Source organism: Pelodiscus sinensis, chromosome 1, assembly GCF_049634645.1.
Source record: "Pelodiscus sinensis isolate JC-2024 chromosome 1, ASM4963464v1, whole genome shotgun sequence".
In the NCBI taxonomy this organism is placed as follows: domain Eukaryota; kingdom Metazoa; phylum Chordata; order Testudines; family Trionychidae; genus Pelodiscus; species Pelodiscus sinensis.
In genome coordinates, this window is record NC_134711.1 from 104,791,806 (window position 1) to 104,863,894 (window position 72,089).

Here is a 72,089-nt window from a genome sequence, read left to right on the forward strand (position 1 = left end):
TCTCAGCATTTCCTGCTTGCTTGCCAACCTCGCCGAGGGACAGCAAAGCGTTGGTCTCTGTGCCCGTCTGTGTCGGTGCTTCCCTTTGGGGACGCCGCCGCAGGTGGCAACATGGAGCCACAGCTCGCCCTGCACCTTCTGGTGCACTTTCTGGACTTGCTGCTGCAAGCCTGCCAGCAATGGCTCGAGGCTGCCTGGCACCTCCTGGTGCACGTCAGCCCCCTGCCTCTCCGCCTGGCCACCCTGGGGGCCATGGAGGAGCCGCGGCGGTGCCCCGGCACCGGCGTGCCCCGCCGCATTTGGCGTCTGGACACCAGCAGCGACTGGTGGGGACCTCATCATCCTGGAGCGCTGGGAAGACCAACAATGGACCCAGAACTTCAGGATGAGGAGGGACACCTTCCTGGAGCTCTGTGAGTGGCTCGCCCCTGCTCTGCGCAGAAGGGACACTCGCATGAGGCCCGCCATCCCCCTCCAGAAGCGGGTGGCCATCCCCCTCTGGAAGCTCTTCACGCTGGACAGCTACCGATCCATCGGGAACCAGTTCGGCGTGGGGAGATCCACCGTCAGAGCGGTGCTCATGCAGGTACGGCACTCGTCGGCCACTGCGCCGGGAGGGGAGGGGGACTGCAAGGAGGGGATGGGCTGCCCCAGGGACAAAGGGGGGGCAGGAGGAGGCGAAAGCGCCCCGCACCGGAGGGGTCGGTCTGTCCCGGCTGTACTACACGCCACCAGGGGGGTTGCTTCTGGGAGTGGGGCGCGGGGCACTGCCAGGGCACGAATGCTCCCAGCCACCCGGGCGCCCCACTGATTGGCGCTTTGCTGTGTCTCTCCGCAGGTGGTCAAGGCCATCAACCAGGTGCTGCTCCGCAGGGTGGTCCGCCTCGCTGACCCGGACGCCGTCATCTGGGGATTCAACGCCCTGGCTTCCCCAACTGCGGGGGGGCCATCGACGGGACGCACATCCCCATCCGTGCCCCAGAACACCAGCGTCCCGTTACGTGAACCACAAGGGGTACTTCTCCATGATCCTGCAGGCCGTGTGTGGCCACCGGGGACAGTTCACGGACATTAATGTGGGCTGGTCCGGCAAAGCACACGACGCCCGGGTGTACTGCAACTCCTCTGTGTGCCAGCGGCTGCAGGACGGGACCTTCTTCCCCGACCGCCACATCAGGGTCGGGGACGTGGACATGCCCGTGTGCCTGGTGGGGGATGCCGCCTACCCACTGCAGCCATGGCTGATGAAGCCCTACACGGGGCACCTCAATCCCTCCCGCCAGGCCTTCAATGCCAGGCTGACCAGGGTCCGCATCGTGGTGGAGGGGGCCTTTGGGCGACTGAAAGCCCGCTTTCGATGCCTCCTCACCCGTCTGGACCTGGCCGAGCACAACATCCCTCCTGTGGTGGCAGCATGTTGTGTGCTCCACAATTTATGTGAGAGAAAGGGGGAGGCTTTCCTGCCAGCCTGGATAGCTGAGGCTGACCGCATGGCTGGCCACTACGGTCAGCCCCGCACCACCGCCATCTGGGAAGCCCCGCGGGGGGCCGTCCGGATCTGGGAAGCCCTGTGGGAGAGCTTCCTGGTGGAGGAGGAGGACTGACCTCTCCCTTGCATGCCCCACTGGGGCCTTCTTCCACCCTACCCCCCTTCCCCTTTCCCCTCCCTACCTACTGTCAAATAAAGACACCTGTTTTTCAAACTAAAACGTCTTTTTATTTAACATAACTGGGGTGGGGGAAGGGAGGGGGGAGGGTCGGAGAGGGGAGGGGGAAACCTGGGATGAGGGAGCTGGAAGGGGAGGGAAGGGAGGAAGGGAAAGGAAAGCTCAGGGGTGGGGGTCCGGCTGCCTCTCCTGTCTCGCAACACTGCGGGTCCGGGGGCGTCGGTGGGGAATGGTTGTGGAGGGTGGGGCAGGAGGGACGGGGGGTGTGGAGGAAGCAGGAGCGGGAGCAGGGGGAGCAGGAGGAGCAGGAGCGGGAGCAGGGGGAGCAGGAGCAGGAGGAATTGGGAAGCGGTCGAGCAGGCTCTGGAGGTGGCCTCGCAGGGCACGGCCCTGCTCCTCCAGTGCCTCCAAGCTCCTCCGGCGCAGCCTCAGGTTCTCCTGGACCCAGTGGTCCTGGATGCGGAGCTGGTGCTCCAGGGACCGGAGGTGCCACCTCTAGTAGTCCTCTTGGTTCCTGGCTCTCCTGCTGGCCCGGGCGCGGGCGGCTGCTGCAGACAGGGTGGTGCGCCCTGCAGTCCCAGGTGCTGTGACTGTGGTGAAAAAAGAACAGCGGTCAATTACCCCAGGGGCTCAGGTGTGTGAAACCCAGCCCCCCTCTGCAAGGCCAGGGCCCCTGCAGGATCCCCAGCTGCTGCTCCATGGTGGGCAAGGCCCAGGCGCACGGTCCCTGGGCTCCCTCTCGCCCCAGCCCCCCGTACACATAAGAGGAGCATGATGGTACTCACATGTGGACGCCTCCCCGGCCTCGGACGACACAGACGAGCAGCTCTGTGGGGTGCCTCGGGGGTCCTGGGTCCTGGGCAGGCTGCTGGCTGGCTCCTGGCTCTCAGAGCCCTCCTCCTCGGTATCTGGGAGTGGTCCCTCTGTCCCGGGGTCTATCACCTCCCGGGGGGCAGGGACGGCATGAGCCCCCAGGATGCGGTCCAGAGCCTGGAAGTGGGGGCATGCCTCTGGGTCGGCCCCTGGCAGGCAGGCCTGGGAGTAGGACTGCCGCAGGTCCTTGATCTTACAGCGCACCTGCTCCTGGCTGCACTGGTGGCCCCTGGCAGCCACGCTGGCCACCATGCGGCCGTACACTGCCGCGTTCCTATGGCTAGTGCGGAGATCGTGGACATTGGAGGCTTCCCCCCAAACCTGGATGAGGTCCACGATCTCCACACTAGACCACGCGGGTGCCCGCCTCTTGTGGCCCCGGGTAGCGTCCTGGGAGCCGCCAGGCTGGTCCCGGGAAGAGGGGGAGGGGTGGGGGGCATTGGGTGGCTGGCTCATGGGGTGTCAGCTGCTGGGTGTGCTGGCTGGGTGCTGATAGCCTTGCAACTGGCACAAACCCTGTAGCCAGCCCATGCCCCTTTAAGGGCTCTGGGGCCGGGAGGGGGGCAGTAGAGTTTCCCTGGTGTGGCCAGAGTGGCCACCAGGGAAAGCTGGGAAGGGCTAGCCTCCCACTAGTTCGAATTAATGGGCTACACACCCCTTAATTCGAACTAGTAAGTTCGAACTAGGCTTAATCCTCATGGAATGAGGTTTACCTAGTTCAAACTAAGCGCTCCATTAGTTCGAATTAAATTCAAACTAACGGAGCGCTAGTGTAGCGCCTATGAAAGTTAGTTCGAACTAACGGACGTTAGTTCGAACCAGCTTTGTAGTGTAGACATACCCTTAGAGACTAATAAAAATGTAGATAGTATCATGAGCTTTTGTGGACACAACCCATTTCTTCAGATAAATGGGGCAAGAGGTCCAGAAGTACAAATAAATAGCAGAAAAAGAGGGAAGATGGGGAAGGAAAGAGAAGGAAAAAATCTTGTCTATTAGAGTGTCCAGTCTAAATGAAGCTAACAAAGTGGGCTATAAATGGCCAATACTTAGCTTTTGGTGTCAGTAGGGTGTTGAATATAGCGGATGATGAGGATGAAAGAGTAGTCTCATTACGTCAACAATAAGGAGGGAGGATTCCCATTGATTTCAGTGTGCTTTGGATCAGGCCTTAAGTGCTCTCACTGGCTTCTTTCTCTTGAATGTGATCCCTGTATTAGTTTCCCACTTCCAGTCAGTCCCCAGACTGTGAAGAGCTATTCAGGAGAGAGGTGAGTACAGTCAAGAGAAAATGAATGAAAAAAGTGGTTATTCCTCCTTTCTCCTTCCAAGTACAGCTCCATCTGTGTAGCTTCATATGTAACCAAGCTAAGACCATTTAATTTCACTTATAGTTAAGAACATAAGAACAGCTGTACTGGATCAGACCAAAGATCTATCTAGCCCAGTATACCGTCTGCTGACAGTGGCCAGCACCAGGTGCCCCAGAGAGGGTGGACCGAAGACAATGATCAAGCGATTTCTCTCCTGCCATCCTTCTCCAGCCTCTGACAAACAGAGGCCAGGGACACCATTTCTATCCCCAATTAGTGGACAATTCGGGCTTCCTTGTCACAAGATGGCTCCTGCCATTTATTTTTCTCACCATAGGATGGAAATACTTGCTGCACATCTATTCAGCACCAAATTGATTTAATGGCTGATGGCCACAGGCAATACTTAGCTTCTAGTAGGTTGCTTATGAGGCAGACATAACTCATTCTCCTGTAGCAGCTATGTCAGTGAGCCCAATAAGGCCATCTATGCCTTTCTAGTTTTCCTGGGGGGAGTCCAATGCAGTGCACCATCTGAATGGTATATTTAAGAAAAAGTCAAGCTAGAGGATGTAATGGTTTTTAATGGATCCACCTTCTGTTGGAGGAAGGGACAAGGTTTTAAAGAAAACCTTAGCTCTATGAAAATTTAAAGCTTGTCCTCTCCATCAGCAGAAGGTGGTCATGGACTTGAATGCCACCTTCACCAGCCCTGGGAGGAAAACCAACCAGCAGCTTTAATTGGGAACAAAATTATGCAATTTTTTGAAATGTATAATTTAATAAGTCATGAAAATTGTCTTGCAAGCAACTGAGTATATGTGGGTATGTTTACACTGTCACCCTAGTTCGAACTACGGTGGCTAATGTAGTCATTCAAACTTGCAAATGAAGCCCGGGCTTTAAATATCCCGGGCTTTATTTGCATGTTCCCGGGTGCCGCCATTTTTAAATGCCCCGTAGTTTGAACTACCTGCCCGCGGCTACACGCAGCACGGACTAGGTAGTTCGAATTAAAGCTCCTAATTCAAACTACCGTTACTCCTCATTGCAGGTAGTTCGAACTACGGGGTATTTAAAAATGGCGGCGCCTGGGAACATGCAAATAAAGCCCAGGATATTTAAATCCCAGGCTTCATTTGCAAGTTCGAATGACTACATTAGCCACCCTAGTTCGAACTAGGGTGGCAGTGTAGACCTACCCTGTATTACTGAACTGGTTCACAAAGGTAAAGCAGTGGATATAACTTCCCTGGATTTCATTAAAGTTTTTGATACTGCACCTTGCAAAAGGATAGTCTGAAGTTTTTTTGTTTGTTTTTTTTTTAAACATTTTAGCAAAGGAAGAACAATTAGTAGTAGGTTTAGGGGAATTGGTTGGCACAATTGGAAGCTATGGCAGGATATGTGACATATTAGAATTATTTTCTAGTGGGGAAATAATGAAAATCTTACAGTTACTAATGTGAGATTTCATAAAGAACCACAGTTATAAATGTGAGCCAACATCCCCCTCAATGACTTTACACAAATATACACCAACTGCAGATCTGCCCCATATGCTCTTTGGAGAAGGGAGCTATGGGTACGTCTACACTACAACGTTAATTCGAACTAACTTCGTTCGAATTAGTTAATTTGAACTAAGCTAATTCGAACTAACGGATCCAGACTAAAAAACTAGTTCGAATTAGCGTTTTGCTAATTCGAACTAGCATGTCCACATTAAGTGGACCCTGAACCAGGCTTAAGGATGGCCAGAAGCAGTGCCGGCAGGGCATCAGATGAGGACTTAGAGCGTGGAGATGCTGTCTCAGGCTAGCCGAGGGCTGTGCTTAAAGGGACCCGACCCCCACCCCGGACAGACAGTTCTCAGGGGTGCTCCGCTTGCAAAGCAGTCTTGGCTTGGATTGCCCAGAGAACCCACACTGGGCACATCACAGCACTCGGCCATCAGCCCGGCTGCACTTGCCGCAGGCTGCCAACTGGGGAGAGGGGGCAATTGGGGGGCTGCAGGAGAGCTTCCACCCCCAGAAGCCCGCAGAGCCAGCCCAGTCCTCCCCATCAGGGGCACATACCCCATTCCTCCCTCACCTCCTTCCACTTACCCTTCCCTAGCCCCTCTTCTTGATGTACAAAATAAAGATAACGTTTCTTCCAACATTGACTCTGTCTTTATTGAACAAAACTGGGGGAGACTGGGAAAAGGAGGTGGAAGAGGGGAAGAGAGAGGCTGGGAGAGGGGAGGGCAACTAAAATGATCAGGGGTTGGGAACAGGTCCCATATGAAGAGAGGCTAAAGAGACTGGGACTTTTCAGCTTAGAAAAGAGGAGACGGAGGGGGGACAGGATAGAGGTCTCTAAAAGCAGGAGTTGGGTGGAGAGGGTGCATACAGAAAAGTTCTTCATTAGTTCCCATAAAGAAGAACTGGAGGACACCAAAGGAATGGGTAGCAGGCTTCAAACTAGTAATAGAAAGTTCTTCTTCACAAAGCAAAGAGTCAACCTGTGGAACTCCTTGCTGCAGAAGGCTGTGAAGGCTAGAACTAGAACAGAGTTTAAAGGGAAGTGAGATCAAGTCATGGAGGTTGGGTCCATGGAGTGCTATTAGACAGGGGATAGGAGTGGTGTCCCTGCCCAAGGTTTGTGGAAGGCTGGAGAGGGATGGCACGAGACAAATGGCTTGGTCACTGTCTTCGGTCCATCCTCTCCAGGGTCCCTAGGGTTGGCCGCTGTTGGCAGACAGGCTACTGGGCTAGATGGACCTTTGGTCTGACCCAGTACGGCCATTCTAAGCTCAGGGCTCAGGGTCGGGGGTCTCACTGGACCACCTTGATTTTCATGCACACCTGCTCCTGGGTGGCCAGGCTGGCAGCTCTCCTGCCCTAGACGGCCACTTTCCTGTGCCTAGTGCGGAGGTCGTGGACGAGGTCAACGATGTCCGCACTAGCCCAGGCGGGTGCCCGCCTCTTGCGGTCCCGGGCAAGCTCCCGGGGGGCATCGGGTGGCTGGCTCGAGCCGTGCCAGGTGCAGGGTCTGCTGGCTGGGTGCTGGCAGGCATGCACCTGGCACGGGCACCGTAGCCAGCCCGTACCCCTTTAAGGGCTCCGGGGCCGGGAGGGGGGCAGTAGAGTTTCCCTCGTGTTGGCCAGAGTGGCCACCAGGGAAAGCTGGGGAGGGCTAGCCTCCCACTAGTTCGAAATAAGGGTCTACACAGCCCTTAATTTGAACTAGTAAATTCGAACTAGGCTTAATCCTCGTCGAATGAGGTTTACCTAGTTCGAACTAAGCGCTCCGTTAGTTCGAATTAAATTCGAACTAACAGAGCGCTAGCGTAGCGCCTATGAAAGTTAGTTCGAACTAACGTCCGTTAGTTCGAACTAACTTTGTAGTGTAGACATACCCTATGAGATTTATTCTTTATTAGTGACTTGTGAATCATTTTAATCTAAATAAATTAACTTACATTTTAAAATATATTGCACAATAAACATCAACAGCATATTCTGCACCTTCTGATACAGATGTTCTCAAGATGACTGAGCTGTATTCCACACTAGGTATCATCTCACTTCTCTATCTCTAGCAAAAAAGCCTTTTGGCCCCCCTCTCTGCTCACAAATTCTGGTTGTTACAGATCTTGGTGGTGAATGAATTCTTTAATCAAAGGCCATATCATTAGTTTGCACAATAGTGTCTCAGAAGCACCAGCTAGGTCTTTTCAGCTGATCTCATCTTTGCCAGTGTGGCATGGGGAACAATATGGGATGCTCCCAAGACAGGGAAGATTCCAAGTCAATGTCCAATGAGCATCATAATCTCCCAACAGGATACTCTGCTCAACAACTGAGCTAGTGTAGAATGCAGCAGTTCAATTTCAGCTGCTCGGCAGATTTAAGATGTTGCCCCATTTTTCAGCACATTGCAATAGTCCAGTCTAAACTTGACAAATATCCTTTACATTTAAGAGGAAAAATATGACTTCCTTGCTATATATGGTGTTGGGTGAAAGCTAATAGCCAGCATCACTGCTGCTACTTGCTCCTCCAGAAGCAAGTCTGGGACAATATTGACTTTAATACAATCACTTGCAGTGATTAGATTGTCGCCAGGGAAAAGGTAATTTACCTGCAAAGAAATGATCTGCTCATTTTGTATGTTTAACGCTTGTGGTGCAATAACTTTATTTTTTACACCAATAAGTCAAATAAGTATCCCTGCTCTTAACTGTCCGAGTTCAGGAGGTGAGGAATAGTAGCACAATTCTAACATATAGTTATAAAGAGATGTACACTGATTTCTAGATGAGATCATTCATAATGCAACTGCTAAACCTAATAGGAAGAAGTAATTCTAGCAGGAATGCACATACGATTTTCATCTGGGCTTTTACCAAACTTGGCAATACAGCAGTCAGTCTGAAGTCTTGCGCAGATTCTTTTATTCTTTTTCACAAGACTTAAACTAACATGACACCTGCTGCTTCCCCCTAGAGAATGGAAAGAGAAGAAAAAGAACTGAAATTTGTTGCCACACGATAAATGACAAACAACAACTTGATGCCTCCTTCAGAACAAGAATCACATATTCAGGAGTCACCTGAGGGCAACCTGCTGCATAACTGTCTGCCAGGTAACTAGCGTGTTAGGTACTGTGAGCATTGGGACATCTTCACAGAAATAATTCATTTGATTATACTGGCAATGGTATAACAGGGAAAAACTCAACTATTAGGATACTACAAGTTCTTAGTCAAAGTGATGTGATCCACGACCAAGAACTAATGGGGTTACAATGTTCAAAATGCTTCACATGTCACATCATATATTCTGTATCTTACGAATTCATATACAAAGTCACAGGATTCAGCTTTCATGAGGTACACAAGGTAAAATCCAAAACTGTGCTGAACCCTAACCTCCTCCCCAAAGCTCATTTAGCACAGACCACTGAAAAGCTGAAAGTTATTTCCATCTGTCAGTACTGAGCAGGCGTCAATTTGAAACTATAATGTAAAGGTGAAAGGCCAAATGCTAGGCCCCAAAATGAGGAGTACTACCTCACTGCACAAATTAGTCTATTCTTGTGAGTCTTATGCAAAAGAAGTGTGGCAGAATTTGTCCCCATCTTCAGTATAAATTCATAATTCAGTCTAGTTACTCCCAATTTACATCAGAATAAGCAGATGGAGTATGGTCCATGTTCCCATATTACCCATTCACTGAACAATACACTGTTTTTGAACCTCTCATTGGCATTTTGAAACATGGCTCAGCTTGATGAAAGGTTTTGTTTTTGCCTTTCCAATTATGTCTGTAATAGCATATAAGTGCTTTTATATGAGAATTGCAAAATCTAGATCTGGGGGGTTTTATGCTTGAGAATCATTATAGTCATTAGTTCCTATAATTTGTCCTTTTTATACCTATTTCTCGGTTTTAAGCACATGTTTACAGAGGTTTTTTCTTTGTGATTTTTGTGCCCTGTTGGTAGAGTAGCACAATGGACTAGATAAATTAGTCCGAAAGTTCAATAAACAGCTTTACTGTCTCTCTTTCAATTAATTTTCAGATACATGATACAGAAGCTAACAAAATAAACAATGAACCAAAAGAAAAAGATATTTTACTGATTAGGACCTTATTACATAGAGATGTGTATTAAAAATATTTGTCCTTTCTTCCAATACTAGTGTAAATTTTCTATTGAACAGTGGGGCTGTGTCTAGACTGCATCCCTTTTCCGTACAAGGGATGCAAATTAGACACATCGCAATTGCAAGTGAAGCGGAGATTTAAATCCCCCCCGCTTCATTTGCATAAAAATGGCTGCCGCTTTTTTCCGGCTCGGAGCTTTGCCGGAAAAAAGCGCCAGTCTAGACGCGGATCTTTCGGAAAATAAAGCCTTTTCCGAAAGATCCCTTATTCCTCTTAAAATAAGGAATAAGGGATCTTTCAGAAAAGGCTTTATTTTCCAACAGATCCGCGTCTAGACTGGCGCTTTTTTCCGCAGAGCTCCGAGCCGGAAAAAAGCGGCAGCCATGTTTATGCAAATGAAGCGGGGGGGGATTAAATCCCCGCTTCATTTGCAATTGCAATGTGTCTAATTTGCATCCCTTTTACGGAAAAGAGATGCAGTCTAGACACAGCCTGGTGGAATTCTGTGGCCTGGCACGTCAGCTTCCCAGTAGGAGAAAAAATTGACATGGAATATATGTATACTCTGCTTATTTACTCTCACACATGCCATTCCTAGAACACAGGCAGATACAACCATCATGCAGGCAATCTGCTTCTCCCGACATTTCACCTCACCCATCTTATATAAGGTTCATAGCTAATGAAGCAAACCTGGCTGTAGAAAAATGTGGGAAAATATTGAAAATATGGAGAATTATAAATTTCAAGAGCTTTTTTCTGCCTTCCAAAGTATTTTTCTACATTTCAAAATACAATATTTTTATGACTTACCGCATGGTAGCACTTAAAGGCCCCCAAAATATCTTCCTACCAAAATTATCTAAAAGTCTGGAACAGTATAACTGGATATTTTGTCAACTGAGGGTCTATTAACATCCTAACAAAACCAATGCACAAAACTAATCTGAAACCACAAGATCCCAAATAATATTTTCCCATCAAATTTATTCAGAAACACGGTAAGAAGAAGTCATATTGAAAAGGTTATTCCCTAATCTGCACACATATACTGTGTTATCACTGACCAGGTCACCTTATTCTGAAGAACTGTGTCCCTTTGGTCTCCTGAAATATAATCAAACTTTATTATCATGGTATCGTATGCACAGTGTGGTGCATCATTTTAGCATATGATTTTGTATAAATGATTTAAATCTGTCTCCCTTGTTCTATTTGCTTTATTTGATTTAAAATTTTCTCCTCATTTATAACTATCCATCTGTTTTCCTGAAGACATTTTCAGTATCTGTTCACTCTCAAATTAATTTTTCTTCTCTCTTCAACATCATCCAAACCAGATTCTTCTTTCCATTCGACCTGGCCTATAGGAGTAGTGAGTGAATGTTGACCTATCCACTTTTCTTTGGAGACAGATGCTTGACCTCATATGTTTCTACATTAAAAAAATACAGTAAAAGGACACTAACATTGCAACGTCAATCACTCTGAAATTAGAAAATGCCAAAATAAAGGTTTAAAGTAAAATTAATATTCTCCTTATGTAGGTTATGATTCAGTCTTCAATTACTCGATTATTACAGTTGGTTGAAATTTGTCAATGGAAAAGTTCTTCTGAAAAATTATGGGGCTTTGTCAAAATTGGTACCTTCTGCGTGGAAAATATTGATTTTTTTAAATTCAAAAATCTGATTTTTTTGGAAATTTTCAAACTTTAGTTTAGAATCAATATTTTAAATTCAAATTTACATTTGGATACCTGGAAATATATCGGAAGAAATTATGAAACCATCAGTTTCTAAGCATGGATTTGTCAAGAACAAATCCTACTAAACCATTTGATATGATTACTGGCCTACGATGTGAGGGAAAGAAATTGACTTGATAATTTTACTTTTAGAAAGGCTTTGGCACAGTCCCACAAAGCATTCCCATAAGCAAGGTAGAGAATTGTGGTCTAGGTCAAGTTGCTGCTGGAGATGCACAATTGATTGACAATCCATAGTCAAGCTGTGGCTTGCTGCCTAACTGGAAGGACATATCTAGTGCTGTCTTCTAGGTCAGTCCTAGGTCTGGTTTTAGACAATATTTTCATTCATAACTTAGTAGAAAGTATAATTAGAAAATTTGTGAGTGTCACCAAATTGGGAAGGGTTACAAGCACATTGGAGGATGTGGTTATAATTCATAATGACCCTGGCAAATTAGAGAATTGGTCAAAAGTCAACAAATGACATTCAGTAAAGACATGCGCAAAGATCACTTCTCTTAGGAATGAAAAATCAACTGAGCAACTACAAAATGGGGAATGACAGGGTTGGTGATAGTACTGCAGAAAAGGATCTGGTGGTTATAAAGGGATTACATTCAATGTGCTGTATCAGAGGGGTAGCCATGTTAGTCTGAATCTGCAAAAGCAGTGAGGAGTCCTGTGGCACCTTATAGACTAACCAAAGTGTTGGAGCATAAGCTTTCGTGGGCAAAGACCCACTTCATCAGATGCACCACCTGATTGGATCCACCTCATCATCTCTAGCCTGATTCTGGCCTGTACATTTATACCTGCCTGTGCCGGGGCGGAGGCGCCCCGCACTCCAGTCCCGCCGGTGGCCGCTTATCCAGCAGCCCCCGTGCAAGGAGGCGGGGTAGCGGTGTCGGGTGCACCGCGTGGCGCGGGCCGACTGACGCAGGCGCTGGCCTACCAGCTATGCGACAGCTGTTCCCATGCGGCTGCACCGGCCGAACGCCCACGCACCGCCGACCGGCTGGGTGCCGACGCAGGGAGGAGCAACGCCGGACCAGAAGCAGGACCACGCCGGAAGGGGCGGGACCCCACGGTCCGGGAGTCTGCGCGGGGATTTAAACCCCCGGAGATGCCACAGAGGGAAGGAGGGATGCGGACGTGACCGTTCGCCGAGGCCTGACAACGGAGGGAACCCAAGACCAAGAGGTGAGCCAGGAGGCAAGGGGATTTGACTGCAGAGAGAGGAAGTAGCCCAGGGCAGGCAAAGGGAGCTAGTGGGCTGACGAGTTACGGCGGATCGCCCCGCCAGCCGGACCGGACAGCAGAGGTGCCCGTGTCCTTAGGGCCCTGGGCTGGGGTCCGTGAGAGGGGGCAGGCCCAGACCCCCCTCTCCCCGCGGTCGACGAGAGACCTGTTTACACTGCCTCTGGAAATTTCCACTACGAAGTGGGTCTTTGCCCACAAAAGCTTATGCTCCAACACTTCGGTTAGTCTATAAGGTGCCACAGGACTTCTCACCACACTCAGTGTGATGGAGTTGAAAAAAAATCTAATATAATTCTGGGTGTGTATTAACAGTAGTGTCACGTGTCAAACACTGGAGATAGTTGTCCCACACTACTTGGCACTGGTGAGGCCTTATATGGGTTACCATATAGAGTTCTGGGTGCCACTCTTTAAGGAAGATGTGTACAAAGTGGCGAGAGTACAGAGGAGAGAAATAAAAAATGTAAAAGGTATAGATAACCTGAACATGTTTCTTCTTGAGGAAAGAAGACAGAGTGGGGACCTGATAATATATTTAAAGACTGTTGAATGCTTTTACAAAGTGAGCGAATCCTCTTCATATCCACTGAAGGCAGGAAAAGTAATGGCCTTAATGTTCAGCCAAGAAGATTTATATTAACTATTTAGAAAAACTTTCTAACAATAAGTGTAGTTAAGTTCTGATATAAGCTTCCAAAGGAGGCTGTGTACTCCCTATCACAGGACATTTAAGAACAGGTAGGACAAACACCTGTCAGAGAGGCTCAAGTTTTACTTGGTCCTGCCTCAGTACCGGGGATGGACTGGATGATCTCTTCAGGTCATTTCCACCACTACATTTCTCTGATTTCTATTCAAAATGTCTGAAGTGTCTACTTTTCTAAATGAAACACTTCTATTTTTGTCTGGATCAAAAAATGTCAGTGTAATGTGTTTTGGTTTTAAGCTTTTTCATCAGAGACAGTTTGACATGTTAACTTCTGTCCCATCGTTGGTATGAGAACAAATGTGGTTCCAATGGAATTTCCCCTCAAACTGAAATTCTGTTTTGTGAACAGTTCTCATGACTGTGGTGACTGTTAGTTCTTTTGTGGATTTCCCCCCTTGCTTGGATTAACTGCACATGCTGCTGCTTCCCTACATCTCTCAAAGGGAGAAGAGGGGGCAGGGAATATGCCCCCAATGTTTGCCTAGATTATAATATAACGTGCTAAAAATTGTAGCTCCCAATCCTGAAAATGGAACTGTGTTAAATTGTTTGCATTGAAAACTAAGTTATATTTTTCTAGGCTTTTTCCATTTTGTCCGTGAACTTTCTGGCATTTTCTGACCCCTTTGCTGAGTGCATAAAAAAAAAAGCGACTGAAAATACTTTTCCAAGTATATTTGTTTATGAGAACATGTTATCAAACTGTACAAGGTTCATATATGATAGTGACAGATGCATCACATTATATTTTAACTTTTGTATCATGCATCACATTTGCCCGAGTCAGATTATTCACCCTTTAGGCAGAAGTCATCTCTTCTTCTGAGTTGTATAATATGTCTATGAAATCTATCAGTATGAGATCTTCTAAAATACCTGTACCTAGCTGAACTAAACTGAGGCAGATCAAGGCACTGGAGTTCAGACATACTCCCCATATAGAGTATATATTTAATTCCTATTTTAACTAGGTTTCTTTTGGCCCAAGCCTTGCAGCCTGGTTTCATTTGCCAGTGCATATTCCCATTAAAGTCCTTGGGATTTGATGGCGGTGCAGTGATCTGGCTGTGCAGATCACATTTCAGGACTGGGGTCTTAATTGATGTTAGAGAAGGAACGGGCGACCCAGGAACGGATGGAGTAAATAGACCTCTTTATTGCAGATACTCGTTCCCCGCGGACCCCAACACAACGTTCTGAGTGAGCAATGATTTGGCACCAATTACACTCCTTTATCCATTTTAGTATGTTAATTTACACATCTATCACTACTTCCCCTAAATCCTTATTTAGTAATGTTAACTCCTATACAGTAGATATTAATAGGCAGGTGGTGAATATTATTAGACCCACCCCTGTTTACTGTTTACAGGATTTTCAGTTAGATCAGCACTTTTCTACATTACGCATTTCCCAAATTAGCAGGTTACAGAGATTACAAAGGATGTGACTGTCATGATTATGAGGGTTAGCCAGCAGCCTGGGGATTAAGGGGTTAACTACACCTAGCTAGGTGGAGTGACCAATAGGAATGTAGGTGGGACTTTTCAAACTGGGACAAAGGAATTTGGGTTTTTTTTCTTTTCTCCCTTTTGTCTCTCGGAGAGTTCTCTGCAGCTACAGAGAGGGACAAGCATGTCTCTCTCTCTCCAAGACACCATTCTTCATTTTCTGTAAGTAGGGTAAAGTTTAGGCAGTTTCGTTAGATTTTATTGTTTTAAGGATTAGGTATGGGATCTGAGATCTGGCACTGTTTAAAAGATGTTTTGGCTTTTCTTTGTAACTAAGTTCTAGGCCCATGGAGTTTCTCCATGAGTATATTTTGTTACCTTCCTCTCTAGTCATTATACTTGCAACCAGAATATTGTTGTAATAATAAAAGTTCTTTCTTTTCTTTTATTAACCTGGCAGTGGTTAATTGTGTGCCTTGATTTTTATTTTAGGGGTAAGATTTCCCAAATGATCTTTCCCCTGATTTCTTTATCAACATTTGGGTGGTGGCAGCGGAAGTTTTATTCCCAAGATCTAGGTTTTTAAGATCTTGGGGGGAAGTTTTATACCAAAGCCTGGTAGATAAGGCTTTGGGGTACACTTGCTGGCCCCCACTTCGGCATTTATCATGGGGAAGGAGCCATGACAGTGACCCTTAAAGTATTTTTGCAGAGCAAGTGAGAGGACAATACAAAGAAGACACTGTTCAGTGGAACTATCTTTCTATGCTGCAAGGATGATGGGAAAGAGCATATTTATACATCAGAAAGGACAATACCTGCTCTGGCCAGACCCTTTATCTATCTTTCCAGGCTGCAAGGATGAAGGGGAAAAAAACATGTTCAAAGGACAATATCTGCTCTGGCCAGATCCTATCACTATTGCGTTCCTAGACCCTTATTAATCCTTATATATCCCAACAATAGGTAAAAACTTGTGATATACAAAACTGGGCTCAGTTTGATTTGGGTATATACCCAAAAGTTGTGGGATAGATGTTCAAACAATCTGAAGCACTTGAATGTGCAGAACTGCAGAGTAAATGTCTTAAACTATATCAGTTTCTGGTACTTTCTGCTTCCTGTCAGTCAACAAATATTGCAAGCACATAGAGTCCATTTCTCTCAAGGTGAAATCCAGATGTCTAGATGAAAGATGCTCTCATTTCATGCTGCTTTTACTGTTAATGAGCTGAGAGTAGCAGGTTTTGTTGGAAAGATATCAGTATAAGTTTAAACATTCTTTCCGAAATGAACTACTAAGGAGTAATTTCTTCTAGCGGGTCTTTAATGCTTTTGTTTAATTGGATGCAAATCAATCATAAAAGAAACCTGATTTTGTTTTTAAATCCCTAATTTTACTTTGATTTCTGTTTACTATTCAGCAACCTAGATGATTAATCTCCATGTGTGTGAAAAAAAGGATTTCTTTTATCTCATTGATTAGTACCTCAATTAACTCATTTAGTGCATTTTCCAGCTATATCAATTCAGAAAGTAACCTTATAAACAAGCTATTTTTATATCCTGGGTGTTAATAAAGTATTTTAAATGAGTGGGAAATCTAGGTCTTATTGGTGGAGTATTCCTGGCATCAAGTGCAGTAGCTAATGATGCCACTCAATTAACTTCTATTGTGTCACAAAGTTAGCTTTTGTCTAGGAAAAAGCACATCATAGATCCTGATCCTGCAGTTTCATGCACATGCTAAATTTTGCTGTGAGTTGTCTTGTTGAAGTCAGTGGCACTACCCATACTGTCTAAAGTGAATGTGTACATTTTTGCAATATCAGACCTATATACCATACTAGAGGAGTGTTTTACCTTACAGTTCAAAATTCAATGAGATCCTCACCCCATAATAAATAAAAGATGGGAGATTTTTGGTATATCTAAGTTCTAGTATCTTCATGCACATTGCTACTGAATTCTCTCACCAAAGAGAGTTTAACAAGGAGCATATATACAGACTGTACCGCTATAAACTGGGACTTTCTGGTCCACCAACATCCATGGTCCTGCTAGACCACAGATGTTCCTGGACAGAGAATTCCAGGGCCAGGAACCCAGTGGCAGGGGAGTAGGGGTCATTGTCCGGCAGCCCAGCCAGGGCCGGAGCCAGTGGCAGCAGGGCCATTGTCTGGCACCCTAGCTGGGTCCAGAGCTAGTGGCAGGAGGGCTAGCATGTGGCAGCCTGGCAGCAGAGGGACTCGTGTCCGGCCAGCTGGATGACAGCAGAGCTGGACTCTGGAAAACCCTACGGGGGCCAGCAGCCTGCCCAGCCAGTCCGGAGGCACCGGGGTGAGCCTGGCCCAGATATGGAACTTGTGGTAGTGGGGGATCAGCAGGCTGGTCTATACTACACACTTTTGGTGGCAAAATGGACATTTTTCTGACAAAACCTGAGTTACGTCCACACTGCAATCGCATTTTTCCAAAAGTAAATTGAAAGAACAGAGAGGTTTTTCTGGCGTTGGTAATCCTCTTTCTCTGAAGAAGAAGCCTTTTTCCTAAAGAACTCTTTCGGAAAAAGGCGTGTATGGATGGGGAAGAGGGAGTTTTCGAAAGAAGAGGAAAAAGGAAAAAGCACAGGTGCCCTGGTGGCCACTTCATCCATAGTAATCACAGCTTAAATGTGAGATAGCGTCCATTCAGTGTGGACACTATCTTTCAAAAAAGCAGATCACTTTTTCAATGCGCTTTTGTGTGTGAACGCTCTCTTTTGAAAAAAGGTTTTTCAGAAGATCTCTTCTGAAAAAAGGTTCTTCCAAAAAAAGCCTGCAGTTCAGACATAGCCAGGGAGGCTGGTGACAAAGGGCCTCTCGTGGTCCAGCAAATTCCCTCATCCAGGACCAGTCAGGACCCGAGGTTGTCGGACCAGGGAGGTCCAGACTGTACATTCATTTTCTTTGCCATTTGTTGCTCTTATATGTATATCGGAGGCACATTTTCCCAATATTTACTGTATTTGGGCAATTTCATTGCAAAGTTCCTGACATAGAGAACCACATTTTTGCCACAGTCTTCATCAGGCCTCTATTTTTGCAAAACTGGGACCATAAATTTACATCTGTAACTTTGCAGGTGCAAAAAAGAAGCTATGTTTTTAAAAGTCTGGCCCATATTAATAAATACATGTTTATAATTAAACTTCTGTTCCGCCTACATTCACAAAGAGGGTTCACTGTTGTGATGCTGACTGTCACTATACCTTACTTTTAGGTGCCTGGGATATCATTGGGTTTCATAAGCCTGTGTTAGGGACTCAGGCTTCCTATAACATGAATGGAGACAGAGACTTGCCAAAGAAGTCACAAAAGCCAACATGCTAGGCAGCTGCTCACTGACAGTAGCCAGTGACAGATGTCAAGGAAAGAGGTGGATTTTAAGCCCTACCCATTCAGGGATTTTGGCACTTTTCCCTGCTTCAGATGCTCAGGTACAAACCTTCTGTTAGGGGCCTAAGGTGCTTCTTGCAAGAAGCTCATAAGGAGGAGGATGATTTTTAGCCCAGTGGTTAGGAGATTTACCTGGAGAAGTTACCCCATTCAAGTCCTCCCTCTGTCCCAAGAGAACAGTTTGAACAGGGAATCTGCCTCTCTGATGAGTGCTCTAACTGCTGGGCTACGGGATAATCAGATGTAGAACTCCCTCAAACAGTCTTGTTGATGCTGTTCCACTTCGGATCAATAGTCAGTCACTGGAGCAGAGAGACTGAATCTTGGGCTTGTCACATTGTGGGTGAGTGCCCTAACTGTTAGTCATTGTCACGTTTGCTCTGGCTTAGAGCACACCTACCAGATTGGGCCCAACAGGTAATCTAAGCAGTGGAATATCTATCTTCTACTGGTCTGTGAATAGCACTGGCATTAGTGTCTGGAATTCTAAAGCAAGGCTTCAGTACATATATTCAAAGACAGAAACACAGATGCTAGGGAACTCTTATTGAAAAAAATTGGTCTTTGAGGTCTACAGGTTTTGGTGGCATCTGAGGGGGGGGGGGGGGGCAAATACCAGAGGCATCTGTATCTGGGACTTAAATGTTTAAAGTGGTAGTTAGGTACTAAACCCCCTCTAGTGTTTTATCATGTTCTGCATTCTCCACAGGGCAGTGCTGAGGTCCCTAGAAAAGTGAACATCTTCCACTGTGTATGTAAGCAGAAATAAACCTGTTTAAATTTACACTTTAATCAGAATTATTAATTAGATTTGGAAGAGAGCACAGAAAACAGAGAACATCAAATGTCTCTCATCAATATAAATCTCTTGTCACTAGAACACCAGTCCTGCATCAGATTCTCAGGGGTGGATTGCAGTGCATGTGTGCAGCCTTCTGGAAGCCTATGGGCCTCCAAATAGACTTAGGGATCCTGATATTTGAATCATAGATATTAATATTGCATTACATGGTGGTACTCACTATGAGATGGTAGAGATAATTCCCTGAAGCTTCCTTTAGCATATCACAGGCCCTTGCTGAACTAATAAAAGCCTCATAATGGAGAGATTTGTTTCTATTATTTAGAGATGGACAATGCAACATAATTAGGCTTTCCTTTGACAAAATCTTGTCAACCAGGTTTTGGTTTACAAAAGAAGGACTAATTTTTGGTCTCTGGTCTTCCTTTTCTAAAACTCCCCCTGAAACACTGAAGTTCAGTAGGTTCAAGAATTTTAAAACATGACTGAAAAAACAAGGTAGATTGGTTTGACTTTCATTTCCATTTTATCTCAACTAGTGACTTCAGGGACGACAGAAAAATGTGCAGATTTGGCTTTTTAAAAAAATCATCATTTACTGTGAAGGGTACCACCTGGTGTTCATAATGACAGTACATGATATCTTAATGTGGGGGAGAAGGAGAAGAAAATGGACTGCTTCTCACAGCTCTGCACCTCCTGTCTATTCTTTCTCATCTCCTTTCATTCATTTCTCCTCTCCCTGGTCTACTCATTTCTCCTATAACCAACTTCATGTGTTTCTTCCCTTTTATCATCTTATACTTGGCCCCTTGGTGCACACTCTCATCTGTGTGTGTTGAACACTGAAATCCCAGCCAAGTTATTCACCTTTCTGCCCTGTCTGCTCCTTTCCTTCTCTTGCATAACTGGATGGACTAAGCAAAAATACACAAAACCAGTCTACTGTAACCCAAGTATTGCAGTAATGGTAGTTAAGTGCTGACAGACCACATTCAGTAGGATCAAGCTTGGGCCTTTGAAGCTTATTTTATGAACCTCTACTATATGAGCTAACAGCCACAAGGATCGTAGTCAAGGCTGTAGCAAACTCCTCAAACTATATACAGTCTAGATCAGGGTACACTTGGGGCAGAAGCCCTTTGGAGCGATGCCTCTAACCAGAGCCCTGACACTCAGCTTCAGATTTGACCCTGGGTCCCAGCAAGCCTAAGCCGGACATGGCAACTGCATTAAAACTGGGTTGCGACCCACTTTGGGGCTCTGACCCACAGTTTCAGAACTGCTGATCTAGGTGCCACTACAGAAGAACTGAGCACCACACCAAGGAAGTAGGTGTTACATATTTTCCCTAGCTGAGAAGTATATTCTGAGCTTCAGAGACTTCCTGGTTGGTATGCCAGATGATCCCCTATTTGTAACACCACCAGACACTGGTGGGCAGGATTGAACGTGGGACCTTTAGAGCTAAAAGCATGAGCTAAAAGCCAAATGCCTATCAGCCAACACTGTAGCAGACTCACGAAGTGCTAGATGGTCTATGTGCAATTAGAAGAGGACAGAGTACCACACCATGAAAGCACATCAGCTCAGTGTGTGTATGTGCACTCGTTTGTTTGTTTTGTTTTTTGTAGCAATGAGACCTTATGGGAGCTAGTAATCAGCCCTGTTTTCTAACCCTGTATTTCACATATTGTTCTCTTTATCAAATGTTGACTGTGGGGAACCAAGTACATAAAGTAATAGCAGTTGAGATCTGTATGCTTTTTACAGACAAAAACAATACTTGTTTACTGCAAGTAGTAGTACATGGTACACGTTGTGAAAATGGCTCTGCAATTTCCCCACTGCTTTCTCGTTTAAACAATCAATTTACATAATGAGATTTGTGAAATCATTCTACAAATTGCCCTGAATGTACTAAAAGAAGCATAGGCTGTTTTAGTTTAACTAGAATGTCTCGTAAATGTTTATTCTAATTTATTATTGTACATTTAGGATTGAGGCCTCATTACAGCAGGTATTTTATAAACAGCATAAGAGAAGAAAAAGTTCCCGGCCCACATTATGAGGGCAGATAAGGAGGAATAGGGGATGGGTGTGTGTGTGTGCCAGGAATGACTGAGTATAGGTAGAGTGATTAGAGGTATCAGAGGGAAGATCTTGTAATTAACAGCTGTTAAGACGCGGCATAGCTATTTTGGGATACTGGAGTATCCCAAAATAGCATTGCAGTATAGATGTAGGCTAAGAGAGGATATGAAAGATGAAGAAGAATGGCCCCAACATGGAACCACACTATGCAATTGAGGAGAAGGAAAACCCATGGAAAGAGATATTGACAATGCAGTTAGAAAGGAATCAGATTAGAAGTTAGTCAAAAAAAACCAAAGAGGACAATAATTCAGGGAGACACATGATTGGAAGCAGCTCTTAAGTCATGAGAATGAGGATGGCAATATTGCTGTTTTTGTTCGTTTTTGTTTTAACTGGGACAAATTTGTCAGACACCATGGTGAAAACTGTGTCAGTGGAGTGGAGAAGATGGAACCAGATGGATGGGAACTAAAAAGGAGTTTGAGGAAAGGAATTCCAGTTCTCAAAGGTTGGAAGAAGGTGCTAGAAGCTGTGAAAGAAGAGAGAGGTAGAGGTGTGAGTCTTGTCAATCTTTTTTTAATAAATCAAGATGATCTGAAACCACTTATTTTGTTCTCATTTTTTATTTGTATCAATGTAAATAAATGTAATTGGGCATAACTAATTGCATGTTTACTGTAACTAATACACCTTAACTGCTGTAAGTCTATCCATATTAATACCCGCAAAAGTAATGGAGGCTAAGGAAAAATTGCTGCATAAAAGCCTCTACACCCAACTAACCTAATGAAGATGTTTTATAAAATCTTGCTGCTACTAGAGAAATTTAATTATTACAAAACATTATCAAAACAGTGTGGCACGCAAGCTGTGGGGAGTCAGGTGATTGAATTCTTTGCCTAGGATACATAAAGTATCATTTTGCTGCTTCAGGACTATATTAGCAAGAAATAATTGGAATGATGGATTTCAGTTTCTACTCTCTGATCCCAGAATCTTAGAACATGACATGAGAAGAAAATAACAACGGCCTAATACCAAAAGCGTGGCGCACCCTCTCAAAACCCATTGTAGTCAGCACTTCTTAGAACCACCTACTTGGAACTAGAGGAGGGGGGTCTATATCCATCAGTCTCCTCCAAATCTTTAACCTGTTTTCAGGAAAAAATGTATATACTGTATATTCTGAAATATTTGGATAAAGTATGTTTACCTTTCTGTTTTCCTGGATGAATTTAGCCAACTCCCCAATCTGAACAGCCCTCAGCAATGGAAGTGTCAATACAATACACACATAGGGTTTTATTTTATATAAATTACCTTTATAATGAGCTAAATCAAACCCCCCTGATCCCAACAGCCCCACGCTTTAAGGTGTTTGAAATCTGGGTACAAGTTCTGTATTTGGAGTCCATTTGCATATCCTATAAGAGCTGATCCAAAGATCACTGAAGTTGTAAAAATATTCATCAGGCCTATACATACTCGATTAAAGCATATGATATATCTATAATCTAGCACAGCATCACATTACATTTCTTCATGTCTAACGTACCTTACATTTCATAAAAGTTACAAGAGGTCTAGTCTGGGTTTTTCTAAGTAATCTGAGAAGTCAGGCTCTCTGTTTCTAATGAATTACAGTGGAAATTTGGCACCTGATTCCCAGTTTTGTTTGAAAACTTGCAGCTCAAAAAAACAGACAATAGGGGTCTGGAATCCTCTTGACATCCCTTGGATCTAGAGATAGATTAGGAGAATATAGCTGGCCGAGCTGGTTCAATACTAAAAAGTTCACAAGTCTTTTTGGGGGGGGAGGGAAAAAGCACAGGGTTTGGTTTGTTATGAAGCATGAGATATTGTTCATCATGAGACTCCTCAGTGCCAATTGGCTGTGTTCATGAATTCCAAGTCTCAAATGTTAGCATGAATAATTATTTGTTTGAAAATCCATCATGAAAGTTTGTATTTCACTTGGGCTATGTCTACACTGCAGCCTCCATGGCAGTGTGGAGCCTCTCTTGTGCAAGAAAGCTTTGATGGTCATTTTAGCCATCCACGCATGCCTGTCCATACATGCCTTTTTGCGCAAGAACTCTTGCGCAAAAATGCTTATTCCTCGTGGGGAGAGGAATAACTCTTGCACAAAAAGTCCTGTGTTCTTATGCTTAACTGTAGTTCTTGAGCAAGAACAGGCTTGTAGTATGGACACACTGCAAGTTTTTGCGCAAAAACTCTGCAGTGTAGACATAGCCTTGATGTTTGATCCTGATTCAAAGCTTTGTCCAGTCAGGAAGCAGGAACTATCATCTGACATAGGATATCAATCACACAACACAAATAACCAGTGGTGAGCACTGGCGATTCAAAGAGAATAATTTTCACCCATTTTGTTTGCAAGTTCTTCAGCTTAATAGACTCATAGACTCATAGACTTTAAGGTGAGAAGGGACCATTATGATCATCTAGTCTGACTCCCTGCACAATGCAGGCCACAGAATCTCACTCACCCCTCCTAGAATAATCCTCTCACCTATATCTCAGATATTGAAGCCTTCAAATACTTTGAAGACCCCCGGATGCAGAGAATCCTCCAGCTGTGATCTGTACCCCATGCTACAGAGGAAGGCGAAAAATCTCCAGGGCCTCTGCCAATCTACCCTGGAGGAAAATTCCTTCACAACCCCAAATATGGCGATCAGCTAAACCGTGAGCATGTGGGCAAGACTCATCAGCCAGACACCCAGAAAGTTCTCTATAGTAACTCCTATCATCCCTCCATTGACCTATTTCCCACTGATAATGAATGGTCAATTAGTTACCAAGATCATGTTATCTCATCAAACCATCCCCTTAATAAACCCATCTAGTTTAATCTTGAAACCAGATAGATCTTTTGCCCCCACTACTTCCCTTGGAAGGCCGTTCCAGAACCTCACTCCTCTAATGGTTAGAAACCTTCGTCTAATCTCATGTCTAAACTTCCCACTAGCCAGCTTATATCCATTTGTTCTTGTGTCCACATTGGTATTAAACTTAAATAATTTCTCTCCCTCCCTGATATTTATCCCTCTAATATATTTAAAGAGTGTAATCATGTCCCCCCTCAGCCTTCTTTTGGTTAAGGTAAACAAGCCAAGCTCCTTGAGTCTCCTTTCATAAGACAGGTTTTCCATTCCTCGGATCATCCTAGTGACCCTTCTTTGTACCTGTTCCAGTTTGAATTCATCCTTCTTAAACATGGGAGACCAGAACTGCACACAGTATTCCAAGTGGGGTCTCACCAATGCCTTGTATAATGGCACTAACACCTCCTTATCCCTACTAGAAATACCTCACCTAATACATCCCAAGACTGTATTAGCCTTTTTCACGGCCATGTCACAATGGCGGCTCATAGTCATCCTATAATCAACCAGGACTCCGAGGTCCTTCTCCTCCTCTGTTACTTCCAACTGATGTGTCCCCAGCTTATAACTAAAATTCTTGTTATTAATTCCTAAATGCATAACCTTACACTTCTCACTATTAAATTTCATTCTATTGCTATCACTCCAATTTACAAGATCATCCAGATCTTCCTGTATGATATCCTGATCCTTTTCTGAATTGGCAATAGCTCCCAACTTTGTGTCATCCGCAGATTTTATCAGGACACTTCCACTTTTGGTGCCAAGGTCAGCGATAAAAAGATTAAATAAAATTGGCCCCAAAACTGATCGCTGAGGAACTCCGCTAGTAATTTTCCTCCAACCTGACAGTTCACCTTTCAAGATGACCCGCTGTAGTCTCTCCTTTAACCAGTTGCTTATCCACCTCTCGACTTTCATATTAATCCCTATCTTTTCCAATTTAACCAATAATTCCCCATGTGGTACTGTATCCAATGCCTTACTAAAGTCGAGGTATAAAGTCGATCCACTGCATTTCCTTTATCTAAAAAATCTGTCACTTTCTCAAAAAAGGAGATCAGGTTGGTTTGTCACGATCTACCTTTTGTAAAACCATGTTGTAATTTGTCCCAATTGCCATTAGCCTCAATGTCTCTAACTACTTTCTCCTTCAAAATTTTTTCCAAGACCTTACATACTACAGATGTCAAGCTAACAGGCCTATAGTTACCCGGGTCGCTTTTTTTCCCTTTCTTAAAAATAGGAACTATATTAGTTATTCTCTAGTCAAATGGTACAACCCCTGAGTTTAGAGATTTATTAAAAAAAATTGCTAATGGACTTGCAAGTTCATGTGCCAGTTCCTTTAATATTCTTGGATGAAGATTATCTGGCCCCCCCCGATTTACTCCCATTAAGCTGTTCAAGTTTGGCTTTTACCTCGGATATGGTAATATCTGTTTCCATATCCTTAGTCCCATTTGTTATGTTACCATTATCCCTAAGCTCTTCATTAGCCTCATTAAAGACTGAAGCAAAGTATTTGTTTAGATATTGGGCCATTCCTAGATTATCCTTAACCTCTACTCCATCCTTAGTAATTCGCGGTCCTACTTCTTCTTTTTTTGTTTTTTTCCTATTTATATGGCTATAAAACCTTTTACTATTGGTTTTAATTCCCTTTGCAAGGTCCAATTCTATCTGACTTTTAGCCTTTCTCACTTTGTCCCTACATGCTCTAACCTCAATAGGGTAGCTTTCTTTACGGATCCCTCCCATTTTCCATTCCTTATATGCTTTCTGCTTTTTCTTAATCACCTCTCTAAGATACTTGCTCATCCAGCTTGGTCTAACACACCTGCCTATAAATTTTTTCCCTTTTCTTGGGATACAGGCTTCTGACAGCTTCTGCAACTTTAACTTAAAATAATCCCTGCCATAGTATATGGCAGATGTTTGAATCTTTAATACAGGCACACAAACTGGGAACAGCTTCCAAAATGATTGCATGCCAAGAAGAGGGAACAAATTTGCAATAGTTTGACTGGCTCTAGTAGCTAATCAGTGGACTGTGGATCAATTAGTTCAAAGGATTACATAATCACCTCACTCATTAACAGAACAAAAGATTCCAGCAGAATTGAGGGGGTATACATTATTTGCTGGGATGCATGCCATTACAATTGTGCTGGTAAAGCAATCCAAAACATAACAGAAAATAAAACTCTTCTTCCATTAAGTATGATCCTGAACCTTCATCATCCTGGAAAGACTTTTACCTGATCTCAAAGTGAACTGAAGAGGGGGAGGGTACAAGTCTCTCCCTCTGTTTGCACTTCCTATACAGGAGATAGGCACAGTAGCAGACACCATAGTGCTGCTTGAAGAGGAAATAACATCAGAGAGGACAAGCAGGAAGTGGGACCACATGCTTCTATATTCTGTACTGGCTGGCAGAGGCAGTTGAGTGGAAGGAATCACAAAATGCTGGTGGGTTGGCAGCATCCCTCCTGCATGCTAGAGGAGGTGTATACCCCTCCACAATCAGCCTTCTCTGCTGATTCAATTAACAGAGCTATGACCTTATGTCCTTTCTGTCCCCTTTAGGATGAATTGCTCCTCGGGAAAAGTCATTGTGTTGCTAGCAGTACTTTGTGTATCTATATAGCATGCCCAATTTGGAGCTGTAGGCTGAAGGCACAATATGGCAAAATAATGGAAGATACAGATCATTATAGGTTATAATCAAGGGAATTGGCTATAATCAAGTTCAGACAGATCTGTCATCGTCAATGAAATGTTGGTACAATGATTCTGGAGATATAAGAATTTGGTTTGCTTTCATTTGGAAATAAAAAATAAATTTAAAAAAACCCTATGCTTCTCTTACTGTGCTAGCAGCAGAATATACCAATTAGCATTTATGTTCTATTGCAAATTATAATTGTGGAATAACCTATAATGCATATGTTTCTGCAACCTTACATATGCTTTTAAATATCCTAATGTCTGTGGGGCTAGAATGCTACTATAAGTTCACCCAATAAAACAAGAAGTTCTCTTGAATATAATGTGATAACCAGAGAAAATATTTTGAAGAAATATTTTGTATAAACAATGCTGCTGGAAAAAAAATCATGTGCTTATTATATTTTAAATGTTTTACAACCTTATTTTCTTAGTTAAAAATACCACAAAATTACTATAGCAACTTATGCTACAGAATGACTTCATGCAGAAACATATGGAAGCAAATATACTATTTGTTTGTATAGGTGGTTTTTTCCCAAAAAATAGAAGTTATGAGTAGCAAATGTTCTCACCACTTTACTTTAAAAAAGGAAAAAGAGAATGACAAAGTGGTTTGAACAAACTTTTTTTCCCAGTGAACCTTGAGTCTAGCCTACCTGATTAAAAATAATAAATTGGTGAGTTTTTTAGTTAAAAAATAGATGCCAAATTAGTCAATGGGGTTATGGCTGCAAAGAATTTGGCCTCCTATCTGAAGAAGTCAGAGCAAACTGTTAGACAGAGTCACGCAATAGCTAGCCACAACAGAGCATTTTACATATTGAGTAGTTAACTGTTCAAGCTTGTGATTGCATTTTTTTTGTTGTTTCTCTTTTGATGTCTTTGAAGCTTCCACTATATATATGATCAAAGACATACTGTTCCCTTCTGCAAAGGGAACATGCTTGTGTTTGATGATGCAGGTTTTGAGATGAACTTGATATGCTAGATGAGATCAAGGGTTCATCTTTGGAAAATACAGGCACTGAGGGTATTGACAAAACTGAGAAATTACAGGGAAAGCAGGTAAAAATAACAGACAGTAAGGACAAAAAATAAAACTCAAAGTTTAGAAATAGAATCTTAAAAAAACAGTTTGACTCTAAAAAATGGCTATAAGAAAATGGCACCTTCTTACTCAACATAGCTGCTTCTCAGGCATAATTGCTGACTTCAATAATGCAAAGATTTAACTTATGTTACTACAATCCTGCAAAACCAACAGCTCTGTTGAAGTGAGTAAGATTCTGTTCCTTAGTGTGCTTCATCAAGACGTGTACTAAATTACTATTGGTGACTTTGGCGGCGTATGCACAGTCCATCACATGGGTGAGGATATTCAGGGGTGTGGACGCCACCTGATCGGTCGCAGGGCAGTCAGCTGTCTCTATAGTCTAAAAATATCCCCTTGCTGTCTGTGATATTAACATATATTAAATATAATACCCCTGAATATGCACATTAACTATTGACTCAAGGTGAAAAATACCATCTATTAGACTAACAGCATTACTGTCTATAACACCCAGTATTTCTCTTTAAGCCGTTTTGTTTCATTACAGGACCAGACAAGTTCCTGTTTAGCTTGTGAGATTAGACACACGCACAGCTCAGGTAATACATTGTGGAAATAGACTGTATTAGATTGTCTGAATAGTTTGGTGCATCACAAATTAAAGAGACGCTGCCAAGTATATCTTTGCTGTCATTTTCTTCATGTTTGTCACTGATTATTATGCCCTCTCAGAAGTGTGAAAATAGAAGGAAAAACTATTCTATTATATTCTGTCCAACAGAACAAATAATCAGTTATGCTGGTATATTTATATGAACTGGGGTTGTAGGATAGCTTGTACTCTTTCTGACCTAAGATTTAATTGGTCAAGAGGTTTCGACTTATATAATTCATATTGGTTACAAAAAATTAGATTCAAAGTCCCATTTAGGTTTAATCTAGTCTAGCCTCACAATAATAGTCACTGAGGAAACTGTTTAACAAAATGCTACACATTTCAAATTACTTTGAAGATGGAAGATAAATTGTTTCTTTTCTTTTCTTTTCTTTTCTTTTCTTTTCTTTTCTTTTCTTTTCTTTTCTTTTCTTTTCTTTTCTTTTCTTTTCTGAGAATTTCCATATCTGTGAATGTTAGATTGACAATACTAGCATAAGAGTAGTGACGATCGATGCCATGTAAATGCAGGGTATGGCAGAATTCCTAGTATGTAGTCTTGGATTGTGGAACCACTATGCTGTATCTTGCAATAATTTTCTAGTGACATGCAGCAAGCCCCTCCAGGCACTATTACCACTCATTACAACCCAATGTGGAGCCCTTCACCCAGCTAGATTGCATGCATGTGCCCAGAGTCATTCATTAATCACACAGAAAAAGGCACCAGCCAAATCCCCCAGCCTTGCACCTCAGGAATAGAGTGTCTTGCACTACACAAGGCGAGCAGTGCAAATTTATTCATTGGTTCACCACTTCCTCAATGGAAAGTGGATTTACACCAGCCTATGTAAAACCTGAGCAGATATACCAGACTCTTCAGGCAAATTCATTGGTAAAGCTAAACAGTAAAACAAGTTTATTGACTACCAAAGATAGGCAAAAAGTCAGTTAGTTATCAAAAGAAAAGAAAATGTAAGCACACAGTGTAAACATGCAACCCTATTGAACTGGGCAACATCTAAATTAAGGAATCTCCTCTCACCCCACAGGATATTTTAATCCTTAATATACAGGTTTGTTCCTTAAACCTGGTCCAGTCTTTGCTGTTGAGGTCTTCAGACTTTTTGATGTTCTTATTAGAATCATAGAATACTAGGACTGGAAGGGACCTCAAGAGGTCATTGAGTCCAGTCCCCTGCCCTCATGACAGGACCTAATACTGTCTAGACCATCCCTGATAGACATTTATCTAACCTACTCTTAAATATCTCCACAGATGGAGATTTCACAACCTCCCTGGGCAATTTATTCCAGTGTTTGACTATCCTGACAGTTAGGAACTTTTTCCTAATGTCCAACCTAAACCTCCCTTGCTGCAGTTTAAGCCCATTGCTTCTTGTTCTATCCTCAGAGGCCAAGATGAACAAGTTTTCTCCCTCCTCTTTATGACACCCTTTTACATACCTGAAAACTGCTATCATGTCCCCCCTCAATCTTCTCTTTTCTAAACTAAACAAACCCAATTCTTTCAGCCTTTCTTCACAAGTCATGTTCTCCAGACCTTTAATCATTCTTGTTGCTCTTCTCTGGACCTTCTCCAATTTCTCCACCTCTTTCTTGAAATGCGGTGCCCAGAACTGGACACAATACTCCAACTGAGGCCTAACCAGAGCAGAGTAGAGCAGAAGAATGACTTATCATGTATTGCTCACAACACACCGAATCATGTTTGCTTTCTTTGAAACAGCATCACACTGCTGACTCATATTCAGCTTGTGGTCGACTATGACCCCTAGATCCCTTTCTGCCGTACTCCTTCCTAGACAGTCGCTTCCCATTCTGTATGTGTGAAACTGATTGTTCCTTCCTAAGTGGAGCACTTTGCATTTATCTTTATTAAACTTCATCCTATTTACCTCACACAATTTCTCCAATTTGTCCAGATCATTTTGAATTATGATCCTATCCTCCAGAGCAGTCGCAACCCCTCCCAGCTTGGTATCATCTGCAAACTTAATAAGCGTACTTTCTATGCCAATATCTAAATCGTTGATGAAGATATTGAACAGAGCCAGTCCCAAAACAGAACCCTATTCAACCCCCCTTGTTATACCTTTCCAGCAGGATAGTGAACCATTAATAACTACTCTCTGAGTACGGTTATTCAGCCAGTTATGCACCCATCATATGCTGTTGTTTGCAGCATAGGTGGGGGCAGGAGAACATGCCAAGTATGGGGCCAATATGCTCTGTTTCATACTCTTAGTCCATGTGCTTGGAGAACACAAGTCCAGGCATATCTGGTGGGTAGTGCTGAGTCCCCAAGCAATGTAGACCAATTCCCCTGGTGTGGCCTTGTGCAAATGAGTCACTGAATTGTAGCCCCCTTGCTGAACAATGGTGCTTATTGTTGTTTGATATCTGCCCAGGCACTGGTTATTTTCCTTGCTTTTGTTTCTGGGGAGCCAATATATGGCTGATTCCTCAGCTTACAAACTTATAGCATGTTTTACCAACAACCATAAAATACAATCTCATAAGTTCATATGCACTAAAGATACACATATTTAGATAGAACAGTGGGTTTCAGCAGATCGTAAACTCTCCCCACTACTTCATGGGGCATACTTTATATGCAATATTAAAATAATATACAGATGAGGAACATGGGGGTTACAGGGCACTCCCCCAAGATCTAGAATGTCACACCTCCTCCCTTAGTCAGGGACTAATTCTCTTGCAGGAAACTATCTTAAACACAGTTTGTACTATAGTTCTTTTGGCATCCAACCATGAAAGCCCTGTGCCTCAGTTCCCCCTTCACACAGAAAACCAGGTTTGTTATGGTTTCTCTGCTGTGGTGAACTTTAAATCTGTTTACAAGTAATAACTGAGAAGTAGTATTACCATAAAGTTTAACATCAATATTAAAAAGTACAAGGTGTTTTGAGAGTTACATAATTGATATTGGTTACAAAAATTAGACTCAAATAATCCCCATTAGGTTTAATTTATTTCAGTCTAACAATAACAGTTATTGGTGAACCTGCTTAGTAAAATGGTTCAAATTTCAAATTACATTAGCCATGGAAGATAAACTGATTTTTTTTCAGAGAATTTGAGTATTTACAAATGTTAGATATTTACTAGTATAGGATAAATGACAATTATTGTCATGTAAATGCAGAGTTGGACTAGATATGTGACCAGTTTGTGGTCTATGACTGAAAGAAGAACTTAATTAGTAGCTGCTATTGGTCTGCCATGCTATCACTTCACACAATAAATCTGCACTGCCCACCCATAGATAAAAACATATAGCACCTTTCAAGTCAAAGGATATCAGAATAGTTTACTTACAAAAATTCACCCCCTGCTGTAGAATAACTCCATGTGAGGTGGAACACCCCTGCTGTTGAAGATTGCATAGCAATGCTATACAACTGTACGGGTGAGGAAGTACAAGACAGCACTCTCTCCAGTTGACACCCCACACATCAATAAGCTGAACTGACAAACCTTTCTGAACTCTTATGCTCCTTCCCTTCCTGCTGACCCCAGGCAAAAGCTGGCCAACAGAGTAAAGATAACACTGAAAAGGAAACACTTGATTTCATGTATTCTAAGCTGTAGAACTTGGATGGTAATAAAAATAGATAAATTGTAATGGGTGTTGAGTAGTGGACAGGGAGTCAGAAATAATGCCTCTGCCACTGGTTTAACTAGGGCACCCTTTTGGGAAGGTGGTGTGGTATGGGGGGGAAGCTACAGATGCGCACACCAGGATGCTGCTTGCTTTTCTTCCCCTTCCCCTGATGATCAGGGAGCAAGGGAGAAGTACACATTCCTCTCACTTCCAGCTGGTGAGGGGAAGGGGCAGAGGAGTCAGTGGCGAAAGCAGTGCACTTTCCTCTCGTTCCCTGATCATGAGGGGAAGGGGATGAAGAGCAACCACTACCCTGTTACAAATGGGCTGTTGTTCCCCCTGCCCTCCCAAAATGGTGCCCTTGGAAAGTCCTTTATCTTTATGTTTCAGGTCTGAGCTGTGTAAAATGGGAATGCTGTCACTCACTGTGGTGCTGGTAGGTTCAATTAATATTTGTAGGGCTCGTTGAGATCTTTCACATGAAAGAGCAGCCTATTTTCAGAATATATTGGACAACTCAAACTTTTGGAAAAGCTTTCTTGTCTCTGTCTCTCTCCAGAGAAAGAGAGAGAGAAAAAAATCAAATAAGCAAATCTAAGAGATACAAACAGAAAAGTCTATTATACAAACTGCAGCTAATTGTGCAATCCTTAATGACTGTATGTAGCACTCAGGCCTGGATTCACAAAGGGATTTAGTTGCCTGAATTCTAGTTTTAGGTGCCACGGTGATCCACAAAAGCCTCCTGGCTGCCTGCTAACCCAGCTGATAGGCAGAAAGGATTTGAACAGGGGGCTCCCATCTTTTGGGAGAATTTTCTATCCACTAGGACAGGGGTAGCCAACCCGTGGCTCACGAGCCGCATGCAGCTCTTCAAAGAAAAATTGCGGCTCCCACACCCGCAGCTCTGAGAGGGGCAAAATGTTTCTGTCTGCACGGGACGCTGGTGCAGACATCAAAATGGCCGCCTTCAAAAGGAAATGGCTGCTCTGCTCTTAAAAGGGCTGCAGCTCAACCAAACGCAGCAGCCGGGGCTTTTTTTTTTTCTCAACAACTTTTCCTCCCTCGGCTTTTTGTGCTGTATCCACCACTATTTTGGCTCTTCATCTGTAATGGGTTGGCCACCCCTGCACTAGGATATCCTTAAACCTTTTCTGTTCCAGCTATTCCATTCTAGATAAATCATCATAGGAATAGGAGAACTGGACTGTTCATCTTCTAGCTAATCGCTGAGCTATCCAGTCACTCTCTGTCCAGTTATACAAACTAAAACAGCCCCACATGATTGACATCCCCACATGAGACCACCCCATTGCCCAGAGATTAAGATACTCTCCAAGAAATGTGGGATGCTCCCATTCAAATCCTTTCTCCACATCTGACAGAAGGAGAATTGAACCTGGGTCTCTCACAGTCCAGGTAAGTGCCCTGGCCACTTTGTAAAAAGTCACCAGAGAGATAACACTACCATCTCCTCCATCTTCCTGAAAAAAAGGGGGGAGTTAGCACAGTAGCTATCTGACTCCAAACTATGATTGTAAGCAAAACACCTATCTCTGAGTGGGGAAGGGTGTATAACTTCTTGTCATCATCTCCCATTGATTACTTTTGTGGATCCCTTTCTTAGGCAGCTATCTCTATAAGTGTTAGAACTAAGGGTGCAGGAGGTACCATTGTACCTCCCACCCCAGCTTGAAGTGGTTTGCATTATATATGAAGTACACAGTTTGGCTCTCAGCATTCTTACTATATCAATTCCCACCTATCTCCTTCATTCATTGTATAGGAAGCAAGGCTCCTAACTCAGTCTGTGCCAATTATTTTCTAGGTGCCAAAAAGTTAGGTGTTGCAATACCAACCTTTGCAACATGGAAGTCCCTTGGAGAATGTGGTCTCAAACTGTGGTCGGTGTTGTGTAGAAGCATGTCAAACTGTCTGGAGAGGATCAGGAATGCAAGTACCAAACTCAGGACAGACTGTTACAAACGAGGACACAACCTTATATACTATACTTAAATGTCATCAAATTAGCCTCAAGTGTGAACTCTTCAAGCACCATAACAGCCTTAACATGGAGTCACAGATGGTCCCTTTGGGTACTCCAGTGTACCTTGTCATCAAGGTAAGCTTGCCTATGTGATAAATGGTTTCTTACACTAAAAATCACACCAATATTCAGTTTCAGAAGGGTAGCCGTGTGTGTCTGTAGCTCTGAAAATAACGAGTAGTCCCGTGGCATCTTAGAATCTAACAAAAATATATGTATAGTATTGTGAGCTTCTGTGGGCACAGCCCACTTCTTCTTCTTAAGACAAGAAGTGGGTTGTGCTTACAAGAGCTCATGATACTATATATATTTTTGTTAGTCTCTAAGGTGCCACAGGACTACTCATTGTTTTTAAAGAATATCCAGGTTATTCATAGTCCCAAAGGATTGGTCACTTGCCCGGGTTCTATTGGTCCCTAGACCTTACACAAAAGACATAACTGGTCACCAGTCCTATAATAAACTAAGAAGATAGTCCTATAATAAACTAAGAAGAAATGAATATTTACAAGATTAAAGCAAGTAAACATATACACACCCAAATGAGTTACAGACTTTCAAAAGGTGACAGAAACTGCTGTAATGTGCAATCTCTATGGGTATGTCTAGATAGTGGGGCTATTTTGGGATATCAGAGGTATCCCAGAATAGCTACTCCATGTCTTTTAAATGCGCCCGTTATTTTGAAATATTTTTCGAAATAACAGGCATGCTATTCCAGCATCTCTGTAACCCTCATTCCACGAGGGTTAAGGGATGTCTCAAAATAGCACGTTATTTCAAAATTTGGTGCTGTGTAGATGTGCGAAATTTCAGAATAAACTATTTTAAACAAAAATATAGAAATACAATTAAAATAAGATACGCAATTTGTGTAGAGCAAATTGCGTATCTTATTTTGAGTTTAGGGTGCTGTGTAGATGCACCTTAAATGTCCTCTAGGGCAAAGCACTGGAGAATCTCTTGCTTATACTTAGAAATCTTACCCTTTTAAAATACAAAGAGAATAGAGACCCTGTTTATTTTGGACATGGATTTTTATTCCTTCCTCCAGAGTTCAAGCTAATAGGACAAGTCCTCATCCATGTCTCCTTCCTGAGTGCAGAGGGCAGTCAACAAAGTCTTTGTCCTTTGTTTCCCAGTGACTCATTTGCTTTCAAAGGGCCTTTTTGTGTTCAGGACACAACACCTTGTGCAGGAAGCCAGCCTTTGCATTAATTAATGCTTCTTTCCTGTTAGTGTTACTCAGTTATAGATGTTTACAATGCAAACATTTAATATATGTACCCTATATTAAGGTTGTATATACATGTGATTAATATATGCAACATCATATGAGCATTTCCTAAAGTTTAATACATTTTTATAAATATAATACCTAGTTTAATACTAACACACAGGTGAACAGGACTGGCTTCCAGCTATGCATTCATCCATGTTCAGATAGTCTAGAGGTTTTGGCATGAAATGTAACCTGGCCTGCCAGCATCACTTTATTATTCTTTTAAGGGACATGCTGGACCTTACAACCAATCTTGAGTAAAACCAGGTAGCCTCCAATTCTCCTCCTATTGATCCAGAGAAGGACTATTTAAACAGAAAAAGGAAGCAGAGCAGGGGAGAGTAAAGTACTAGCAATGTAGGCTCTGCGAGGAAGCAATGAACCAGGACTCCATGAGAAGGGTCTTGTGAATTTTAAAATGGTCCCTACTGGAGATTTTTTTAAGGGGATGTGTTTGCTTTGTTTTTATTTCATTTATGGTTTATTCTTAATCAGATACGTTACAGATGTCTTGGAAAACACCAGCAAGAGCTAAAATACGAAGTTTAATTATGTTTTAACTTTGAAAATATTACTGTTTAAAAGATGCATGTGTGATTTGTGAATATTTTCACTTGTAATTGTCTTGGTAAAAAACAAGGAAAGTTAAATCTTGGTTAAGCAACTGCTTCATGTGACTAACAGCATCTTTTAGCCACTCTCACTACTCTGCAGCCTTAGATGATCTCTGATTAAACCTTTTTCTATTTTAAACTGTGGACAATCATCTACATTGTAATTTTCATCAAGCATTTAGCATGATAAAGAAACATGTAACAAACCTTTGTTCCTGCTGCCTTAGCCTGTCACCATTTCTCAGCACTGTCTTTGAAGTCAGGCATTCTAAACTCCTTGACTAACTAATATGTAATTTTAAGGGGTTTTTAAAAGCAGATATGAAAGATCATTTAAAGTCTTTTTAGTAAGCAGTAAAAGAGCTAAAATGTGCTTGATTCCAAGACAGAAGCACAATCCTTGTCTGAAGAATGAAAGTTGAGTTCTCTGTGAAAGTTGTTTTTAAAGAGTACTCTAAAGGACAGTAAAGCCCAGGGGATAAAAATAATATACTTTCTTCTGAAAAAAAAAATGCATTTCGTGTTTATATTCATGCTTACATAGTCCTGGTACCCTCTCTTCCCTGAAACATAATTAATGGAACCGAGATCTCACTGCCACAATGTCACAGAATTGTTTATTTCATATGTTTTCAACCTGAAATTTGAAATATTGTAGACAGAGCTGGTAATAGTGCCTACGGTGATTACATTACCCTTCCTATTGTAAAACCCTGTTTCCCATTGGTTATAATTAAAGCTGGTTGATTTTCAGGGAGGCAGAAGGGAATTGTATATATTTTTTCTATTTGGACCAATATACATTTGTCAATGTTGTACTCAGACAGATATTTCAGTTTTCATGCTTAGAAAAATAATATTGATGGGTGGATAGATGAATATATATACTAAATACAAAAAAGTTAAAAGAACATTATTTAAGTAGAAAACTATAGTATCCAAAAGTTTGCCAGTGCATTTCCTAAGTTTTGAATGTTTTGACTTTCCAGTTGGTTGGTTGGTCAGTCAGTCTGTCTCTCTCTCTCTCTCCAGGGTCAATATATTCTCAGATATGTCCTTTTAACTCCTCCTGTTTACCACATTGTCTTACCATTCAGACTTGAACAAAGAACAGCTGGTTGAAGTTTAAACGAGAGACTATATTATAATGACTCAGTTTTGAATTTCCTAACTTCTAATTTCACTGCAAGTCTCCTTGTCCTTTTGTTCAGAGACTAGAAGAACAGAAGTTCTTTAGCTGTCTTCACTATGTTATTCGTGGTTCTATAGACTTTCAGCATAACTCATTTATTCTCTTCTATTTGAATGTAAACAGTCCCAATCTTTTCAACTTCTCTTCCTGAGAGTTTTTCTAGGCCGTTGATCAACCTTGTCACTGTCTTCTGAAGTGGCTCTAATTTTGCAATATTTGTTTAGATAAGGGGATCAGTTCTGCATACCATATTCCATATGAGGTCACCATGGATTTAAATAAAAGCATAATATTCTCCATATTCCCCATTCCATTCCTTATACAAGCTAACATCTTATTTCCTTTTTCTTTTTTCTTTTTCTTTTTATTGCAGCTATACACTAAGCAGAGGTTTTGTCCAACTGTCTACAATGAAATCCAGGTCTACTTCTTGAATTGTTGGTTAATTAGAACCCTTTAAGGCATACTAATTTAAATATTTCTCTCCATTACCACATTGCTTTCTATTTATCAAGATATGTCTAATTTTATAAGAAGCATCCACCCATAGGCTACATCTACACTGACCACAATTTCCGGAAAAGGGATGCAAATCAGGTAAGTCAGGATAGGGAAATCCGCGGGGGATTTAAATATCCCCCGCGGATTTAAATAAACATGTCCGCCACAGGTAGGAATAAGAGATCCTCTGGAAAAGGGCTTTATTCCGGAGGATCGCGCCAGTCTAGACGCTTTTTTTCCGGCTATTCCCCAAGCCGGAAAAAAAGCGGCGGACATGTTTATTTAAATCCGCGGGGGATATTTAAATCCCCCGTGGATTTCCCTATCCTGACTTACCTGATTTGCATCCCTTTTCCGGAAATTGTGGCCAGTGTAGACGTAGCCATAGTGTCAGTGTGATTAGGAGACTCACTCAGAAAAAAATATTTTCAAATTCCATTAAATCACACCAAGTGTAAGTTAAAATTGACTGCATTTCAATATGGACAATATGGACAGGTGCATCCTGGAGGTGAATGCCTGGCTGCGAAGATGGTGTCGCCAGGAGGGCTTTGGCTTCCTTGACCATGGGATGCTATTCCAAAAAGGACTGCTAAGCAGGGATGGTGTTCACCTTTTGAGGAGGGGGAAGACCCTATTTGGACACAGAATGGCTAACCTAGAGAGGAGGGCTTTAAACTAGGTTCGACGGGGACAGGAGAGCAAAGCCCACAGGTAAGTGGAGAACATGGAGACCTGGGAGATGGGTCAGAAATGGGAGGGAGCGTGGGCTACAATGGCAGAGAGAAAGGAGGGTCAGGGCAAAACTGGGAGGCAAGGTCAAATCAGGATCTTAGATGCCTATATACAAATGCGAGGAGTATGGGAAATAAGCAGGATGAACTGGAAGTGCTAATAAATAAGTACAATTATGACATTGTTGGCATCACAGAAACTTGGTGGGATAATACACATGATTAGAATGTTTGTATAGAAAGGTACAGCTTGCTCAGGAAGGATAGACAGGGAAAAAAAGGGAGGAGGTGTTGCCTTATACATTAAAAATGAACACACTTGGAGTGAGATGGAGATGGACATAAGAGACAGAAGTGTTGAGATTCTCTGGGTTAGGCTAAAAGGGATCAAAAACAAAGGTGATGTCATGCTAGGAGTTTACTACAGGCCACCTACCCAGGTGGTAGAAGTGGATGAGGCTTTTTTTAAACAACTAACAAAATCATCCAAAGCCCAAGATTTGGTGGTGATGGGGGACTTCAACTATCCAGATATATGTTGGAAAAATACCACTGCGGGGCACAGAGAGATTTCAGAGGACTGGAAAAGGGCAAATATAGTGCCCATCTATAAAAAGGGAAATAAGAACAACCCAGGAAACTACAGACCAGTTAGTTTAACTTCTGTGCCAGGGAAGATAATGGAGCAAGTAATTAAGGAAATCATCTGTAAACACTTGGAAAGTGGCAAGGTGATAGGGAACAGCCAGCATGGATTTGTAAAGAACAAATCATGTCAAACCAATCTGATAGCTTTCTTTGATAGAATAACGAGTCTTGTGGATAAGGGAGAAGTGGTGGATGTGGTATACTTGGACTTTAGTAAGGCGTTTGATACGGTCTCACATGATATTCTTGTCAATAAACTAGGTAACTACAACTTAGACGAGGCTACTATGAGGTGGGCGCATAACTAGCTGGATAACCGTATTCAGAGAGTAGTTATTAATGGTTCGCTATCCTGCTAGAAAGGCGTAACAAGTGGGGTTCCGCAAGGGTCTGTTTTGGGACCGGCTCTGTTCAATATCTTCATCAACGATGTAGATATTGGTATAGAAAGTACACTTATTAAGTTTGCAGATGATACCAAGCTGGGAGGGGTTGTGACTAATCTGGAGGATAGGGCCATAATTCAAAATGACCTGGACAAATTGGAGAAATGGTCTGAGGTAAATATGATGAAGTTTAAGAAAGATAAATGCAAAGTGCTCCACTTAGGAAGGAACAATCAGTTTCATACATACAGAATGGGAAGCGACTGTCTGGGAAGGAGTACAACAGAAAGGGATCTAGGGGTCATAGTCGACCACAAGCTGAATATGAGTCAGCAGTGTGATGCTGTTTCAAAGAAAGCAAACATGATTCTGAGATGCATTAACAGGTGTGTTGTGAGCAATACATGATAAGTCATTCTTCCGCTCTACTCTGCGCTGGTTAGGCCTCAATTGGAGTATTGTGTTCAGTTCTGGGCATCGCATTTCAAGAAAGATGTGGAGAAATTGGAGAGGGTCCAGAGAAGAGCAACAAGAATGATTAAAGGTCTAGAGAACATGACCTATGAAGGAAGGCTGAAAGAATTGGGTTTGTTTAGTTTAGAAAAGAGAAGATTGAGGGGGGACATGATAGCAGTTTTCAGATATCTAAAAGGGTGTCATAAGGAGGAGGGAGAAAACTTGTTCATCTTGGCCTCTGAGGGTAGAACAAGAAGCAATGGGCTTAAACTGCAGCAACGGAGGTTTAGGTTGGACATTAGGAAAAAGTTCCTAATTGTCAGGATAGTCAAACACTGGAATAAATTGCCCAGGGAGGTTGTGGAATCTCCATCTGTGGAGATATTTAAGAGTAGGTTAGATAAATGTCTATCAGGGATGGTCTAAACAGTATTTGGTCCTGCCATGAGTGCAGAGGACTGTACTCGATGACCTCTCGAGGTCCCTTCCAGTGCTAGTATTCTATGATTCTATGATTATCTTCTAAGTGTGCTGACTTCCACAAACCATGAAGGATTGAACTATTTTCTTTGAAGAAGCCAGAAAAGTTTATAACTTCACTATTTAACTGTGGAAATGTCCCCAAATATATATAAAACGCACTGTAATTTATATAATGAAGTAAGATATTTTGAGACATTGGATTGAGGAATCTCACACATGCTTTGCATTGGTTATGCTTCCCATTCTGTCTTTTTTATGTTTTGGTTCCTGGATTATTTTGTTCAAAACCCTAAACCTTTAATTGTGCTTCTTCCTATGCCACTCATTATCTGATAGACATCTATCATATCTCCCTTTAGTTGCCGCTTTCCTAAATTGAACAATTCTAGTCTTTTTAATTCTCCTTGTATGAAAGTCACTCCATATCCTTGATCACCTTTGCTGCCCTTCTCAGAACTTTTTTCAGTTCCACAATATCTTTTTTTGTGAGGGTTGATGCGTATTGGACTCCTCATTCAAGGTGTGGACATTCCATTGATTTATATAGCGGCATTAATGGCACTTTCTGTCTTATTTCAATCCCTTTCCTAATAGTTCTTAACTTTCTGATAACCTTTTGACCACTGTTGCACGTTGAGCTGAAGTTTTCAGAAAACTATGCACTTCAAGATCTTTCTTGGGTGGTAATCACTAATTAAGAACACATCATGTATGTATAAGTTGAACTATTTTTTCCAAGGTGCATTACTTTGCACTTACCAGTGCTGAATTTTATCTGCCATTGTGTTGCACAATGCCTCTGTAATTCCTTAGTCTGCTTTGGATTTAACAATCTTGAATAATTTTGTATTGTCTGCAAACTTTGCATTTTCACTATTTACCTTCCTTTTTCCAGATAATTCATGAGTATGTTGGACAGCACAGGTCCAGTACAGATCCTTGGGGAAAGCTGAAGCCCTTGCAGACTTGGGTCCATCTCTGCTACTTTCTGCCTCTTTCACAGAAGAGAGGGGAGTGGCGATTCTACCATGAATTATAGTTTATGATAGAAGCCCTGTAAGCCCTGCACTGGATCCATCTCAATGCCTTCTATGGAGAGACAGAGCAGACAACTCTTCTCTCTGATATTAAGTTGAAAGTTGAAACCTGCTGCTTAAAATCCATCCCTGTGTCTGTTCTCTTTCACTTGCATATATTGGTCAATAACACTGGAGAATTATTAATGTTCCTTTTAACCTAACTTCAGCAGGAAAGCTGGATTTTTCCAGGGGCTCAGTTTGCTTATATCAGCTCTTTTTCCTCCTGCTGGCTTGCCGATAGATCCTCCATATTGCATTTGATGTGATCCTTAATTGGCTCTCTAGTCATGGCCGGCATGACTAATCCTTATGTGAGTCCTCCTGAGATTGCTGGTTCACATCCGGAAAGGGAAGAATGAATCATTTTGCAATGATATAGGAAGTAATGAGAACCTCTGCCTAAAGCTGAAAGCAAATCAGATTCCTTCTGAGATGCAAAAGTATTCATTACATTTCTTTTTGTTTGGAATTTTCAAATGCACTTCTGGGTTCTGTCTGCAACTGAACACAAGAAGGGTAGAAATTTCAGTGGAAAGAATTTTGTCTTTCCCACATAATCCCAGTCAGGAAGTACGGAAAATGTTACATGGAAACTTCTATAATGGTCTATTTTTTAAACAATTTTATAAATCCAAGAGTTTTCATAGAATCATAGAATCATAGAATAATAGGACTGGAAAGGACCTCAAGAGGTCATCGAGTCCAGCCCCCCGCCCTCAAGGCAGGATCAAGCTCCGTCTACACCATCCCTGACAGATGTCTATCTAACCTGTTCTTAAATATCTCCAGAGAGGGAGATTCCACCACCTCCCTTGGCAATTTATTCCAATATTTGACCACCCTGACAGTTAGGAATTTTTTCCTAATGTCCAATCTAAACCTCCCCTGCTGCACTTTAAGCCCATTACTCCTTGTCCTGTCCTCAGAAACCAAGAGGAACAAATTTTCTCCTTTCTCCTTGTGACACCCTTTTAGATATTTGAAAACCGCTATCATGTCCCCCCTTAATCTTCTTTTTTCCAAACTAAACAAGCCCAGTTCATGAAGCCTGGCTTCATAGGTCATGTTCTCTAAACCTTTAATCATTCTTGTCGCTCTTCTCTGTACCCTTTCCAATTTCTCCACATCTTTCTTGAAATGTGGCGCCCAGAACTGGACACAGTACTCCAGCTGAGGCCTAACTAGTGCAGAGTAGAGCGGCAGAATGACTTCACGAGTTTTGCTTACAACACACCTGTTGATACAACCTAGGATCATATTTGCTTTTTTTGCAACAGCATCACACTGTTGGCTCATATTCAACTTGTGGTCCACTATGACCCCTAGATCCCTTTCCGCCATGCTCCTTCCTAGACAGTCGCTTCCCATCTTGTATGTATGGAACTGATTGTTCCTTCCTAAGTGGAGCACTTTGCATTTCTCTTTATTAAACCTCATCCTGTTTACCTCTGACCATTTCTCTAAGGGTATGTCTACACTACAAAGTTAGTTCGAACTAACGGACGTTAGTTCGAACTAACTTTAATAGGTGCTACACTAGCGCTCCGCTAGTTCGAATTTGAATCGAACTAGCGGAGCGCTTAGTTCGAACTAGGTAAACCTCATTTTACGAGGACTAACGCCTAGTTCGAACTAGCTAGTTCGAACTAAGGGCTGTGTAGCCCTTTAGTTCGAACTAGTGGGAGGCTAGCCCTCCCCAGGTTTCCCTGGTGGCCACTCTGGCCAACACCAGGGAAACTCTATGCCCCCCTCCCGGCCCCGGACCCCTTAAAGGGGCATGGGCTGGCTACGGTGCCCGTGCCAGGTGCAAGCCTGCCAGCACCCAGCTAGCAGACCCTGCACCTGGCACGGCACAGAGCCACCCACCCGATGCCCCCCAGCCCACCCCCTCTTGCCGGGACCAGGCTGGCGGCTCCCGGGAGCTTGCCCTGGACCACAAGAGGCGGGCACCTTCCTGGGCTAGTGCGGACATCGTGGACCTCGTCCACGATCTCCGCACTAGGCACAGGAAAGTGGCCGTCTAGGGCAGGAGAGCTGCCAGCCTGGCCACCCAGGACCAGGTGTGCATGAAAATCAAGGGGGTCCACTGAGACCCCCAACACTGAGCCCTGAGCTTACAATGGCCGTCCTGGGTCAGACCAAAGGTCCATCTAGCCCAGTAGCCTGTCTGCTGACAGCGGCTAACCCTAGGGACCCTGGAGGGGATGGACCGAAGACAATGACCAAGCCATTTGTCTCGTGCCATCCCTCTCCAGCCTTCCACAAACTTTGGGCAGGGACACCACTCCTACCCTCTGCCTAATAGGACTCCATGGACCCAACCTCCATGACTTGATCTCACTTCCCTTTAAACTCTGTTCTAGTTGTAGCCTTCACAGCCTCCTGCAGCAAGGAGTTCCACAGGTTAACTATTTGCTTTGTGAAGAACAACTTTCTCTTACTAGTTTGAAGCCTGCTACCCATTCCTTTCCTTTGGTGTCCTCTAGTCCTTCTTTATGGGAACTCAGGAAGAACTTTTCTGAATGCACCCTCTCCACCCAACCCCTGCTTTTAGAGACCTCTATCCTGTCCCCCCCTCCGTCTCCTCTTTTCTAAGCTGAACAGTCCCAGTCTCTGTAGCCTTTCTTCATCTGGGACCTGTTCCCAACCCCTGATCATGTTAGTTGCCCTCCCCTCTCCCAGCCTTTCTCTTCCCCTCTCCCACCTCCTTTTCCCAGTCTCCCCCAATTTTTTTTCAATAAAGACAGAGTCAATGTTGGAAGAAACGTTATCTTTATTTTGTACATCAATAAGAAGGGGGGCTAGGGAAGGGTAAGTGGAAGGAGGTGAGGGAGGAATGGGGTACGAACCCCCGATGGGGAGGACTGGGCTGGCTCTGCGGGCTTCTGGGGCAGCCTGCGGCAAGTGCAGCCGGGCTGATGGCCGAGTGGTGTGATGTGCCCAGTGTCGGCACTCAGGGCACTCCAAGCCAGGACTGCTCTGCAAGCAGGGCACCCCTTAGAACTGTGTGTCCGGGGTGGGGGTCGGGACCCTTTAAGCGCAGCCCTCGGCTAGCCTGAGACAGCATCTCCATGCTCTAAGTCCTCCTTTTATGCCCTGCTGGCACTGCTTCCGGCCAGCCTTAAGGCCTGTTCAGAGTCCACTCAATGTGGACTTGCTAGTTCGAACTAGCAAAACGCTAGTTCGAACTAGTTTTTAGTTCTAGATGCGTTAGTTCGAACTAGCTTAGTTCGAATTAACTAATTCGAACTAAGTTAGTTCGAACTAGCGCTGTAGTGTAGACGTACCCTAACTTGCTAAGGTCATTTTGAATTATGTCCCTATCCTCCAAAGAAGTTGCAACCCCACCCAGTTTGGTATCATCTGCAAACTTAAAATTTTAAATAATTTTGTAGGGTTTATCTGAATAGAACAGCCAAACATTTTGAAGTTCTCCTGTAACTAGTTAAATTATACTTCTCCTTTAATAATTGTGACTATTTCAAAACTCCTCGGGCTCGTCTACACTGGCCCCTTTTCCGGAAGGGGCATGTAAATTTCATGAGTCGTCGTAGGGAAATCCGCGGGGGATTTAAATATCCCCCGCGGCATTTAAATAAAAATGTCCGCCGCTTTTTTCCGGCTTTTAAAAAAGCCGGAAAAGAGCGTCTAGACTGGCCCCGATCCTCCGGAAAAAGCGCCCTTTTCCGGAGGCTCTTATTCCTACTTCATCACAAAAAAAGCACTGACTAAAGCAACATACGTCAAAGTTTATCCCCCCACTCACAAATACCGACTACAAAACTCTATTAAAATAAGCATGATATCTTCGAGGAGCAAGGATAGGATGGACCAGTGGTGACTATGGTGGGTGATTAAGTTTAGAAGCTAAATAAAGAACAAACATATATATTTTAATCCATGAATCAACTAGTGCGCCCCCCCCCCCCAGCAGACCAGGCTTTTGTTGTGGACCCTGGGGTAGAGCAGCTGGGGTGCTGCCGGGTTGGTCCTGCAGGGACCTACCTGGCAGCCCAGCTGTTCTGTCCTAGGCTCGAGATTCAGCCGCTGTTGAAACTGATCAGTGGCTGATTCCAGGAAGCTGGGGGCAGAGCAATTCTACCTCCAGCTTCCTGTAGTCAGCCCCTGGTCAGTTTCAGCAGCAGCGGCTGAATCTGGAGCCAGTTCCGACTTACATACAAATTCAACTGAAGAACAAACCTATAGTCCCTATTTTGTACGTAACCCAGGGACTGCCTGTATATATAAACTAAGATAATGGGGAAAAGAGCCATCATGATTTATGGAGACTTTGATAAAGTTATTTTATGAGTTTGAGCACAGGTGTTCTGAGGTACTGTGGAATTCCCTTCATGCTTGTCTCTTATCTAGGATTCCAGGAAGACCTAAAAAATATCTCATTCCTTTGGAGTGAAATATCTTTTATCTCCTGAAAATAGTTATTTCCCCCCTTCCTGTTGAATTTTTCAACTAACAGATGCATGCTAGTCAATCTGATTAAATCTAAAACAAATGGAAACTAATTCACACTAAATTATTGGTCATATTGAACTTCTGGTTCTTTCATCTGAGTTTAAAACAAAAAAATTAAAGAACTGCTTCATATCTCTTCAAGGTGCCTCTGAACTTTCACACTTCATTTTCATTTAATCAATTATTTGTGTTTAGTTTTACTTTTTTCTCCCTTCACAGAATCTTGCAAATGATTATTTTCAGAGCTGTCCTGTCAGCCATTTCAACTTCTTGCAAATGGCATGTAAGGCAAAACCTCTTACGTAGACAGCAGAGTATGTCTAATTGGATGTAAGGTATATATGTGCCATTCTGTTTGCTTATATACCGATAGGGTATGTCCTTACAAGATGAGGCTTTAGGTATGTATCTCTACAGATACTGATGCACATCCTGATAAAGTGCCTGGGAAGAAAAGATTTCTGATGTTTCCTGTCTGTGAAATTCCATTAAGTCAAAAGTGCTAGCCAAGGTATCTCAAGGGACTGGGTGGAGGAAAGGAGCCTTCTTCGTAGGTGTCTTTCAAATCTGACCTACATAAAAAAATGAATGAAATCTATTTCCCCCTGTTGAATATTCAAAGACCTACAGAAAACAAGCTGGTGATTTTGGTACAGCTCTTACTGGATGGGATTCATGTCACAGTAACTGGCTTTAAACAACATTATTGACAGAGATGTGAAGGACTAAATGGAGACTATATTGTTGACTTACCATTATAAATGCCCCCTTTAGGTTAGGGTGAAAGTTCACCAGGCATGGTATAGAGAAGCTTTCTCCACTGCTATTCTTGCTACACAACACCCGAAACTTGAAATAAGTTACACAATTTGTGCTATGCAAATTGCATAGCTTATTTCGAGTCTATTTCAAAATAGGCTATTTCATAATTTGGCACTGTCTACACAGTGCCAAATTTCGAAATAAGGCGTTATGTCAAGCCATCCTTTACTCCTTATAGAATGAGGTTTACAGGGATGGCAAAATAGCATGTCCACTACATTTCAAAATAGTGGATGCGTTCAGAAGATGTGGGGTATCTATTTTGGGATACCTTTGGTATCCCAAAATAACATTGCAGTGTAGAGGTACCCTAAGGTAGCTAGGTAATATTCATGAGATCTAAGTTGATAGAAGCTCTCAAGTGAAAAAATTAATCTAGATGGTGTTAGGAGTATTTTGTTTGTAATAATTTTTCAGCTATAATATTTCTATTCAGTGGTTTAGGTCTTCCCAATTAAAGGTAAATTAGAGATGGGCCCAAGCCAGTGTTCCATGCAAGCGGTGTGCTTGTGCGGCCACTCAGGAGAGATTCTGCAGGCTGCCATCCGGGAGGTCCATTGGGGGGCTGTCTGTATCCAGGAGGCCCTGTGGGAGAGCTTCCACCCTGAGGAGCACTAAGAACCTCCCTGGTCTGCCCAACTGGGGGCTTGTGCCTCATTCCTCCCTCATGTCCCTCCACTTACCCCCCCTTCCTGATGTCAAATAAAATACACGTATTTTCATGAACACAAACTCTCTTTATTTAACAAAACCTGGGGGTGGGATGAAACTCTGGTGAGACTGGGGAAAGGAAGCAGGAGAGGGGAAGAGAGAGGGTGTGAGAGGGGAGGGGGAAACCTGGAAGGAGGGAGCTGGAAGGGGGAAGAAGGGAGAAAGGAAGCTCAGGGATCAGGGGTGGGGGTCTCACCGGACCAACTTGATTTTCATGCAAACCTGCTCCTGGGTTTGCATGTGGCCTTTGGTGGCCAGGCTGGCAGCTATCCTGCCATAGTCGGCCGCGTTCCTCCGTCTAGTGCGGAGATCATGGATGTTGGGAACATCCCCCCCAAACCTGAATAAGGTCTATGATCTCCATCCTGGACCAGGAAAGCGGCCGCCTTCTCCAGGCTCTGTCAGGCTCCTGGGAGCTGGCAGACTGCTACTGGGGAGCGGTGGAGGGCTGGCTGCCAGTGGCTTGCTGGCTTATATTTTGGGGCCACTGAGTCAGAGGCAGTGACTGCTGGCTCTGGGCTGGCAGGCTTGGAGCTGGCTCAGGCACTGTGGCCAGAGTCAACCCCTTTAAGGGCTCCAGGGAGGAGGAGAGGGAGAGGCGTGTTCTTGGTTGAGGCAGGAGTGGCCACCAGGGCACCCTGGGAAGGCTGGAGGCCCCCTATTTCGAAATAAGTGTCTACACAGCCCTTATTTCGAAATAGCTATTTTGAATTTGGGGTTATTCCTTGTAGAATGAGGTTTACCAAATTCAAAATAAGCACTCCGCTATTTCGAATTTATTTTGAAATAGCGGTTTGTCTGTGTAGACGCTAGGAAAGTTATTTCAAAATAATGGCTGTTATTTCGAAATAACTTTGCTGTGTAGACATACCCTCAGAAATTATTGGGTTATGTGAACCACTGTTCTGACCCAGGAGGGCCATTCTTATGCTTGTTTACACTCTCTATGCACTCTGATCTTATTGTCAAATGCAAACAGCTCATTCTTGTCTACTTTATTATACCCCTTTTTTTAAACTGTAGATTTAATAAATAAATGAGCACTGGTAGGGTTCTGGTAAATTATGAAATAAGATATCTAATAATTTGGCTCAGTTTATTAATTAAAGATCAATCAGCACAAACAGAGGTTCATATGTTTTAAGCTCTGGGCCCTTATTTTGAAATAACAAAAAGAGCATTCACACTACCAAATCCATTATTTCGAAATAAGGAGCTGGTTATTTCATAATAATAACTCCTGCTTTCCATAAGGAATAACGCTTATTTCAAAACAGGTATTTCAAAATAGCAGCTAGGGTATGTCTGCACTACCACCCTAGTTCGAACTAGGGTGGTAATGTAGGCAATCGGAGTTGCAAATGAAGCCCGAGATTTGAATTTCCCGGGCTTCATTTGCATCTCGCCAGGCGCCGCCATTTTTAAATGTCCGCTAGTGCGGACTCCGTGCCGCGCGGCTACATGCAGCACGGACTAGGTAGTTCGGACTAGGCTTCCTATTCTGAACTACCGTTACTCCTCGTTTCACAGGAAGCCTAGTCCGAACTACCTAGTCCGTGCCGCGTGTAGCCGCACGGCATGGAGTCCACACTAGCGGACATTTAAAAATGGCGGCGCCCGGCGAGATGCAAATGAAGCCCAGGAAATTCAAATCCTGGGCTTCATTTGCAACTCCGATTGCCTACATTACCACCCTAGTTCGAACTAGGGTGGTAGTGTAGACATACCCTTAGTGTGGACACTCCACAAAAGCTATTTCAAAATAACTACTCCCCAGAATCATTCAAAGTAATTACTCCCCAGTTCTTTCTGGGGCTCTAAGTCAGGGTAGCGCATCCATAGTAAGGGAGCCTGCCTCAGACTAATTTCAAGGCTACCCTGTAGTGTGGACACACTATTTCAAAATAGTTATTTTGGGAGTTATTATTTTGAAATAATTTCCTAGTGTAGACATGCCCTGGGAAACTGCGAGCTTAATTTGACTTGTAAACAGTGGGATATAAATATAAGTAGAAGAGCAATACACCTTACTCCCCATTTCTTATCTAGTATTATAACTATTTTTATGATACAAAGGCATTTATACGAGCCATATACTCTTCTGGAAGTTATACACTGTAATACAAGTAGCATTATATCAAGGAGAATAAACTATTTTTTCTATTAATGTTACCCCACACAGAGTTCATGTACATCATTCCTTAACAAAACATACATCTTGCTTCTGACGGAATTTGCACATATAAAGGTTGGAATAGTTAGCTATTAATAGATTTCCACAATAAAGCTTACTGTAGGTACAAAGCATTTTGGGCAACTTGTTCCAAGGTTCTAGAATTTTGCCTAAATACAAAGCAATTTGGAAATATGACAGTAGTTAAGAGTACCAAGAATAAACAATTGAAAAGAAACAAAATCCACTGAACATAGTGATTGGCAAAGAATGGATTTTACAAAGCAAAGAATAACTGATATGAACACAAGACACTCTTGACTCTATTACTGATGTTTGGTAAGTTACCTGAGGGAGTGCCAGATGCTTAAGAGTGGTGACAGAAAGAAGAAAAGAAACTCAGAGGAGCAAAGGAAGAGACAAAGATGGAGGAAAATTAGAAACAAGGGAAATGAATAGACAGATGATGTAGATATACCTACACAACACCCGAAACTTGAAATAAGTTACACAATTTGTGCTATGCAAATTGCATAGCTTATTTCGAGTCTATTTCAAAATAGGCTATTTCATAATTTGGCACTGTCTACACAGTGCCAAATTTCGAAATAAGGCGTTATGTCAAGCCATCCTTTACTCCTTATAGAATGAGGTTTACAGGGATGGCAAAATAGCATGTCCACTACATTTCAAAATAGTGGATGCGTTCAGAAGATGTGGGGTATCTATTTTGGGATACCTTTGGTATCCCAAAATAACATTGCAGTGTAGAGGTACCCTAAGGTAGCTAGGTAATATTCATGAGATCTAAGTTGATAGAAGCTCTCAAGTGAAAAAATTAATCTAGATGGTGTTAGGAGTATTTTGTTTGTAATAATTTTTCAGCTATAATATTTCTATTCAGTGGTTTAGGTCTTCCCAATTAAAGGTAAATTAGAGATGGGCCCAAGCCAGTGTTCCATGCAAGCGGTGTGCTTGTGCGGCCACTCAGGAGAGATTCCAATGCTGCTCAGTTGATTAGTAGAGTGCTCACAGCTATGTTTGCTTTTCTCGTGGTGGTGCACATTCTCACATGCCTAGCTGCACATAACAAAAATTACTCTGCACATGGATGGAAAATATCTGTACATAAATGGAAAAGATGAAAGGAACATTGGCCCAAGTGGGGGCACTGGAACAATTTTTATTCTGGGGCTATGGGAGTCCATTGATACAAACTGTAAACCCTGTATATAATGGAAAACACTTCAAGCCTGAGGATGTAGAAGCATCCCTAGCACCTCAAGTTCCAGCTCCTATGGGCCCAAGCCATCAAGAGGAGGTCCAGATTTTGATCATTTCCTAGTAACGAGGAGATCAGAAATACTTCAAGAATAGCCATTCTCATCAGATTTAGGTACGTTCTCCTGTGGGTAAAATCAGGAAGTGCAGAGATGTTAGAACATAAGAACATAAGAACGGCTGTACTGGGTCAGACCAAAGGTCCATCTAGCCCAGTATCCTGTCTGCCGACAGTGACCAGCACCAGGTGCCCCAGAGAGGGTGGACTGAAGACAATGATGAAGCGATTTGTCTCCTGCCATCCTTCTCCCAGCCTCTGACAAACAGAGGCCAGGGACACCATTTCTATTCCCTGTTTTAGCCAGGTGTGAGTGAAGGTAAAGTTTAGGTAAAATATGGGCTCCTTCATACACCTCAACATCTCTGGTGGCTAAAGTGGGACTGCCACTTCTGGGAATGTCCTGGGAGGGAGATCAGGTGTTGCCCTGGTGAGGTAACAGGAGTCAGGGTGCGGCAGCTGCAGTACAAATTTACCTTCTCTTCATTAATCTGCTGCAGCTGCTCCTATGAGGTTGGTTGGGCTCTGTTTCTTGCTCTGAGCTTTGCCACCTGGTGCATGGGATGGTAGCACTGCTTGAGTTTGGCTGGCTGTCCCCTTTCCATGTGGGCAAATGGACCAAATTTGAGTGAGTGACCCTGTGATCCCAGAATAGCAATGCTTGTTGCTCAAATTTGGCATGCCTGTGCCCCAGCCCAATGGGAGAGGAGGGCAGGGCAAATATGGGATTTTGTGGGTCAAAGTTGGGCATCTTGTGAAACCTAGGACTGTTGGGAGGTTTCTTTCTAGGTGAGTAACTTTATTGCCTCTCCCTAGCACAATGTATCCCTAAACGTATAAACAATAGATGAATGGACTAACACAGTTCTATTACAAGTGTCTGTCTAGTGCAGGGCTACTCAACATGTGGCCCGTGGGTCGCATGCGGCTCACGGCCTGTATGTTTGTGGCACACAGTGTGGTTTGGGTTTACGCAGGGCTCAACATACAGTCCACAGGTGGGAACCTTTGAACATGGCCTCCACTGGGAACATGCTTCACAATCGTGAGGCGTCTCCCAGTTGGGATGAACACTGAAAGAATCAAGTGGATGAGCTGGCTAGAACAGACGGGTACAGGGTGTTGGCATTTCTAGCCCCCAGGGAAGAGGTGCCGGGAGCTCTGGGGATTGTGGGAAGTGCTTTGTATTCATGCCCACCAGTGTGAAAGAGACTATTTGCATATATTTGCATGTATATGCAACCATACTTAAGTTGTGGCCCTCAGCATGTGCTTTCAGTATTATTGTGGCTCCTGGGGCTTCCAAAGTTGAGTAGCCCTGGTCTAGTGCATATGTATGATAAGGATAAAAGTACTGAATAAGATTGCAGAGACACTACTAGTGCATGTTATGAAATGATGAAAATTTGAAAAAAAAATCTTTCAATCTATCAGCAAAATTATAACTGATCTTAATGAACATACTGTTTCTTTAAATCACGAAAATCCTATCTATGTTCTTTCTGCAGCTTCTCTGTTTCAAGGAGAAACAGAGATAGGGCTTTAAAAAAGACAAGATACTTGTGAAAACTAAACATGGTTTTGGGTGGTGGAACTATGCCAGCCTGTTTTATTCTAACACATTACGCAGCACAAAGGAAGAAAAGGTTATTGCACATGTCGAGTGCAATAAAGATGTGACAAGCAATGAAGCATATACCTCAAAAAGGCAGCAGAGTGATATGTCAGATTATTTTTCCACTACTTCTAATAAGAGAACCTTAATGGAAAAACTCTGATGAATGGACACTGACATTACTTGGTGACTTAACACTGAGTCTTCTTTATGCATAGAGGAGACCATGCTAAATGCATGATATAGGCTAAACCAGTTTCATAGTTAGTTGTGTTCTCTCCAACAGACCACTATATAGGCCAGTTTACCTGTATTAGGCCAGTTTACAAATCTAGCACTGTAGTTTAATTCCCTTTATCTTTACCCACCTTTGATTAAATAGAAATCTTATGATATTGGGCAAATGCATATTAATTCTAGGCAAATTTCCTCCCTCATCTACTGTGAAATTCCTGGTCTTTTGATATTTGCCAAAAAGAATGGAATTCTCTCATAGACTTTTCACATCAATAAAGCCTATAACCAGACAAATGTTTCAGTTTTAAAAGGTTACTCTTATGTCTGCATGTTTGCAAGGTGGGGACCATATCTTTGTGATTATAAACCACCTAATTAAGTAGAGCCTTGATCTGCTTGGGGCTTCAGTGCACTACTGTAATGTAAATATTGAATAGATTTTTGTGTTTGCCTTATAAGCAAATGCAGTAAAAATATAAATTTTGGGAAGACAAATGTGAAAAGAACAAACAGATAAATACCTTTTTCATTCAAAGTAGTACTGAGCAGTTCAAAAGAGAGACCATTTCCTACATTTCATCTGTACAGAAGAACAATTTATTAGGGGAGCTTTAAGGTCCTGTTTTCTATTAATGAAAGGGGAAAGCACAGATTGCCCAAATAAATTGGCATCAGTGCTGTTACAAATCACTTTGGGTATGTCTACACTGCGAGTTTTTTCAGAAAAATGGCAGTTTTTTCCGAAAAAACTTCAATTACGTCCACACTGCAATCGCATGCTTTCGAAAGAAAATTGAAACAACAGAGGGGCTTTTCTGACATTGATAAACCTCTTTCTATGAGGAAGAAGCCTTTTTCCGAAAGAGCTCTTTCGGAAAAAGGCATGTGCGGACGGGGAAGAGGTAATTATTTCACAAGAAGAGGAAAAAGCAGAGGTGCCCTGGTGGACATTCTGCCCATAGTAATCACAGCTTACATGCGAGATAGCATCCATTCAGTGTTGACGCTGTCTGTCGAAAAAGCAGATCACTTTTTCGATGCACTTTCGCAGTGTGGATGCTTTCTTTTGGAAGAAGTTTTTTAGGAAGATCTCTTCTGGAAAAGTTTTTTCTGAAAGAAGCCTGCAGTCTAGACATAGCCTGAAAAATAAATCAATTCTTCAATGAAACATTACACTTGTCAGTGATCCTCCTTCAAACAATGCTTTTACAGTAGTCATAAAAACATCGTATGACAGGAAGTGAGCTCAGTAAAAAGTTTCTCTAAATAAAAGAATCAGATTTTATTTTCAGGGAAAAATTAATAGGACTACTTTTTTTGCCTTAGTCATATAATACTGACACATGCCTTTGTGGGGAAAAACACATAGAAGAGAAGAGGTATTAGAACAATTTGTATAGTGGGGATGCTGAGAACCATTGAAACAAATTGTAAGCCCTGTATGTGATGAAAACCATTTTAAGCCGAAAGGTATTATAGTTTGAGCATTTACGTAGAAGGGTTAGAAAAAAAATGACTTGCTCCTCCATGGTAATGGTTGATTTCTGTTGTATGTTAGCATTCATATCCATAAATATGAAGGGTTGTTCAATTAAAAATGTTTGAACACATTTTCTGGATGGCAAGTCATTGAAAGCACTGCACAATATATCAGCAAATATCTACCTTACTCAAATCTTTATCATCTGAGGATGGCACCAGAAACTTATAAAAGGTAGGGGATTAATTTTGGTCTTAGTTACTCATACAGTTCCATTGATTATACTGCAAATGCTAGTAAATAGCAAAAACTTACTTATAAGAAGGTAGGGTTGTTCAGCCTTCCTGGTTTCACTGGGAGTCTCCTGGAATTGAGATTAATCTCCCAGAGTTTACTGCAGCCAATCTCAAAGATTTTAAATTGCTAAAAGTCCAGTAGCATGGCAGGGCTAAGGCAAGTTCCCTGCCTGTCTACCCTGTGCTGCTCCCAGATGCATTTGGCATGTACCTGAGGCCACTGGAAGGCCCAGAAGAACTCCATATCCGGCCCCACTTGAGCACTGATTCCATAGCTCCTATCTACCAGGAAATGCAGCGGGAGCACTCACCCTATCCCGAATCTCAACCACCTCTAGTTCAGCTCCTTGCTCCATACCAGTGAAAGTGAATAAGGGACGAGCAAACAAAGGAGGGAGGGGGATGGAATCTCAGAGAAGGGGCAGGAAAGGGGCATGGCCCTGGAAGTGATGGGCCAGAGGGCAAGGCAAGGATGTTTGGGTCTGTGTGATTAGACAGTTGGCAACCCTATAAGAAGGATTTCTTGAAATTCTGAATAAGCCAGGCTAAGAAAACTTGATATAAGCCAATCAACAGGATGCAATCATTGTTCTTCCAAGCTGGGAACCATAATGTGAAAAGAGAAGAAGTGTATTGTGTTTTTCTTCTTCTCCATAACACTACAGCAAGTCCAATTTCAAATAAGTGTTGTTTGTATGGGTATATATGACAAATTTGGCCTGCATGTATGCAATATTCTGCACACTTCAACATGCATATTCATACAATAACATTTACATATACAATCAGCACATAGTGAATGGATAAATAAATTATCTTTAATGGCAACATGTGATGGTTTCCATTTAATTTTTTCCTCCTTTGTATGTTCTCAAAGATCTCTGATTTAGGGACTATCAAAGTAGCCTTAGAATTTTTTTAATGGAAGCAGCTGTAACCCATATTAGCAAGAGGAACCAAGTTCTCACTTGCAGAATGACAAAGCCTCTGACTAGCAGGGCATAAAGAGAAAGTTAATGTAAAAGAATGTCTTTCCCACCTCACTTCTGGCCATTAGTCAGACAAGAAGCTATGGAGAGCCAGTGTGGACCTTTTGCTGAAAAAGCTTTGCTGTTTTGACAGTTATTTTTCAGCCTTGCTCTCTCCTTACACATAAACACAAGCAGCCTTATATTCCTCCCTATGCATTATGACTTGGAACACAAGGCAAGTGGAGAAATTTTCTCTTACTTTTCTGTGTCTTGCCAACACATCTTGGAGCAGATCATTAGCAGGTGAGAACTGATGGCATTCAATGCAGCTGCATTGATTTATTGACTATGTGCATCCATATTGTTGTCTAAAACCCAAGAAAGGTAAAAGCACACTTTGTGCCAGGGACTATGAAAACCATGACTTTTCAACAATTCCATTCTGATTGTGTAGATCACTGCAGTGATATAAATGATACAAGATGCGTGCAACAGAGAACAAAGCTCAAGATCTAGCAGTACTGTCACTTCTCCCCTTAATTGATCAGGGACAAAATGCTGTGGGTGTTAATATTTGTCTATCAAGGTCAATAATGCACTTTTCATAGGCAACTTTAAACCTGCCATACTGAAAATATTTTGGGTTATTAATAACCTGTAAGAAATTGATCATCTCTCTTCAATAATCAGTAACTGATTATACTCCTGACTCAGTTAAGCTTTGTCCATTTGTAATTATATTTTTCAAAATATCAATAACTCCATTTTTGTCTTGATTTAGTATTTGATGTTTGAAAATTCTTCCTGTCATTTCCTCCATTAAGATTTGGGGTGTTTTGCATCTCTCCATGTCCATCTTGATCTAGGCATTTGAAGGGTTAGTGACTAAAGAACCTGAGTTCTGCCAAATCAGCATGGGATGGTTGCTTGGTAACAGGACCTGTGGAATTGTATCAGGCTTCTTGCTGTTCACCCCTCTTTTTTGAGGGGGCATGGAGAGACAGCAAAGAGCTGGAGACATGTTTTATTTAAGGTGCTAAGAAGATTGTTGGCAGTTCACTGAATGCAGTAGCTGAAATGGAGCTACAATGAAACATATGTATTTTTGGAAGCTGCCTTCAGTAAAGTGGTGCAGAATTAAATGAAATCGTTCCTATTACCTCTTTAGGTGTCTGTTCTCAGCAAAAATCATGTTCTCTGCTGCAGGAGGAAGAAGGAGGGAGAAAGAAATTACAGCCTCTTGTCCCTATATGCCAGCAACAAGGCAAGTAATTGTTCTAGGGGGGAGCTAAGAAGGGGTACAGCAACCGCACTAGCCTCTTGTCCATGGCCTACTGATGTGACCAGACGTCAGCCAGTGGCAGCATGTTGCTGTCCGCAGCAAGTAGTGGCTGGGCATTCACTGTGCTCTTTTTAAGAGGAGACATAAATGGCATGTTGCAGCCTAAGAGCTCTTACAGACAGATGCATATTCTGCACCATTTCACTTCCTCCCTATGCAGCTCCTAAAGATAAAAGCAGGATTTTTATCTCTTGCATAGATACACACCAACCTACTGAAGTAATGACAAATGACTGATCAGACTCAGAGTGGCAGCGGTGTTAGTCTGTATCTGCAAAAACAAGAGGGAGTCCTGTGGTACTTTAGGGTGTGTCTACACAGCAGCGTTATTTCAGAATAGTGGCCATTATTCTGAAATAATAATGCGAGCGTCTACACAGCAATTTCGTTATTTTGAAATAAATTTGAGATATTGGATGGCTTATTCCAATTTCTGTAAATCTCATCCCGTGAGGAATAACTCCTATTCCAAAATAGCTATTTTGGAATAGCAGTAGTGCAGACGCTCCACTGCTGCTATTTCAAAATAGCTCCTCCCTAGGGCCATTCAAAGTAATTACTCCTCAGTGCCTCTGGGGGCTCTAAATTGAGGTGGCATGTCCACATTAGGGAAGACCGCATTGGACTAATTTTCAGGCTTCCCGGTAGTGTAGACATGCTATTTCAAAATAAGCTATTTTGGAGTATTTCTTCTGGAATACCTTATTTCGAAATAAGTGTACAGGGTAGACGTGGCCTAGAGACTAATGGAATAACAAAGACTAACAGTAAAACCCACTTCATCAGATAATAATTGGATTGGAAGTTACAGACACAGGAGTATATTAAAAAAGACACATAGATTCATAGGGTTGGAAGAAACCTCAGGAGGTCATGGAGTCCAACCAATCCCAAATAAAGCAGGACCAATCCTAACTAAATCATCTCAGCCAGGGCTTTGTCAAGATGGAACTTAAAAACCACTAGGGATGGAAATTCCACCACCTCCCTAGGTAACCCATTCCAGTGCTTCACCATACTTGTAGTGAAATAATTTTTTCTAATATTGAACCTAGACCTCCCCCACTGCAACTTGAGACCATTGCTCCTTGGTCTGTCATCGGTCACTACTGAGAAGAGCATCTCTCCATCCCCTTTGGAACCCTTGCTTCAGGTAGTTGAAGACTGCTATCAAGCTCCTCCCCCCCACACTCTTCTGTATCACACCACTAAGAGCTTTCTAGGTCAAATATAATACCTTAGGGTATGTCTAGACTGCATCCCTCTGTCGGCAGAGGGATGCAGATTAGGCAGGTCGATATTGCAAATGAAGCGGGGATTTAAATATTCCGTGCTTAATTTGAATAAAAATGGCTGCCATTTTTGCCAACTCAGCACTCTGTCAGCAAAAAGAGGCAGTCTAGAGGGACCTCTTGCAGGAGGCATAAGGGATCTGTTGAAAAAGGCTTTCTTTCTCGACTGATCACCCTCTAGACTGCCTCTTTATGCCGACAAAGAGCAGATTCGGCAAAAACAGTGGCCATTTTTATGCAAATTAAGCACGGGATATTTAAATCCCCGCTTCATTTGCAATGTCGACCTGCCTAATCTGCATCCCTCTGCTGACAGAGGGATGCAGTCTAGACATACCCCAAAATTCCACTTGGAAAGTAATAAGCAGAATGTGCAGGCAGTGAAGCACCAAAGTAATGTCAAACCTCTTAACCAACAGTTAGCAGGGGTACCAACTGCCTCTACCAGCCCTGGGCAAGATGTGGAGGGAGTGGCTCTGCACTCCCAGAAGGGACAGGGTCTCTGGCAGAAGGAGTGGAACCAGGGATAGACAACCCTCAGTGCCACCTGGAGAATGGTGCTACACCAACAACAACACCCTCCCCACCCTCAGAGCTGCTTGTGGTGTGCAGTGTGTCGCTCTGGCACCAGCAGCAGCAACTGGAGTCCAGAACCTCTTTGAATCTCAAAGTCCTGGGACAACTGTCCCCTTTGCCCCCCTCCTGTTGGTGGGCCTCTCAGGTAGTTGTATTTTTGTAATGACATATATTTTGGGCAATTCAGAAATGTCACCCTATGGTAAAGTGCACACGGTAGTCTAATCTCTAGGGGCAGGGCTCGACAAATAGCAGGGTTCGCTGCTGCTCGGTGAGCCCTGTCTAGGGTATGTCTAGACTACATGGCTCCGTCGATGGAGCCATGTAAACTAGTTTACCCAGCATAGGCAAAGAAGCGGGGATTTAAATAATCCCCGCTTCATTAAAATAAACATGGCCACCGTGCTGTGCTGATGATCAGCTGATCCGACATAGTGCAGCAGTCTAGACGCAGAACTGTTGGCTGGGGAAGCCTTTGCCGACCGATCCCTTATACCTTGTGAAACGAGGTTTACAGGATCGATCGGCAAAGGCTTCCCCAGCCGACAGGTCCGTGTCTAGACTGCTATGCTGTGCCAGATCAGCTGATTGTCAGCACAGTGCAGTGGCCATGTTTATTTTAATGAAGCGGGGATTATTTAAATCCCCGCTTCTTTGCCTATGCCGGGTAAACTAGTTTACATGGCTCCGTCGATGGAGCCATGTAGTCCAGACATACCCTAGATGACAAAAGCATGGATAAAAATAGTGAGGGCCACATTTGCAAAATGAGGTCACACTCATTTACTAAGAGCTAATGGATATAGCAGTCTTGGCCAGCACTGATTCCTGAACGTCTATGAGCAGCTAGTTTTTTATCAGTTGTCTCAGACTGTGAACCCAACTAACAAAAGCTGGCTGCATTTCCTCAATAAATGGAGCTGATAGAAAACCTAACCCGAGCTCCTTGAAGTAAAAAGAATAACTTCCCATGGCTTGCTTTGGATCAGGGCCTTAATCTCTACCTTTTTGTCAATTTTAGCAGTAGTGTTTTCTCAATTAAACCTAATCCAAACCATTGTTGTTGCCATATACCAAGGAAGTAACTCAGCAGATGCATCTACATTTTTAGGCAACATACTGATAAAACCAACTTCCTTCTCTAGTTAAAGTGTTAACAGTACAAAATTTAGTTAACTAACAATTACCCATGAGAATAATACTGATGAAACACTCTCTGCATGCTCAGTTACAGGTGAACAAAAGAAAACTACTCTACACCTTTTCATGCATCCAGAGATTTCAATTAATATGAGTTATTTTCAATATTTTGCCATGCTCTGCTATATCAAACCTAAAGTTTATTTTAGAGACGTCCAAGCCAGATGCTGCCTTCACATAGTACTCTCTGTAACATGTTGCCTAACTATCTTATATTAACAACTACAAGAGAGATGCATTTCAACTTGGCAGAAATGAGATACAGTAATCTACAAGATACGAGGCACTTAGTACTGCCAGTGGTGCAGAAATATGTACATTAACTTAGCAGAAGTTCCCATTCAGGTCTCAAATGAAAGAGGGTCTCCAAAGGCAAGTGTCTGAGAATCCTCTTGTATCATTAATCTCCAGTTGTTCTTTTGTGCTAGACATAACTCCATCTCTTGCACAAAGGAACAACTTGAGATCAAATGTGAAGAAATATATACTGAATAGGTTGTGTGACTTGCTTCTATCTCCCATAGATCTTGGAGCATCCACAAGAATGTAGTCATCCCTAGAGAATATTTTTCTTCCAGGTTGGCCCTGGCTCCCACCAGTCTCATTTCTCTGATGCTGCCTTTGAATGTAGCTCTGCAGGATGGAGACTCCATTAGAAAATACATTACATGCTAGACATCTTACATGGGAGTGAGACTGTGATTAGCAGCAGATCTGGCTACCCAAAGTGTGGCGCAATGCTCACTTACAACTATGAAGAGGCATTGTGCCTTTCTGACAATCTTAGAACTCCCATCAGACATGTGTACTTCTGCATTCCCCCACAGAGGACTAATGCCATCGTGGTAACTACACAACTTTGCCCTGTATCTCCTACTAGAAACAGAAACGTGTTGTGTGTTTTTTTTTCATTCTAAAAACAAGCCAATAAGTGAGGAGATTCACTGGAGTATAGAGAAGCAGGGGCAATGTGCTAATTTTTAAGTGCACATTTGTAATATAAATAATAGCATCAACAAAAAGCTTTGATTTCCAAGCTTCCAGTTTTGATTAGCAATAATTTGTTTCTGGAAAAGAATCAAGTCAGCTTACTGTTGTTTTAGGTAAGGCAAATGTTAGTGCATTTTATTTTTGCAGTTTATAAACATGAAGAACAGTGCTTTGGCTTGTCTGGCATTGTCCTCAACATGCACTGCACAGATGGCATTGCTGAGTGCTAAGTTCCTTTCTGCTTCAAAATACTGCAGCAAATTTCAGTGAACAAGATTACAAGTCGGTTCCCATCCTATAATACCGTCCCTGTGGGTGCTCGGAGTTCAGTAAGGCTTTAAGAGTGCTGAAGTTCTGTCACAATTACCTTGAGGTTACTGCACCTCTAATGCGGCCAACGTTCAACAATTTCAGCTTAGATCTCGGGCTGTTCACACCACTCTGTTATAGTAATACACATAGGCTACGTCTACACTGGCCCCTTTTCCGGAAGGGGCATGTAAATTTCACCAGTCGTCGTAGGGAAATCCGCGGGGGATTTAAATATCCCCCGCGGCATTTAAATAAAAATGTCCGCCTACTTTGAAGTAGGAATAAGAGCCTCCGGAAAAGGGCGCTTTTTCCGGAGGATCGGGGCCAGTGTAGACGCTCTTTTCCGGCTTTTTTTAAAAAATCATTAATTTTTATTTAAATGCCGCGGGGGATATTTAAATCCCCCGTGGATTTCCCTACGACGACTCATGAAATTTACATGCCCCTTCCGGAAAAGGGGCCAGTGTAGACGTAGCCATAGAGAAACAACTCAAGCTGGTGCTGCTACTGACAGTTATTTCAAAGACTTTGCCATCTTCTCCCTTATCAATACACAAAGTTTATGTCCTAATTGTTGCAGAGTTTGGGGTGCAATCCAGACCAGTGAGGGTTGTTACCACTTTCCCTGTAACCTTGAATGCCTCACAATGTCTTGCTACTGTAGATCCCAACCAAGGATACTCACAATCAGCCAATCAGAAAGCAGGTCACATCCTGAGTGCCGACATGCTTAGACAGCTCTAGTTCAGCAGCGCTGACCCCAGATGTCTTCATATTGTCCCACGGCCTCTGTGTGTGGAAAAAGTGAATAAAGAAGAGTTATTTACAGGGGTGGCCTGTGAGCCTAGGCAGACTAGGCGGTTGCCTAGGGCGCCGCCAGCCCAGACGCGCAATGATGATGTCACGGCCATTGATGGCCATGCAGGCGAGGGCGTCAATCACGCCTTCCGCCTGGGGTGCTAGCTGCCACAGCCGGCCTTGGGCCGCTCCTTCCCATAACTCAAGAACAAGGGGTTACCAAATGAAATTAATAGGTAGCAGGTTTAAAACAAACAAAAGGAAGTATTTCTTCACACAGCGCATAGTCAGCCTGTGGAACTCTTTACCAGAGGGTGTTGTGAAGGCCAAGACTGCATCGGGGTTCAAGAAAGAGCTAGATAAATTCATGGAGATTAGATCCATCAATGGCTGTTAGCCAGGATGGACAGGAATGGTGTCCATAGCCTCTGTTTGTCAGAAGCTGGGAATGGGTGATGGGATGGATCACTTGATAATTCCCTCTTCTGTTAATTCCCTCTGAGGCAACCGGTGCTGGCCACTGTCAGGAGACCGGATACTGGGCTAGATGACTTTTGGTGTGACCCGGTAAGGTCCTTCTTGTTTTGTCTGGCTTCCATCAGTCTCAGGTACTTCTTGCAGGATGACCTGAACATACTCCCAGGCCTGCCTAATATCAATGGGTATCCACAATTCCTTATGTTGTGTTAATACATGTATTTCACAGTGATATTAATCACCAGTATGCCCTTAGCTTTCAGAAAAGACCTTACTTGACACACTCCTTCATAATACAATAATATTGTACACAAGTGGTTGATTCAACTACTTATGAGTTGTGGTTCAGCCCCACCGTTATTGTAGACTAATAAACCTTTGCCATGTATTCTGTGAAAAGTAAAATTCAAACCAAGCTTCTCTCTCCTGCTGGGTGGAGAGGCCATGGTTTCTTCTCCCACACTTGTTAATGTGATGTGAGGTTTGCTTCTGCCATTTGCTAGTATGTGATAGGTAATACTTTATCTTTCAAAATACTTTGGAAGTAGCACCCATGTGGGGAACACATTCCTTTTTGTGGGAGATACAAATTTACCAGCCCCCAGAATGCCTGGTTTATACACACTATAGTCCTCGTTCTAGCATATGTCATAACTCGTAATATACATCACACAAGTATATTAATGATCAGTGAGTCATCTGTGTTCAAATGATACCTCTCAAGGCATTATTGTGTACAGAGGTTATGATGATAGAAGGGAGGGTATTAATACAGGGCGGGGGAGAAGGGTCTTACGTGTCTCCCTTATAAAGTTCATGTTTATGATTTCTTAATGCTAGTCAAACCTGAAACAGGACAACCCATTTTAAATGGTGCTGTTTCCTATGTCAACATTCATTCTTACTTCGAATTTAATTATGTGCCAATTTAGCATCTCCTTAAAACAGAATTTCTCAAAGTGGTCCACGAAACCACTTGGAGAAACTTGCTAAGTGGATCTGCCACTGACTAAGTGTGTGATCTTGGCAAATCACTTCAGTTCTGTACTTGTTTCCCATTCTATCCCCTTTCTGTGTTCAGACTGTAAAGGGACCATTTTTCACAACGTATTGGAACAGTACCTTCCACAATGTGGCCTCAGTGTTGGATGGAGGCTTAAGGCACCACTCTTATGCAAATAAATGTTGGTCTGTGACTATTGTCTCCGGAGTTATGGTTCATTTGGCTGCCAACTTCTGTCTAATTAACAATGCAATGAAAATTGAGCACTCCCATTAAAGCTATTTTAAAATGAAAGGGGAACAAGTGCTTGGCCTAAGCACATAGCCAACATTCAAGTTCTTGCAGACTTGTTTCCCTTAGGAGGAGAAATTGATTATATAACTGAAGTATTTTTTTAGTTTTATTTTGGGGTAATCCTGTTAATTTACAAGATTCTATTTCCCATAAATCCAAGTCTCTTCTGTGCCCCAAGGAACTCTGTTCCTGCTCTCTGTCAAAGCCAAGCTACCAGCACTTTTCACTGTCTGCTCACTTTCTGGATATTTTCACACAGATAGATACAATCAAATCAATTTCCCCGTCCTCTCTTTTTACAGTTGATATGCAGGGAACACCCTCCACCAGTCCAAGGCCACATGGTTCAGCTTCAATTCAAGCCCTGTCAAGTTGTTCCATGACTTGGGTAGAAGCGCCATTATTTCAGCTATCACTAAACACGGCTGAATGTAATTGTTCCTTCATTTAACCTGAATGAAAGGTGGATAACCATGCCAATCAGCTTCCTCAAGGTCTATGGTTCCCCTTAGATCAAAGCATATTTTCTGGCAGCCATCATTACACTGCAGCATAACATATTCAGTACATTTAAACATGCAGAAAGTTAATTGCTTATCTAAAGTAGGTCTGCACAATACATTTTTGCTGGCATATCTATCTTGCTCAGAGGTGTGATCTCTGCCTGGCATAGCTGTGCCAGCAAAAGCCTCTCCTATAGATAGTTATGCTGGTCAAACTGTGCTTTTGCCAGTATAGCTTAGTGTGCTCAGGGGATGGAATAAGCTATAAAAGCAAAAACACACTTTTGCTGGTCTAAGTACTTGTACAGATATAGCAGCAGCACATATCTATTATAAACCTGGTCCTAGGCAACTCAACACTAGACAAACTGCTTTCATAACAAGCTGGTACTTTCACACATGAATTCCTAAATAATGAGACTCTTTTCACATTCTTCCACTTGGTATCTTATTTTTCCCCTTTGGAACCAGCTTGACAGGTAAATAAGAACAATCCCTCTTGTTTTTATTGTTATTTACATTTACTTAGGGGCTGTGCCCTCTGCTCGCTAAGCTCGCCTACCCCCTTCTCTTTGGCTGCTTTCGCTTGGCTGATAAAGCCTGTTGACACCAATGATGCTCATGATGTGATGATGTCATTCTGTCACCTGGCAGGAACATTCTGTTGCCCAGCAGGAAAATCTTTTTTATAGAGAGAGAGATTGCAGTAGGGTCTTGTAGTCCCAAGTGAGATCAGGATCCCATTGTGCTAGGCACTGTGTGCATACCCTTAATGAGAGCCAGGCCATGCTCCAAATAGTTGAGACAGACAAAAGGCAGTGGTAAGGAAATACTGCCCCCATTTTATAGAGCTGTATGTGGACTGCTCAGGCACAGAAGTTAAATCACTTGCCCAAGTCCATGCATGGCAGAAGAATAAATTGAATGAAGGTTTCCTTCTGTCCCCAGCCCAGTATAATCACAAGCCCATCCTCCTACCCACCTTCTTTTCCTCTCCCCTCCCCCAACTCCACCTTCCCTGGGCTTTAATATCACTTTACCTTTCTGAAATATCACTTTTCCAGTCAGGATTAGTTTGCAGCTACATGTTTCTGCCAGGATTGGTCACAGCTAAAGTCTCTATAGATGAGAACTGTGTTATATTTTGGATAACAAAGACATAAGGATTTACGAGGTTAAGATTGCTCCCTCCTGAAGGCCCTTGGGCTAAGCATGGGGAGTTAAAAACCACACTGAATTCTGAGAATGTAAAAGAAAACACATTCCAGAGTGCAGCCTGTTAAAGCTGAAGGATTGTTCCTGCTAGCTGAATTTACCTATATCCATGTGTTTATTAGTTTGGTTAGAGCATAGGTTCCCACACTGGGGGATGTGTCCCCATGGGAAGGTGTGAAGAAATTCCAGGGGGGACACAAGGTGACCCAGCACCCCGGTCAATCTTCCTTCCCAAGAAAGAGCCGGCGCTGGCGCCGGCTTCCTGTGGCGTGGAGGGGGAGGGGAAATCCACAGCTTCATTCCAGAGCCGGCGTCTCAGTAAACACGTGCACTGCTTCCCCTCCCCGAACAGCTGGCATGCTTCCTGAAAAGCCAGGTCTGTTGTGAACAGGTGACGGACTTCTGCCTGCTGCCTGCCGCCTGCCTTCCTCCGTGGGGGGAGGGAGGAGTTCAGGGTCCGTGCCAGCTCCAACTGCCAACTCCTTGCTCCTCGCTCCCCGCGCACTGCCTGAGCAGTTGGAGCTGGCGCGTGCCCAGGACTCCCACTCCCTCTGCTCCTCTCCCCACCATGCAGGAAGGCAGATGGCGGAAAGAAGTCATTGGTACACAACAGACCCGGCTTTTCAGGAAATGCGCCGGCTGTTCGGTGAGGGGAAGCAGCACAAGTGCTTCCTGAGACCCCAGATCGGGCGTGCAGCTGTGGGACCCCCAAGTACCAGCCTAGCTGTCCCCTCCCCTTGCCCAGACCCCCATGAGTACCCTGCCCATACCTCGAGTACCCTGCCCCCCTGCCCAGACCCTCAAAAGTACCCTGATCCCCTGTCCAGACCCCCACAAGTACATTGCCCACCACCCAGACCCACATGAGTACCCTGCCCAGGGCCCCACCAGCACCCTTCCCCCTGGCCAGATCCCATCCAGGACCCTACCCTGCCCAGACACCACCAGCACCTGCCTCTGCCTCCTATCCAGACACCCACCAGAACCCTGCTCTTGCCCCCTCCCTCTTGGCCACACAGCCACCCCAGTTTGCTCCTGCACCCTATTTTTCACCCAGATTTTGCACCCCATCCCTATCCCACTCACTGGCACACTGCATCCCATCCTGCACACTGGAACCCTCATTTTTGGCCCCACCTCAGGGTGTAAAGGGGCCCACAAATTCCATTTATGTTGGAACCCCAGAAGAGTTAATCTGGCCTGAAGCCTTGAACCTCAGTCCTACCTACTCTCCCCCGATGGGTCTGAGGTGTCTCAGTTGGGGTCACATCAGAGGGACTTGGAAGGGTTGTTTTTTGGCATCTCACTTGTGTGGTTCCTAATTGATTTTTCTGTGGGTCAGTGGTCTCTGACCCAAAACAGGTTCCCTGCCCCTCCCATAAATAAAGACAATGCTGAAGCATTTGTGTTGGATATATTTTATTTAAAAATAAAGCCTGGCCAACAAGCCCCCATCTGGCTGCAGCATCATAACACCCCTGCATCCACCAACACACCCCAACCTTGAGTCTATCATACACTGGAACCCCTGTCTTGAGCCTTTCACTTCCCCAGTCTTCTGCTACAACACTACAGCATAATCCACACTCTGCAAATCTGTGTCCTATGCCCATCATATCCCCAACCCTCCTGCCCTGAGCCCCTCATATAACCCAACCTGAACTCCTGCACCTTCACGTCCACAAACCTGTGGTTTGCTCAGCACCCCAACTCTCCACTTGACCCCAACACTCTTTAGCCTGGAGCCCCCTCCCTGAGCCAGCATCCTCTTCTCCACCTCCTTCTGAATCCAAATTCCCTCTCAGAGCTTGCACCTTTCATCCCTTCCCACACCCAAAACCCTCATTCCAAACCTAGGATTTCCCAACTCGTGAAGAAAATGCATCATCATCTTTCACATTAAATTCGATTTGTTTCTGCTATTTCTTATGTTAAATTACACTTTTATTAAATTTTTGTGCCAAGAAAAACTATTTGTGCATATTTTTTATTTCAAATAAGTTTTTGTGTTTATTTTTAATTTTAAATTACGAATTGATTTTTTTGTTAAAAGGTTGGGTGATTGTAAAAAAGAGGTGGGGAGGTGTGAGGGTTTCTCAAAAATCAAAAGGGGGGCATGATGCCGACAAGTTTGGGAACCACTGGGTTAGAGAATACCTCTGTGGACAAGATGTGCCACAGTTCAGATTTCCTTAGTCTTTGGAGGTCCACAGAAGGTTTAGAAGCTCTAAATTACTACTCCCAAAGACTGGCATAGCACAATTTCAGAGCAAAGAAGGTAACTTTCCCCATCTCATGTCTCTCCCCAGTCTTTGTTTTTCCTTATAGTTCAGTATAAGCATTGGCAGATTGGCTCTGCCCCCCTGTGACAGGGCGCCTGCCCTGCACTGGCCCTTTAAGACCAGGATTCAGGCCTGAGCCGGGGCTGGGAACACAGAGGCCAGCTGAAGCTGTTAGGGCTAGTGAGAGCCCAGCTGGCAGCTATCTAGTGATGCACAGTTTGCTTGAAGAGGCCAGCTGAAGCCATTAGGGTGAGTGAGGGCCCAGCCAGCAGCTATATAGAGAAGCACAGTCCCCTTAGAAGGGGATCAGTGAAGGGCTGACTGCAGAGGAAGCAGGAGCTCCCAGGAGGGAGATGAGCTGGGGATAGCCAGCTAGGGCTGGTAGGGGGTCAGCCAAGACTCCCCCTGGCTAGGTGCTGGAGGCAAGGCCCCGGGTTCGGAGGCGGATCATGATGCCAATGATGAGCAACCCGTACAGACTGTAACTTGCCCTGAGAGGGGCTAGAGGAGGACAGTTAGGGGGCACTGAGGCATGGTGGGGTGTGCACCCTGATGCCCCCCTTATCTAGCTAATACAGTATTGGGTGTCTAATAATGGCTAGCACCAGATATATCAGCAAAAGGTAGAAGAAACACAGAAGTAGGCAGTTTGGGGATAATCTGGCCTTGGGAAATCTCTGACATCTTGGTAATGAGAGGCTAGCATGAGGCAATGTAGCATGACCTTTCATAGCCCTTGTAAACCTTTTTTTATTTTTGCATTTGCTATTATTCTGATATTTGTAGTTTTAAACATTCCTCCTTTGAGCCTTGCAAAGTTCTTAGTTTTGATGACATAATGTGGCAATGAGTTCCACTGTCCATTTTCACTCTCTCCCATCATTGCCATCCCACACTACACTTTTACACCTGTATGATTGTACACAACAGTTTTGCTCATCAGAAATTTACATGCCTGTTGTGCACTAGTTTATTCACTCAGGTGTGACAGTCAGTGAAGATTTACTGCTTTGCATGTTATTATTACAGTATCCGATCATCTATGGACTAATCTATTCCTAGCCACTTGTCAGAGGGTGAAGCAGGAAGGAACTGTCCTCTCTATGCCATGGAAGAGCAGCAGCACCACACCAAAAAATCCCCAATCCTGCCTAATTCTCAGAATATAGCAATTGCATCCCTTAAAATCCTGTTAAATAAAAACAAAGCAGAACTCAGAAAAGAGAAGTTGCAAAGTGGAGCATCACCTAACACCAGTCACAGCTCAGCAATCATCTGGACTACTTGTTTTGCTAAGAAGCAATGAGCCTTTAGCACAGTATAGGACCTCCTTCATGTTTGAGCCTAATTAAAAAGGCAAATCCAGAGACATTCTGAGATGCCAGCTGGATTGAAATACTAAAATGCAAATTAAAACAAAAGAAGATTGGGTATTTGTCAGTTCTTGTAGGATAAGGAAGACTTAAAGTTGTTCTATCAGAACAGCTGGGAATTCCCTTCCAGGGTGGAATCTCCTGATGGAGTAGAGTAAGCATATCTGGCTTTGATATCTATTCACTCACCTTCCTACAGAATCAAGCATGCCACCGTGGTCAGGATCATGCTGATGGCTGGAGGGGAAATCCTGAGTCAGCATGGATCATTCCAGCTGTTGTACATTAAAGCAGTTAGCCTGCTTAAGGCTATCTTTGCCTTCCCATCTAAGCCGTAACAACCAACAAAAGAAGATCAAGCTCAGGGGGTGAAAATATATGCAAATTAAAATTAATTCAAAATTATCACATGAACTACTGCAAGCTGATCTGACACATTCTTCTATGATGAGAGAAGAAATGTTAGTACTAACTATATTACTTACAATATATATTAGAACTATAACGTAAACTGTTGGAGTTGGTTATTACTATTTTTATGTATGTCAATGTTACAAATTCACAAGTGTTGCTCTCTGGGCTCCCAAACATCATATCGCAGAAAAGCAGATCTCTTCACATTGTAAAGGAGGAAATTGGTACAATTATTCCTCCCTTATCAAATAAAAATAAGTAGTGCTGTCGCTTACTTATCAAATTGTAGGTTTCAGCACTGTACTCTTCCAAATTCATTAAGAATCTAAAGACTAACTTTGTTATAGTTAAAGCCCTACATGGATACAAAATTTGTATGTCCATCCACAACTGCATCTGCAGAAATGAGCCACAGAGATCTGCATCGACATCCGTGGAGGTGGCTACCTGTGGATATAAAGTGGATATCAGCAGATTTGCAGGGTTCTAGTAATAAAATTTGCATCCACATCAGTATTCATTTCCTTACAAATGAGTCACGGAGCTCTTTATCCACATCTGCAGATGCAGAGACCTGAGGATATAAAGTGGATATTCGCGGATTTGCAGGGCTGCAGTTATAGTCTCTGAAATCTAATTGCTCAGATTGCCCCCTAATGAAACAATACTCCTATACTTAGAAGGACTGGCTTTGGTTTACTACAATTATTTTCTGGAGAAATGTATTAAACTGATGAGATATTTTAAAGATAAAAAACATATGATCACATTTGATGTTTTCCTGTAGGCTAAGAACTACATGATTAAAACCCTAGAATCATGGAGAAAGGGGAGGTTGGGTGGCTCCTGCTTCCACGTGACTATTGGTAAGCTTAGGCTAAGCTTCTGCTGGAGAATCCTGCGATCACTACAGGAAATGCATCCCAGCAGGGCCTGATTGGCTCATGCTGGTATATAAACCAAGACACCAACATGGGGAGTTGTCATAGTGATGACACAGACTGTCTGCCTGCTTCAGCTCCATATTTTGCCTTGCTGTCTACCAGAGACTCTGGCTTCTGACCTTTGTTTGTCCCTGACTTCATTTGCCTGCTCTCTGCAACATGGTATCTGGCCGTGGCTCCCTGAAACCTGGACCTGGCTTGACTGAGACCCCACAATTCATCTCCTGACTGCAACTCTCTAAGGGCACATCTACGCAGCAGGGCTAAACTCGAAATAAGCTACACAGCTTAAGTTATGCCAGTTGAATAGTTTAAGTTGAAATAGCTAATTTCATCTTTGGGCATATCTACACAGCACTTATTGTGAAATAAAGCACCTTCCCCAACATGTCTTACTACTCATACAATGAGGTTTACAGAAGTCAGAGTAAGAAGCCCGTTATTTGGAATTTATTTTGAAATAACGAGCTTGCTGAGTAGATGCACAATACTTTATTTGTTGTTTCAGAATAAATAACGCAGATGGCTCTTGTGCATTTCAAAGGGAGAGAGGCGGCAGAAAATTGCTGCCTCTCTCCCTTTGAAATGTACAGGAGCTGCCCATGGCTCTTGTATATTTCAAAGGAAGAGAGGCAGTCATAAAACTGACCTGGTGACATTCAAGGTTTAACTTTTTTACAGAATATTCTTTATGACACTGTTCCGTTGTACCAATGTTTTGTTTATTTGTTCAGACTTTCGGTAAGAGCTCCCATATGAAAGCTCTGGGTGCTTTTTTTAAAAAAAGACTTAAATACACCAAAAGAATGATAAAATTCCACCACGTTAATATTTACCAATACAAATCAATGCCTAATCACAAAATTGCCCATCAGAGTAGTAATCCCCTTCATTTAACTACATTACGTTACTCAACAGAAAGTGAGGAAAATGGATGAGCCTTATGAACATGAACATGAACATGAACATGATCTAAATCTGGGTCTCCATTAGACCATGAAGGTACTTGGTGAAAATGGTTGGGAATTTTCCATCAAAATGTGTTTTGGCAAGAAAATAAAGTTTCTGCAAAATGTGAATTTTTATTTAGGAAAAAAACTCTCCTCCCTCCCCCCCCCCCCAAAAAACAAGTTTCCCATTAGGAAAATTTTAAAAAAAAATTGGTTTAAGAACACATTTTAGTTTTTTTAACCAAACCAGAACACTTTCTTTTGGATTAGTTCAATATTAATCTGCATCTACTCTAGCTGCCTTGTTGATGCATGAGAATTGTAATGTGTGTGCAGCATACCTTCTTTTTCCATCTCAGTAGCTCATGCAGATGCAGGTCAATGAAAACCCAGCCAAAAGAAAGGCAGGGTTTTTTTCAATTTGATTCAACAAACTCTTTTTTTTTCCCCTAAAGCAATTCGCTTCCAAAATGTCTTGAGTCAGAGCTTTCCATTCAGTGAAATTTTGCTGTTTTGACCTTTCTCCCAGTATGGAATGAAAGCAATATTGAAATAAGGAATTTCACATG

The 72,089-nt window shown here is 43.0% G+C and overlaps 1 long non-coding RNA gene across 1 annotated transcript; it reads left to right on the forward strand.

Annotated features, from left to right (window-relative positions):
• Positions 1–14,683: 14,683 nt before the first annotated feature.
• LOC102452707 (uncharacterized) lies at positions 14,684–56,821 on the forward strand. Its single transcript, XR_012900832.1, has 5 exons — positions 14,684–14,902; positions 28,260–28,311; positions 33,845–34,138; positions 38,151–38,366; positions 56,724–56,821. It is a non-coding gene; the product is annotated as an uncharacterized LOC102452707 (long non-coding RNA).
• Positions 56,822–72,089: the final 15,268 nt, after the last annotated feature.